At 42.9% G+C, this 72,089-nt stretch overlaps 1 protein-coding gene across 1 annotated transcript; it reads left to right on the forward strand.

The window, feature by feature from the left end:
• The first annotated feature begins 4,739 nt into the window (after positions 1-4,739).
• On the forward strand, positions 4,740-54,879 carry LOC124605843. Its single transcript, XM_047137773.1, has 3 exons — positions 4,740-4,856; positions 38,111-38,329; positions 54,625-54,879. The coding sequence occupies exons 1-3, from the start codon at positions 4,785-4,787 to the stop codon at positions 54,805-54,807; spliced, it is 474 nt and encodes a 157-aa protein (XP_046993729.1). The 5' UTR covers positions 4,740-4,784; the 3' UTR covers positions 54,808-54,879.
• Positions 54,880-72,089: the final 17,210 nt, after the last annotated feature.

A 72,089-nucleotide genomic window follows, 5' to 3' on the forward strand; every position in this document is an offset into this window, starting at 1 on the left:
AAACATCATTAATGAACCTCTGGTTAGTAGGGACAAGATTGTTCTTCCACCATTACATAATAAGTTAGGACTAATGAAGCAATTCACCAAAGCTTTAGACAGAAATGGTAATTGCTTCACATACATCTGCAATACGTTCCCTGGACTCAGTGGTGAAAAACTTAAGGCAGGAATATTTGATGGTCCTCAAATTCGCAGGCTCATCAACGATACCAATTTTACAAGTGTCATGACTGTCACTGAAGCATCGGCCTGGAACAGTTTTGTCGCTGTTGTAAAATGTTTTTTGGGCAATCATAAAGCTCCCAATTACGAGGAACTGGTCAAAAACATGCTCACTAACTTTCAAAACTTAGGAGCTAACATGAGCATAAAATTGCACTTCCTTCACAGCCACTTGGATCGATTTCCTCGTAATCTAGGTGATTTCAGTGAGGAACAAGGAGAGCGGTTCCATCAAGATATGAAAGGAATAGAGGAAAGATATAAAGGAAGATGGGACAGGCATATGATGGCAGATTATTCCTGGAATCTGCAACGTGACTGTTCTGAAGAGACCTATAAAAGGAAAGGGTGCAGGAAGCGGTTCGTCATGGACGGAAAATGATATACTTATAGAGAAACTTTTCAATTATGTTTTATACGTGGACAAATGTCTATCAGGTTTTCATAGAAGCTATTTATAAAGATTATTTTCTTTTTTCATTGTAGTTTGTAGCGCTCGAGTTCAGTATTAGCAATTTTTTCTAATTTTTTGAATAAATCATGCATTATCTCAAAAACCAGAGCCAAACTGCATAAATGGTTGCTATATTCGTCCTCAGCACCACTAACCCATCCTAAAGCCACTCAAATATCCTTGGCAAGAAAATGAGTGTTGACCAGTGATATCAATGAGAAGATTCGCTGATGACACTGCTGTTCTCAATGAATGTGAAGAGAAATTACAGGATGTGTTGAATGGAATGAACAGTCTAATGAGCACATAACAGGGAATAATAACGAAAGGTGAACGTAATGACGAGTAGCAGAAATGAGTTTTGTGATAAACTTAACGTTAAAACCGGTGACCACGAAGTGGTCGAAGGAATTCTGTTACCGTGGAAGCAAAATAATACATGACGGACACAGCAATGAGGATATAAAAAACAGACGAACACAGGCAAAGAGGGTACTCGTGACCAAAAGAAGTCTACTAGTATCAAATAACGGGCTTAATTTGAGGAATAAATTTCTGAGATTATACGATTGGAGCACAGTATTGTATGGTAGTGGATCATAAACTATGAGCAAATCGTAAAAGAGGAGAATCGAAGCATTTGAGATGTTGTGCTGTAGAAGAATATGGAAAATTATGCGGACTGATAAAGTAAGGAATGAGAAGGCTCTTCACAGAATCGGCGAAGACCGGAACATATGAAAAACAATGACAAGAAGAAAATGTCAGGGAACTACTTCCATACTGGGACCGGCAGAACGGAAAAAACTATAGAAGAAGACTGAGATTGGAATACATACAAGTAATATTTGGAAATGTAAGTGTAGCTGCTTCTCTGAAATGAAGAGCTTGGCTCAAGAGAGAAATTCGTGGCGGGCTGCATCAAACCAGTCAGAAGACCGATGACTCACAAAATAAAAGGTTGACAGTGGAGCCAAGATTGGACCAATTACTATGCGCATGAAGCCATTGAAGCTATCATTGTTTCTGCATTTCACATGAAAATGGAAGAGGAAGAAATCTTAATAGGCGGTGCGATGGGAAGTACCTTCTGCCACGTGCTTCTCATTGGTTTGCAGCTTGGTTTGTAGAAGGGGCGTTCAAAAAGTAATGAAAGACATTTTTTTCTGAAAACAGGTTGCTTTTACTGAGGATTCTACTACACCATATTATTCCCCAATCTTTTGGCTACAAAACCCTATTTTTCAACATAATCTCCGTTCAATGTGACGGACTTATGCCACCGTACGCCCGCATTATACCATCTACTAGTCGACGTCAGAGCCAACGTCTTGCTGCATTAATAACCACGCCATCATCCACGTACTGCTTTCCCCCGGAGTGCATCTTTCATTGGGCCAAACAGACGGGAATCGGAAGGCGCGAGATCCGAGCTGTAGCGTGGATGAGGGAAAACAGTCCAGCGAAGTTTTGTGAGGTCCTCTACCAACAGACACTCAGCTGTGCAGCCAGGTGTTTGATTGTGATCCGTCTGTCACCTCAAATGAGAGTGGCCGCACGTTCCAACATTGCAGGAGTCACAGCTGTGTGCGACCGGCCGGCACCTGGAAGATCGGACACGTTTGCGCGACCTGATGACAGACGCCTCGCCCAACGACACACCGTGATTTTATTTACCGCCAGGTCTCTGTAGACATTCTGCAAGCGCCTATCAATATCTGCGATGCTCTGGTTTTCACCGAAAGAAACTCAGAGACAGCTCACTGATTGGAACGTACCTCCGTTACAGACGCCATTTTGTAGGCTACGTATAGCGCCGCCACCTGCCGGTACTTCATAAAACTACAGGGGGGCTCAAGTGGGAATATTCTACGATGTCCCACAACGAATTCCACATCTTTTCAACCGAAATTAGCCGAGAAAAAGGTGAACGAACTTCCAGCATGCCAGAGTAGCTTGGTTCAGCAACTTTTGTTAATCAGTAGGACGAAAAACCACTCCAATTTTTGTTCATTCGATGACTAGTTTCTGGCCGAGACCTATTTTCATATCATCATAGCATAGTCGAAAATAGCACATTTTCAGTACATACAGATATCCGTGTACAATGTAAATGTTAATTGCACATTTTTTGACACCTTCGGAAATGCCATTTTCGACTATGTTATGATGATTTTACAATGGGTCTCGGCCAGAAACTAGTCATCGAGTGAACAAAAAGTAACAATTTGCAACTTGGACTTGATCGTCTTTTATATGTATGAAATGATAATTAAATCAAGACCCTACGCTGCCGACAGGGGTTGATATACATCAATGGGGACAGTTGAAAATGTGTGCCCCGACCAGGACTCGTACCTGGGATCTCCTACTCACATGGCAGACGCTCTATACATCTTTCTTTTTTTCGATATAGTTCGTTGCGTTTGGTCTGGGCGGACAAGTTGATCGTTGTTTCCTTTACTCAGTTTTTTTTTATTACAGAGGGCAAGCAGCCTTCTGACCGAACACGCTGAGCTACAGTGCCGGCCTACCGCCGAGGGCACAGAGGATAGCTCGACTGCAGGAACTTATCCCTTGCACGCTCCTCGTGAGACCCACATTCCCAACTTAATGTCCACACACTATACTCGTAGTGCCCCTTCCCATTACACTCGTTACTCGCGGCAGACAATATTACCGAGTCCGTAAGAGTTCGGGCAATACATGTGCATCCGCACAAAAGAAGAAGGTCAAAGGCCACTTAGGCTTAACCATATGAAGATGGTATCTGTTCTTTCGGACATGTGAGAAAGAACAAATACCATCTTAATATTTTATATGTATAGTTTCCATCCTTTTTATTACCTGCCAGGTTAGCCAAAAGCGTTAATGCGCTGCTTCCTGGACTCAGGTAGGCGCGCCGACCCCGGGTCGAATACGCCTGGTGGATTAACGACGAGGTCCGGTGTGCCAGCCAGCCTGGATGTGGTTTTTAGGCGGTTTTCCGCATTCTACTAGATGAATACTGGGCCAGAACCAACGTCCCGCCTCAGTTACACTACTCACAGACATTTGAAAAAGCGTTCACACTATTTCACGGTTTCCCCTAGACACAGACAAGTGGGGTACACTAATTCCATCTAAGGGGGTACAGGGTGGTGGCAGGAAGGGCATCCAGCCACCCTCTGACACTAGCATCACCAAATCCATAGTAAGAAGGCCGATTCCGCGTTGAAGTGGGACAAAGGCCCAAAGAAAATGATGGTTCTTCATCCTTTTTATTGTCCGCTCCCGGTAGATGAGTGGCGCTGGCATGGTAGCTCAGCGTGTTCGGTCAGAGCGCCAGTTGACCTCTGTAATAAAAATCTGAGTGGAAGGATCAACCACCGAACTTGCACAGGATGTCTTGCAACGTCCGCAACGACCAAACATAACGATCAACTACGTAAAAAAAAGGAAAAAAGAAAAAAGTGGTCAGCGCAACAGACCATCAATCCTAAGGGCCCGGGTTCGATTCCCAGCTGGGTCGGAGATTTTCTCCGCTCAGGGACTGGGTGTTGTGTTGTCCTAATCAACATCATTTCATCCCCATCGACGCGCAAGTCGCCGAAGTGGTGTGAAATCGAGAGACTTGCACCAGGCGAGCGGTCTACCCGACGGAAGGCCCTCGTCACACGCCATCATCATCATCATCCTTTTATTAGACGTATCACTCAGCTGAAGAGCAGCAGACTGTGCCGCTCGCAGCCCTCCCATGCCTATATGAGGCAGGGGAATGAAATCACAATAAAGGGAAAAAAATTCGGACTGGTTGAAAACAAAAGTGTTGTATTACTTATTGAACGCCAACCGTAGATCTGTGTCTTCTCTTGCAGTTGCTGTTCAAGGTCGTGAGGCCGGTCGCTCGTACGATCGTTGGTGACGATAGTAACATGGCAGATGTGGTCGGGGCTCTGGTAACAAACAGTTGCCAGCGAGGTCGCCGCCGGTCGGAGCGGCAGCACTGCGCTCGCGACCTCGCGACCGCGCGTGCGTCGCGTCCCCGTCTACGTCAGAGGCGCCACTGGACGCGGCTGCCCACTCGCCGTCTGGCAGCCGAGGCCCGCACAGTAGCAGCGCCGCCATGGCAGCACCACGCGCCGCGCTCCTCGTCCTCGCCGCAGTAGTGCTCTGCGCTGTCGTCGCTGCACCGTCAGTACGTACACCCGCTAGCCTCGCCAGTCTCTCTCTCTTCCATTCTACATTTTTTTACCTTTTCGTATGAATTTACCCCTACTATGAACTGCATGACTCACTCACAACTTGACGAGCTCTTCTCTTATCCCAGCGCTCCCTCATGTATTCTTCCTTTGTCCGTTTCACGCCTCATTTACAGCTTAATGTCTAATGGCCTGCTCGAGCCGGCCGCTGTGGAGGAGCGGTTCTAGGCGTTTCAGTCTGGAACCGCGCTGCTGCTACGGTCGCAGGTTCGAATCCTGCCTCGGGCATGGATGTGTGTGATGTCCTTGGGTTACTTAGGTTTCAGTAGTTCTAAGTCTAAGGTACTGATGACCTCAGATGTTAAGCTTAGAGCCATTTGAACCATTTTTGGCCTGCTCGAAGTTCTGTGTTTATCTCCGTGGTAGATTTCACTGCGATTGATATTTGTTTTAAATCTTTCCGAACTAATTTTGTCCATTTAGTGTTCGGCGCTCTCCTTATGTGTATAGTGTTGAAGTTTCTTGAAGGGAATCTTGGGTTGAGCATTCAACGTGGAGTACCGGGTGGCCGTATTGGATTGCTGCATAAGTTCGTAGCGTTTTCCCATCAGTTAAATAAACACAACAGATACACATAACAGAGATTTTAGTCATCAATAATACATTCTCCTTCACTATTTACACAGTCTGCAAAGCCCGGCGTAGCTCTTAGATTCCGCGTCTGTAGAGATCACGGGGTTTTGAGGCGAAGAACTCGTCGAGCCTTGTTCGGAGCGCATGTTCATCCGACAAGGAAGTTTCTTGAAGGTTGTTCGATACAGAGAGGGAAAAGGTAAAATCTCAGGGCGCAAGAGCTGGTGAATACGGTGGATGCGGAATGACTTACCAACCTAACTCCTATATAGTCTCTTTTGTCAGTCTATCAGAATGCAGGCGGGCGTTATCGTGCAGTAGCATCACTTCACGCAGTCTTACTGGTTTTTGTCTTTGGATTGTGTCTGCCAGACATCTCAGTTTTTGACAGTAAATTTCAACAGTGATGTTTACACCGTGGGTAAGCAATTCGTAGTACACCACACAGTCACTGTTCCGCCAGATACAGTACATAACATTATGTTTTATGGATGCACGCATGTCTTTGTGATGGAAATTACTGCTTCGTCTAGGCTAAACCATTCCTTTCTTTTCCTTACATTAGCAGAAAGACACCATTCCTCGTCACCATTAAAAGCAGGATAGGAATGTTCGGGGTTGTTCACTAGCCTGTTGATGACGAACGAGCAGAGACTCACATATGGCCACCCGCTAATTTTTGTGAGTTTGGCTTAGAGCATGGAGTACCCAGAAACCCGATTTTTGAACCTTCCCCATTGCATGAAAGTGTCGCACGATGGTGGAATGATCACAATTCATTACATTTGCCAGTTCTCGAGAACACTGTGGATTAATGCGTTTAAACGATCCTCATCAAACACCGAAAGTCTTCCTGAACGTGTAGAGTCACTAATGTTAAACGGTCCTTCCTCAAATGAGAGAACCACTTTCTTGTCGTGCTCTGTCCATTCATATTATCCTCATACATGGTGCAAAAATTTCTGGCAGCCTCCGCTGCTGTCACCCCTCTATTGAACTCAAACAGAAGAAAATATCGAAAATGTTCTGATTTCTGCACTTCGCACTGAATTTCCTAGCATCCTCAGCTCCATTCAGCAACTCCAAATGACAAAATGACAATACGTAAACTCATATAGGAACAGTGAATTAGAAATAAAAAAACGACTATCGATAAATAAACCCACAGCAACCGGAATACCGACATGCAAAACAAAAATGCATCAACTTAATTAAAGTGTCGTTACTAACGGAGGTCCAGTATGGACCGAAATTGGTTCAAATGGTTCAAATGGCTCTGAGCACTATGGGACTTAACATCTGTGATCATCAGTCCCCTAGAACTTAGAACTACTTAAACCTAACTAACCTAAGGACATCACACACATTCATGCCCGAGGCAGGATTCGAACCTGCGAACGTAGCAGTCGCGCGGTTCCGGACTGAGCACCTAGAACCGCTAGACCACCGCGGCCGGCTGGACCGAAATTATCGTACGGCAGCGAAACGTGGTAGATATGCTAGTGCGTTAATGCGAAACCGATTTACACTGGAAAAAATTATTTCCATTGTTGGCCGACGTCTCCGGTACTCATATTGAACAAATTGGGTAAATGGAGGTTGATAATAAAATCAACGTTACGCCTTCCTCACTTATTTCACTTTTTCTGCTTGCGTCCGGTTCCCAATCCACTACACATAGGTACATTCCAATACAATTTTTGGCATTCCAACGTTGTGGCTGATACAGCAACCAGTGTAAGATTTGAGGAAAAAATACAGCCTTAGTTATGGAGGTTTTTATTGTCAAATTTCAATGAGACGTTGCGTGTGTGGCAGGCATCTTCAAACTATAGCAAACTGGTCACCGCCTACGCCGTCCATAAAAACGATTACACGATGCGAATCCATCGGCAAAATGTGGTTAGGGTCGTAATCGCATTTTACCGCATGGTATAATCATTTGTATGGACGGCATGCGCCGCGACCAGTTTCTATAATCTGAAGATGCCTAACGCAGGCGAAACGCGTCCCTGTAATTTGAAAATAAAAACCTCTGCATCCGAGACACTATTTCTATCTCACATTTCTATCCGTTTTTGATTCACAGTGCCAGATTTGCACCTAGTGGCCGAAATTGAACTTTCTTTTCCCAGCAGACATCGGTTCCGCGTTGACGCATTAGGATACTACCAAGTTGCGCTGCCATATCATAATTACAGGCCACACTGGACATCTGTCATTGTATACAATTTCATTATAGTAGTAACGGAAAAAGTTGCACAGATATCAACTCAGATATTGATTACAATTGAATATAGTTCAACTGTTGGCAACTTGCTTTAAACCCTCAAAAATGTAAAAGTTTGCCCTTGACCAAACGCATAGAAGTTGAATCCAATGAGTACAATGAAAATGAGTCACAGTTAGAATCAATCAGCTCATACAAATATCTGGGCTTCACAATTAATGTGGATATGAAATGGAATGCAGATAGCAGACTTCGGTTCGTGGGCGGGATACTGCGAAAATGCAGTCAGTCTGCGAAGATGATAGCTTCCAGAACATTCGTGCAGCACACTGTACGATACAATACTGGTCATTACAATTGCTACACCACGAAGATGACGTGCTACAGACGCGATATTTAACCGACAGGAAGAATATGCTGTGATATGCAAATGATTAGCTTTTCAGAGCATTCACAAAAGGTTGGCGCAGGTGGCGACACCTACAACGTGCTGACATGAGGAAAGTTTCCAACCGATTTCTCATACACAAACAGCAGTTGAAATGCGTTGCCTGGTGAAACGTTGTTGTGATGCCTCGTGTAAGGAGGAGAAATGCGTACCATCACTTTTCCGACTTTGATAAAGGTCGGATTGTAGCCTATCGCGATTGCGGTTTATCGTATCGCGACATTGCTGCTCGCGTTGGTCGAGATCCAATGACTGTTAACAGAATATGGAATCGGTGGGATCAGGAGGGTAATACGGAACGCCGTGCTCGATCTCAACGGCCTCGTATCACTGGCAGTCGAGATGACAGGCATCTTATCCGCATGGCTGTAACGGATCGTGCAGCCACGTCTCGATCCCTGAGTCAACAGATGGGGACCTTTGCAATACAACATCCATCTGCACGAACAGTTCGACGACGTTTGCAGCAGCATGGACTATCAGCTCGGAGACCATGGCTGCGGTTACCCTTGACGCTGTGTCACAGACAGGAGCGCCTGCGATGGTGTACTCAACGACGAACTTGGGTGCACGAATGGCAAAACGTCATTTTTTCGGATGAATCTAGGTTCTACCGGCCGCGGTGGCCGAGCGGTTCTAGGCGCTCAGTCCGCAACCGCGCAACTGCTACGGTCGCAGGTTCGAAACCTGCCTTTGGCATGGATGTCTGTGATATGCTTAGGTTAGTTAGGTTTAAGTAGTTCTAAGTTCTAGGGACTGATGACCACAGATGTGGAGTATCATAGTGCTCAGAGCCATTTGAACCATTTGAACCAGGTTCTGTTTACAGCATCATGATGGTCGCATTCGTGTTTGGCGACATCGCGGTGAACGCACATTGGAAGAGTGTATTCGTCATCGCCATACTGGCGTATCACCCGGCGTGATGGTATGGGGTGCCATTGGTTACATGTCTCGGTCACCTCTTGTTCGCACTGACGGCACTTTGAACAGTGGACGTTACATTTCAAATGTGTTACGACCCGTGGCTCTAGCCTTCATTCGATCTCTGCGAAACCCTACATTTCAGCAGGATAATGCACGACCGCATGTTGCAGGTCCTGTATGGGCCTTTCTGGATTCAGAAAGTGTTCGACTCCGCCGGCCGCGGTGGTCTCGCGGTTCTAGGCGCGCAGTCCGGAACCGTGCGACTGCTACGGTCGCAGGTTCGAATCCTGCCTCGGGCATGGATGTGTGTGATGTCCTTAGGTTAGTTAGGTTTAAGTAGTTCTAAGTTCCAGGGGACTGATGAGCACAGCTGTTAAGTCCCATAGTGCTCAGAGCCATGTTCGACTCCTGCCCTGGCCAGCACAATCTCCAGATCTCTCACCAATTGAAAACGTCTGGTCAATGGTGGCCGAGCAACTGGCTCGTCACAATACGCCAGTCACTACTCTTGATGAACTGTGGTATCGTGTTGAAGCTGCATGGGCAGCTGTACCTGTACGCGCCATCCAAGCTCTGTTTGACTCAATGCCCAGGCGTATCAAGGCCGTTATTACGGCCAGAGGTGGTTGTTCTGGGTACTGATTTCTCAGGATCTATGCACCCAAATTGCGTGAAAATGTTATCACATGTCATTTCTAGTATAAGATATTTGTCCAATGAATACCCTTTTATCATCTGCATTTCTTATTGGTGTAGCAATTTTAATGGCCAGTAGTGTATAAAAGAGTATGCAATTTTTTCAGTTTATACCTTATGAAATGCAGGCACATTAATATGTTTTTACAGTCCACACAATATATAAAGTGGCTCTAAATATTAAAATGTTCTTGTGCAGTGCAGGAGCAGAAGACATGCTGCTGACGAATAAGAGTGTTTAATTTAAAAAGGAAGTCTTCTTAAGATGGGCATGATAACTCTAAACGGGTAATGACAATAAAAAAGCTTTTTAAAGCTATTTGTGGCTCGTTTCGCTCTTCAAAATGGTTCAAATGGCTCTGAGCACTTTGGTACTTAACATCAGAGGTCAACAGTCCCCTAGAACTTAGAACTACTTAAACCTAACTAACCGAAGGATATCAATCACAGCCATGCCAGAGGCAGGATTCGAACCTGTGACCGTAGCAGTCGCACGGTTCTGGACTTAGCACCTAGAACCCTCTCGGCCACAGCAGCCGGCTTTCGCTCTTCGGCAACGAATCTCTTTGAACCGTACCAGACAGCACTAACAGTGGTACTGAGTATGTTCAAGGAAGGGCAACACCAATTTTCCGAGGTTCGTTGTTTGTTAGACTCGAAGGATTGCGTCACCAATATGCTCAGAAACCTGACGGGAACAAACTCTTTAACATGTCGCACAATGCTAAGTACACACCGTTATGCACTTCAATGGTTCGTACAGTTTGCATGTAAAGGTGGACCATAGAACACTTATTTCCTCTGTTCCCTGTTAAATGTGCATTTTCGTGATTACGAACAGCTCTGCATCTATCTCCTTTCTAAAAAGGAAACACATTTTTTCACGGAGTCTTTCAGTTCCAGTTTCCTGAAGTAACTACTTCTCGGGGCTCTTTCGGTATACTGTTGGTGACAGTAGGGAAGTTCTTGTTATAACAATATATTGTTTATGTTTCAGATTTTACACGTATACACTTATGAGCCAGGACAATTCGACCACCTACATAATAGCCTGTATGTCCACCTTTGACACTGATAACAGCGGCGACACGTCGTGGCATGAAAGCAATGAGACCCTGGTAGATTTGCTGAAGAGAACTGGCGCCACATCTGCGCACCCAAGTCATCTCATTCCCGTAAATTCCGGTGAGGGGGGCGACGAGCTCTGACGCCACGTTCAATCACATCAGATATTTCGATCAGGTTCAGATCTGGCAAATTGGGGGTGGGGGCGGGGGCAGCATATCAATTGGCACTTGCAACTGTGTTCCTCGAACCACTCCATCACACTCAAGGCCTTGTGACATGGCGCATTATCTTATTCAAAAATGCCACTGTCGTCGGGAAACATGGTAGTCATGAAGGGGTCTATGTGGTCAGCAATCAGTGTACGATATCCCTTGGCCGTCACGGTGCCTTGCACGAGCTCTACTAGACCGCTGGATGCCCACGTGAATGTTCCCTGGAGCACAAAGGAGCAGCCGCCTGCTTGTCTCCGTCCCACAGTGCAGATGTCAAGAAGCCGATCCCTTGGGGGACGACGGATTCGTGCCCTCCCATCGGCATGATGAAGGAGGCATCGGGATTCATCAGACCGTGCAACGCTCTGGCACTGCGCCAACGTCCAGTGCCGATGGCCACGTTTCCATTTCAGTCGTAGTTGCCGATGTCGTGGTGTTAACATTGGCACATGCATGGGTCGTCGGCTGCGGAGGCCCATTTTAGGGAGTGTTCGGTGCACTGTATATTCAGACACACTTGTACTCTGCCCAGCTTTAAAATCTGATGTTAGTGCCGCCACAGTTCGCCGCCTGTCCCGTTTTACCAGACTAACCGGCCTACGACGTCCGACATCTGTAATGAGGGTCGGCCGCCCAACCCCACGACGTATGGAAGTGATTTCACCTTGGTTTCGCCACTTGTTGAAGATAATCACCACAGTACTTGTCGAACACCAGAAAAGTCGTGCAGTTCCCAAAATTCTCGTGCCAAGCCTTCATACTACTCTGTCACAATCTGCTCTCGGTCAAACTCAGATAGATCGCGCACCTTCTCCATACCACACACAGGTAACACGCTCGCTGATACTACATGCGCCTTGCAAGTATCTGAGTAGCAGTCTTTCTTCGCCAGGTGTCGCTGCTATCGCCTGGACAAGTGTATATCGATTGCAGGGCGTGGTCATAATGTTCTCGCTGATCAGTGCATCTGTGCTTATGGAAATGATAAGCTCTTTACAGTATGGTTTATCTGCCTTCAGTTGCGAGGTATTTCAAGAATTGTACCTTTAATACCACTTTCTTTGATTGAGTCGAGTGCCGCTTTGCTGTTGATTGGAATTCTGTTTTACCAACTACGATCTTGAACGCTGTTGTTGCTGCTGCATAAGCGTAAGATGGAAAATCTGCCACATAAAGAATGCAGTGCACTGGTAAAATTTCTAGAAACGTTCAAAGTGTATTAGAATTTATGACTGCACGAAGGTTATACAAATGAAACTCGCTCAGGAGTTGTAATCATTGAAAGACGAAGAAATTAAAAACAAGGAACAATCGCATTTTGTTGTTGTTGTTGTTGTTTGACTGGTTTGATGCAGCTGTCCATGCTACTTTATCCTGTGCAAGCTTCATCTCCTAGTAACTACTGCAACCTACATCCTTCTGAATCTGTTTAGTGTATTCATGCCTTGGTCTCCCTCTACGATTTTTACCCTCCACGCTTCGCTCCAATACTAAATTGATGTCTTGACGCCTCAGAACGTGTCCTACCAACCAATCCCTTCTTCTAGTCAAGTTGTGCCACAAATTCCTCTTCTCCTCATTTCTATTCAGTACTTCCTCATTACTCACGTGATCTACCCATCTAATCTTCAGCATTCTTCCGTAGCCCCACATTCTCTTCTTGTCTAAACTGTTTATCGTCCATGTTTCACTTCCCTACAGGGCTACAGGCCATACACATTCCTGACACTTGCTTCTATACCCGATGTTAAGAAATTTCTCTTCTTCAGAAACGCTTCCCTTGCCATTGTCAGTCTAAATTTCATATCCTCTCTGGTTCGATCGTCATCACTTATTTTGCTCCCCAAATAGTAAAACTCATCTTTTACTTTAAGCGTTTCATTTCCTAATCTAATTCCCTCAGCATCACCTGATTTAAGTCGGCTACATTCCGTTATCCTCGTTTGTTTTGCTTTTGTTGATGTTCCTCTTTTATCCTCCTTTCAAGACACTGTTAATTCCGTTCAACTGCTCTTCCAGGTGCTTTGCTATCTCTGACAGAATTGTAATGCCATCGGCAAAACTCTAAGTTTTTTTTTCTTCTACTTGGGTTTTAATTCCTGCTCCATTTTTTTTCTTTTTTTTTCCTTTACTGCTTGTTCAATATACAAATTGAATAACATCGGGTACAGGCTACAACCCTGTCTCACTCCCTTCCCAACCCCTGCTTCTCTTTCATGCCTCTCGACTCTTATAACTGCCATCTGGTCTCTGTACAAATGCTAAATAGCCTTTCACTCCCTTCATTTGACCCCTGGCATCTTCATAATTTGAAAGAGAGTATTCCAATCAACATTGTCAAAAGCTTTCTCTAAGTCTACAAATGCTAGAAATGTAGGTTTTTCTTTCCTTAATTTATCTTGTAAGATAAGTCGTAGGGTCAGTATTGACTCAAGTGTCCAACATTTCTACGGAATCCAACGTGATCTTCCCCAAGGTCGGCTTCTACCATCACATACACAGAGCAGTAGTCATTGTAGCCGATGGCTTACATAGTTTTGGCAAAATAGTGTTCATGCACTGGAGACAGGCGTCCCGTTCGCAGAGAAGGTTCTAGATTTTACGTTTCTCCCGAAAGATGATATTGCTTTCTACTTGCATTAATCTCTAACTGAATCAATTTACCTCTTTGAAACTTTGCAGAGTCGTCAGACTGCTACAAAGTTTGTCAGCTGAGGAATGTGAATCGAAAATTGAATACATTATTTAAAAATATAACTGTAACATCTTCTGACAGTACGATAAATTATACACACTTGCCATCAGTCACGTCATGCTGATACTAGGAAATAGCTGTGCACGTGTGTATGAAGTGGGACGGTGTAGTCTCAGATGAATGGGAGACCCCGCATTTTTAATAGCGTACTGAGAAATCTTAGTGTGTTTAGTAATTGTACGAGATTGAGCCAACAGAGAATATCAAACGTATATGCATAAAAGGTCAATTGAAAAGGTGCCCGAATCGTCACCAGGCAAAATCGAATAAAATTACGAAAATGCTTAAAAAATAGTAACTGACCGACACACGAAAAATGGCGCTCATTATCTAACGAACACCTTACTCCGAATACTCTAAGGAACACTTTTCACTATGACGTCCACGAACTTACTTTAGTCCCTTATAAACCACTCCTGCAGAGACCATGAAGATAAAATTAGACAAACAAGGCTCCATACGTTCAAGGAAGGAGAAGAAATCTTGAAAAAACTCAGAATAAAAAACATTCTTTGCGACACACTTTTCGCTGATTTACAGAATATCCGTGTCGACTGACAAAATCTTCAGTGACCATAAAAGTGAATGTCCCGTGATGACAAAGGGGGTCTGAGAGCAAGCTGTTCTAGGATCTCTGATAACTTTGCGGCGCTGTTCAGTCATCAGCTGGGCTGTACATTGCAACAAATTTTTAGGAACTTACTGTTGTGAGGCAGGTTTGTATTCAGTTTCAAAATAAATTGTTGAAATAACGTTCCAAGAAGTAAATGCTTCATCGATAAATCGTTTTGACTGGAGTGTCACAATGCCTATAAGTAGTCTAAACTGTTTTTACTGTGTTTTTAATAGCATTTTATGACCGCTGAATTTTCACAAAACCATGTTTCAAGAAGTTTAAAAAAAAAGTTAAATGCAGTGCCTAGTCAGGCGTATGGAAATTTTAGAAAGTTTAGAGGAATCAGAACACAAAATTACGGAGTTAAATATTAATATCAATTTTAATTACGTAGTCCAGACTGTTTTTACTATACGTGGTTAGGAGGGGTAATACAGGAGTAGGTTTAATAATGAATAGAAAGACAGCTTACAAGCTACTATCAACAACATAGTGATCGTATTATTGTAGCCAAGATAGACACGAAGTCCATACCCACAACAATAGTTTAAGTTTATATGCTAAATAGCTCTGCAGATGATGAAGAGATTGAAGAAATGTATGATGAACTAAAAGAAATTATTCAGATGGTTAGAGCAAATGATAATTTAATACTCATGGGGCTGGAATTCGACAGTAGGAAAAGAAAGAGAAGGAAAAATGGTAGATGAATATGGACTCCGAGAAAGGAATGAAAGGGGAAGCAGCCTGGTAGAATTTAGCACAGAGAAAATTTAATCGTAGATAACACTTGGTTTAAGAATCATGAAAGGTCGCATACATGGAAGAGACCTGAAGACAGCATAATGTTTGATTGATTATATAATGGTAAGACAGAGAGTCTGGAACCAGATTTTGATTTGCAAGATATTTCCAGAGGCAGATGTGGACTCTGACCACAATTTAATGGTTGTGAACTATAGATTAGGGCTCAATAAACGTCACAAACGTAGGAATTTAAGGAGATGGGATCTGGATAAACTGAAAGAACCAGAAGTTGTAGAGAATTTCTGAGGGAGCATTAGGGAACGACTGACAATAATAGGGGAAGGAATACAGTACAAGAAGAATGGGTAGCTTTGAGAGATGAAATTGTGAAGGCAGCAGAGGATCAAGTAGGTAAAAAAACGGGGGCAAGTAGAAATCCTTGGTGAACACAAGAGATATTGAATTTAATTGATGAAAGGAGAAAATGTAAAAAGGCAGTAAATGAAGCAGGCAAAAAAAAATACAAATGTCTAAAAATGAGATTAACACGAAGCGCAAAAAGACTAACAGGAATGGCTAGAGGACATATGTAAGGATGTAGAAGCACATATCACTAGGGCAAAGGAAAATTAAAGAGACCTTAGGAGGAAAGAGAATCACCTGCATGAAAAGTAAGAGCTCAGATGGAAAACCAGTCCTAAGCAAAGAACGGAAAGCAGAAAGATGTGAGGAGTACACAGAGGGTCTGTACAAGGCAGATGTACTTGAGGGCAATATTATGGAAATGGAAGAGGACGTAGATGAAGATGAAGTGGGAGATACGATACTGCGTGAAGATTTTGACGGAGCACTGAAGAACCTATGTCGAGACAAGGCCCCGGGAGTAGACAACATTCCGTTAGAACTACTGATAGCCGTGGAAGAGCTAGTCGTGACAAAACTCTTCCATTTAGGTCGCAAAATGTATGAATCAGTCGAAATACCATGAGACTTCAGGAAGAACATAATTCCAATCCCAAGGAAAGCAGGTGCTGATGTGTGAAAATTACCGAACTATGAGTTTAGTAAGTCACGGTTGCCAAATACTAAAACGAATTCTTTACAGAAGAATGGAAGAACTTATAGAAGCCGACCTCGAGGAAGATAGGTTTGGATTCCGGATAAATGTTGGAACACAAAAGCCAATGCTGACCCTACGAAATCTTATAGCAGATAGGTTAAGGAAAGGCAAATCTACATTCATAGCATTTGTAGACTTAGAGAAAGCTTTTGACAATGTTGAGTGGCATTCTCTCTTTCAAATTCTAAAGGTGGCGGGGGTAAAATGTAGGGAGCTAAAGGCTATTTAAAATTTTTACAGAAACCAAATGGCAGTTACAAGAGTCGAGGGGCATGAAACGGAAACAGTAATTGAAAAGGAAGTGAGATAGGATTGCAGCCCATCCCAGGTGTCATGCAATTTGTCTACTGAGCAAGCAGTAAAGGAAACAAAAGAAAATTTGCAGTAGGACTTAAAAGTCCAGATAAAAAAAGGACTTGGAAGAGCAGTTGGACGGAATGGAAAATATCTTGAAAGTAGGATATAAGATGAAGATCACCAAAAGCAAAACGAGGATAATATAATGTAGTCGAATTAAATCAGATGATGCTGAGGAAATTAGATTAGGAAATGAGACACTTAAACTAGTAGATGAGTTTTGCTGTTTGGACAGCAAAATAACTGATGATGGTCGAAGTGTAGAGGATTAAAAATGTAGACTGGCGATGGCAAAAAGTGCGCTCCTGAAGAAGAGAAATTTATTAACATCGAATATAGATTTAAGTGTGAGGAAGTCTTTTCTGAAAGTATTTGTACGGAGTATAGCCATTATGTAGGTGACACATGGACGATAAACAGGGGTAGATCACGTACCTAACGAAGAGGTACTGAATAGAACTGGGGAGAAAAGAAATTTTTGGCACAACCTGACTAGAAGAAGGGGTCTGCTGGTAGGACACACTCTGAGACATCAAGGGACCACCAATTTAGTCCTGGAGGGAAGCGTGAGGGGTAAAAATCGTAGAGGGGGACCAAGAGATGAATACAGTAAGCGGATTCAGAAGGATGTGGGTTGCGGTAGTTACTCGAAGAGGCTTGCACAGGATAGAGTAGCATGGAGAGCTACATCAAACCTGTCTTTGGACTGAAGATCACAACAACAGATTTTCATTAGTGATTTTGTGGAATTGCATTTGTCGCAGAAAATTCGCTGCCCCCTCACGGCCTTCGTGAGACTTCTGTTACTAATCAGCAGTCGTAGCACATAACAGGCTGCTATCCATACAATGAAGCTGTTCCCAGATGTTTAGCAATTATGCAGCGTCACTTCTTCGTAAAAGGAACTGTTGCTGTTTCGTCCGATTTTGCGCAGCACGAGCCATCCTTTCACACTAATACCGCATGCATCCATCACATCATCACCCACAAAGCCTGGACGCAAACATCCGCTTTCAAAACACAACAGATACCGTATCACACGGCATGTTTCCAACGGGGTTTCATTTGAACTCGCCTTGAGTAATGAAGATATCTGAGTCGTTTCCAGTAATGTTCAACACTGCTGTAGACAGACGACTGTAAGTAATCCACTTTCTTTCTTTTTTTTTTTTTTACACGTCGTCGTTTTAGCTACATCGATATGCACCAGAAATTTAAAAAATGTAACACTTGTGACTATAAGAGCCGTTCTAGCGCAACATTACAGTTGTTCATTGACAACGGGTGTAGCTTGGTGCCTAAGAGGATGTCAGACAAAATTTCAAACACGCCGGATTCATTCCTAAGGTGGCTCTAGAATTTTCCATCACTTGTCGCTTTTTTTTATCTTCGGTAATCATTATAATGTAAATAATTCAAAGATGTTTCCTGAACTGTAAATCTCCCTATAACCGGCTGTGTAATACGGTTCAAGGATTGGAGAAAGTCATTAACCTTGCGCACTAAAGCAGTGCGACGTTCAAACCAATATTCAGGTTGAGGATAGCTTTGCGTCTCAGAAAATCCAGTAAATTAAACAGCTAATACACAATTACACGTCAGAAACTCACTAGAGTTATAAATTTTGTATGCAATAAGAAACATGACTTTCCGTCACTGTGATTACGCTCATTTGTACATGACAGCATTTCAGAATCAAAGATTTGCATGCATTCGTTTTTTAAATTAGCGTTCCAAATGTAACTGTAGCGGTAATATCCTCCATAAACAATGTATTAATTCACTTAGAAATTTTTCATTTAAGAAAGATCATGCGTATTACACTTCGTCCAATCTGACTGCTATGTTTTATTCCATAATGTAAAGGTCATAGAACCAAACTTTTCTGGAATTACTAATAGAATTCAGGACGATGGTTGTTTACAAATAAACTAGGACGTGGCCATTTTACATTAGTTTCATGCCTGCACAGTTGTCAAAAAACTGGATCGATATTGTATAAAGTAACCCTTAAAATTAAAATTCTGTATCTATATAACAAACTTTTGGGCTTAGCAGAACATAAAATGCGATTTTTTTCCAGAACTAACACGAAAATAACACTACTTTTGCACCAAGTTCGATCAAAAAAGAGCTTCGTCACATGTAGCGGGGGCTGCACACTAACGACGCACATGTAAAGCAGCAACTGGTACAACTCTTCCGGACTTACTCTTTTAGCACTGAAGGTAATCTCCATTGGACACAATATACGTTTGGCAATGTTTATTAACCCTTGCGTGGTTAGTGGGAGACGTATGTTCCGCTAAAGTAATGTGCAGTTTTGAGCTTTGGGACGTCTTGTATATTTGTCTATCAAGCAAGATGCCTTCATAGCTTGGAGAAAACTAATACGGACCATGGGGTGGATATACAGAAGGCTGTGAGGAATCAAATGGGGCGGCGTGTGTTTGTATGTAGCACAGTGCGTTTGTTTCGCGACAATCGGATTGAATCACCATCGTCAGCATTCCAAGAATGTCTGAAGTAACAAATCGTGTTTTCTTATAAATCATAGACATTGTTTTGAAACATCACTTCACACGTCAGTAATTCTGCTAGTTTGTACATAACTTGTATGTAGTGGGACGTAAGCGCTCCAGAAAATTTGACAGAATGTAAAAGACAATGGTGTGTGATACGTCACAGCCATCTTCAAATGTTATTCTGAAAACTTGTGTCAGATACTTCATGTTTTTGATTGTCAGGAGATCAAACATGATTTGGAACTGATGTGTTACACTTTTTTCATAAGAACTATCCTGCTAAAATCATTCTAAAATTAAAAACTTAACTTTGCAAATCCTAGGTTCACATGAAAGCATGGATCTGATTAAAGTCTTTGGACACGTGCGATTAACATCACCGATTTTCAAACTCAAAATTCTTTTGCTAATGAAAGTATATTGTCTATCACAAAGGAAGATAGTTTTTGACCTTTAGTTTTCAAATATACGCAGCATAAATTTTAACTATGAAAGGGTTAAACCACTGGAAACTCTCGGTGAACTTTTCTCTTGTAATCGATCTAACCATTGTAAAACATGTGCTCCTCAGCTTCAATAAATTTCAAGAACGACATCTTTTTTCCTCAGAAACACCATTCAGCTGCGTTTAAATAATTTTGTTATCTAGACAGTGCTATGGTTTAGACCACCATAATGGAATAAAATGTATTAATTTCCGGTTTGGATTATTTTATTATACTGTCCCGATCCAGCGATATTGTCCGTCGAAAAAGTTCCGAGACTGATTTTATTCCTGGCGTACAAGCGACGGCAGCGTAATAGCTACAGTGGCAGCTTGAACTAATAACTGTAATGAACAGATGTGCATTCGACCAGTCAGCTGTGAGCAGGCAGTGTTAACTATTGTACTTGGCCCCGTGGTGTGTAAACGTTCACATGTCACGAATCGCATAGAGTAACATATTTCAGTCAAATGTTCAAGACAATCACCAGAATTTTTCAAGAAGAGAGATGTGTGTGCAAAGTTTGTGTTGACTGAAATGAAAAACGCGGACAATTCTTTTATGGAAAAAGTTCTCATGGGTGACGAGACTTAACATCCAACTTCATCGGACTTCTTTTTCTTGTAGACCGGTGTTTTCGTCTATGACCAGTGATTAAGGACGCCCAGGGTCCTAGGTTCGAAGCCAGACATTGTTTCAGTTTTGCATAAAACTCATGAGCAACAGCCGCCGAAAACTACCGGTATAACGAGTCACCCTCGTTCTGCGAACAGCTTTGTTAAAGAGGCCCCTGAAAGGTGGAAGAAAACCAATAACCAATGGCGTGAGAATGCAGTAGGCAATGGAAACAACTGCTTTAAAGGCACATAATGTATATCCACAGTACATGGAGCCGGAAATTGAAATAAGTGTCCTAATGACCCCTCCATTGATAAAAAATTCCAGATTAGCCCCCCCCCTCGGAACTTAGGGAGGGGGCTGCCAAAGAGGAGTTAGTTGACCATGAGAAAAAACTGAATAACCAATGAAAGGGTAATCTTTCACGAGCCAGAATGAAATGTCAGACATTTGAACGTGACAGGGAAGCTATAAAATCTGAAATTGGATAAGTGGACTATGATTAGTTACGAATAACAAGATACATAACAGTTAAGTTGCTCCAAACAATTCGACGATAGGATTATTTTCATTTGAATCAACAGCAAAACCAACACCAACAATAATAGTTTATGTATACACGCAACGTCTTAACAAGAATATGAATAGACATGAAAAGGATGTGGGGCAATTAACGAGTAGCTCAATATATGAAAGGAGGTGCCAAAATAATCATAAGGTTTTGGAGTGCGGCAGTAGGGGAAAGAAGTAACAATAACGGGCTTGGTGGTAAGAAAGAGAGAGCAGAAGCACTAATTGAATTCTACAATAAAATTCAGTAAGTAATAGCTGTTCAATAGCAGGAAACATACTTTTTTAAAAAAAAGGCCCAGAGACACGGGTAGACTGCAACTAGATTATGTCATGGTCAGACACTGGACTGTAAGGCGTACGAAAGAGCAGATATAGACTTGGATCACGATTTGGGAATGATGAAGACTCGACTGAAATGCAATAGCACAGTCTGGAAGAGCTAATATGGACATAAATCTGATAATGATTTAGAGAGGAATGATGCAATGCGTTTAAAGTTCTCTAGGGGTGTAGATGTTGCAATAGTGAATGCCAGAGTGGGTAGTTCAGCTGAAGAACAGTGAACATTTCTAAAAAAAGACTATCACTAATGTTGAACAAACACACGTAGATACAAGGAGCGTAAATGCGAAGACATTTTTGTTAACATAAGAAAAATTTTAGTTCATCGATGAAATAAGGAAGTGTAAAAATGTTCAGGGAGACACAGGGTTATAGCAATATAAGTCATTTACGAATGAAATAAATAGCAAGTGCAGAGAAGCCAAGTCGAAATAGCTGCAAGAAAAATGTGAAGATATCAAAAAAGGAAGGTAGTTATTCAGCGTGAGCAAATGTCAAAACAGCCTTCGGTGAAACTAAAAGCAAGGAGATCAACATTAGATGGAATTAAAAGCAAGGCGTCAATATTAAGAGGGCAATGGGAATTCCACTGTTAAACACAGAGGAAAGAGTGGATAGATAGAAACAGTACGATGACGTCATAGAAGAGATTTGATTCGATATAGAATACATAGGTGAACCAGCTTTACAGTCAGAGCTTAACCGACCTTTGAAGGACTTGTGTTCAGATAATGCAGAAGGGAAAGATAACATTCCTTCCGAATTTCTGAAGTCATTGGTGGAAGTGGCAACCAACAAATATTCAAGCTGTTGAGAAAATCTATGAGAATGGAGACATACCATCTGACTTTCGGAAAAATATAATGCGTACAATCACGAAGGTGACAATAACATATAATTGTGAGAATTATTACACAATCAGTTTAACATCTCATGTACCCAAACTGCTGGCAAGAATAATAGACAGAATAATGGAAAAGAAATTCGAGCGTCTTTTAAATGACGATCAGTTTTGGATTTAGAAAAGATAAGGGAACCACAGAGGCACTTCGGCCGTTGAGCTTGATAATGAAAGCAAAACTTAAGGAAAATTAAGGCATGTTCATTGGATTTATCGACATAGAAAAAGCGTTCGAAAATGTAAAATGGTGCAAGAAGTTCAAAATTCTGAGAAAATAGGGGTAAGCTATAGGGAAAGACGAGTAATATACAACATTTACAAGAACCAAGAGGAAATTTACGAATGGAAGACCAGGAACGAAGTGCACGGATTAAAAAGAGTGTAAGCTATGTGGTCTTTCGCCCCCTATGACGAAAATAAAAGAAAGTTTCAAGAGTCGGATTAAAATTCAGGGTAAAAGATTCCAATGAGACTCGTTGATGACATTGCTGTCCTCAATGAAAGTGAAAAAGAATGACAGGACCAGCTGAATGCAATGAATAATCTAATGAGTACAGAAGATGAAATGAGAGTAAATTGAAGAAAGACGTAATAACCTTTATAGAAATTAGTGACCATGAAATGGGTGATTTGAAGGAATTGTGCTGCCTTGGTAACAAAATAACATATGACACACGCGGCAAGGAGGATACAAAAGCAGATTAGTACAGGTAAAGATGGCATTCCTGGCCAAAAGAAATTTCCTAGTATCAAACATAATTCTTAAGTTGAGGAGGAAATTTCTGATATTGTACCTTTGGATCGCAGCATTTTATAGTAGCGAATTACGGACTGTGGGAATAACGGAAATCAAGATAATTAAAGCGTCTGAGATGTGATTCTGTAGAAGGATGTTGAAAATTAGGTGAGCTGGTAACATAAGGAATGAAGAGGTTCTCTGCAGAATCGGTGACGACAGGAACACATGGGGAACACTGTTAAGAAGATAGGACAGGATGACAAGACATGTGTTTAGATTTCGGGGAATAACTTCTTTGATACTTGGGGAAGTTGTTGAGAGTAAAACTGTATGTCAAGACAGAAACTGGAGTACAGTAAACAAATATTCAAGACGCAGGTTGCAACTGTTAGCCTCAGATGAAGAGGTTGGCACGAAACAAGCCAGAAGTTTGATGAATCAAAAAGATTATAAACTCACAAGGCAGTACTTATTCTACGACTTCTCTCAGAAGGTAGGTGAAAGAAAGACTAACCTACGTTTATTTCATTTATAGATTTAGAGAAGACTTTTGACGATGTTGTCCGGAATAGTTCTTTGAAATTCTAAAGGTAACGATGACAAAATGCAGGATGCGAAAGATTTTACTATACAACTTGCACTGAAACCAGACGGCAGTTATAAAGAGTCGAATTACATGAAAGTAGAGCAGTGGTTGAGAATGGGGTGAGGCAGAGCTATAGCCTACCCCGATTTTATTCAATCTGTTCACTGAGCAATCATTAAAGTAAACCGTGGAAAATTTGGAAGAAGAAATTAAAAAATTCATGTTTGTAGATGAAATTGTAGTTCCGTCAGAAATAGCTACGGACTTTGAAGAAAAGTGGAATGGTATGGAAAGCCTCTTGAAGAGAAACCAAAAGAATTTCAACAAGAGTAAAGTAAGAGTAATTGGATGCAGTCGAATTAAATCAGGTGATGCTGAAGAAATTAGATTAGGAAACGAGACACTGACAAAAGTAAGGAGAATATGGCTATAGTACTAAAAGTATATCTGACAAGGAGCAATTTGTTAACAAGTAGTATAAACTCAGGTATTAGGAAGTTTTTCTGAAGGTATTTGCCTGGAGAGTAGTCTTGTATGAAAGTGAAACGAAAACGAGACGTAGTTCACCCAAGAAGAGAATAGAAACTTTTGAAATGAGTCGCTACAGAATGATGGGTAGATCACGTAACTAAAGAGTAGGTCCTGAACTGAATTGTGGAAAAAAAAAATCAATGGCACAATTTAACTAAAAGAAGGGACCGGTTGGCTGGAGGCTTCCTGGGACATCAAGGAATCGTCACTTGGATAATGGAGGAAAGCATCAGGGGGGTAAACATTGTAGAGGGAGACCACGGGGTAAATTCAGTGAGCGGGTTCAAATGGATGTAAGTTGCAGAAGATATTCGGAGATAAAGAGGATTGCGCAGAATAGAATAGCGTGGAGAGTTCCATCAAACCAGTCTTTGGGCTGAAGACAACAACAACAACACGTCTTAGTATCGGGTGAGATAAATGGAATGTAGCAAACATGGCCCATTAGTAGGAATGTTTTGGAAAAATCACAGAACAACGAAATTCAGTTTGTTTCATTAGTTAAACAGACCCACATATTGAAATAAACAACTTTCTTGCTTCCACTTGCAATAACGAGACTTACAGTCGTAATAACTTATTTAGCCATGTGTAAGGTATTTATATATGACATAATGAAGACGTGTAATTGAACATATCTGGAATCTCACAAACATTTTGTCTGTTCCGAATCGATCTTCTGCGCGAATGAATATTAACAGTTTCGTGTTTTCGTTCGCAAGAAAAAAGTATCACTCTGTGATTCTGCTTAAGCGTCACGCGGAGCCATAAATCTCGTTTCATCACGCAGATAAACATGTCAAGCTACCGTCTAGTCACAGTACTAGATAATACGGTAATTCATTACTACAAGGAAAAGTGAAACCCATATAAGTATCTGCTGGAGCACTGTGCGAGTGATACTGAGATTGTTCAATACCATATTACTCTCATAACTCGTAAGAAGATAAACAAGAAATGCTAAGATTATGTGAAGTTTGATACACGTTTTATGCGCCTGTATAGTAAAATGGTAACAGCAGCCTTAATTTTGTAGCACCTACAAAGACAGTACATTTTTCTGGATTTCTAGCCCAATCATTGATGCCGAAAACACATGACATCGTCTCTCACGTTCTTCCAGCAACGCTATGAAAAGAGTGTATCCAAGAATGGAAGACGGAAGCTAGGCAGAGGAAGGGAAAGGGCGACGGGGGTGGCAGCTCAAATTGGTTTCGCGGTGAATTGCGAAATAGAATTGTACGAGAAATGACTCTTCGTATACTTGCTGCTAGTAAATAGTAATTAATTGTTTCAGTTTTCTTCAAACTGATAGTGAATTGATACGTCTCTGCAGAGTTGGGGGTCACATTGCCCTCGCTATGTACTCGCTTGACTACCAACAGAAACATGACACTTTCAGCCATTATAAGAGGTCTGTGAGAAAAGTAAAGAAACTGGCAACCCTGCGAGTAATCTGGCAAAGCTATGTTGTTCTACCTGTGTAGACCAGCGTGCTCATCCTTTCAGACGCTCAGTCCGAGTTTCAGCTCTGTAGGCTGTCACGTGATGTTTGAGAGAGCCATCAGTGATGTCGTGTTTTTGTGTGTGCTGTGAAAATGGAACAGCAGAATTTAGAGCAACGTTATGCCATCAAATTTTGTGTTAAACTTGGGAAGTCTACGAGTATGATCTTTGGAAAGTTGAAACAGTTCCACAATGAACATTCCCAATCAAGAGCACAAGTTTTTCGCTGTCACAAATCATTTTTGAGAGACCGAGAACGCGTTGAAGAGGAATCCCTCTCAGGGAGACCGTAAACTTTAAAAATGTGGAACGTGTGCGTGATCTTGTGAGATCAGACCGACATTTGACAGTAAGGATGATGGGTGACCTGTTAAACTTAACACTTTCAGCGTACATCGAATTTTGACCTAAGTTCTGTACATGCTAAAAGTTTGTGCCAAAATGATGCTGAAAAATCTCACAACTGAGCAGAAGGACAATCTGAGAAGTGCAGCTACTGATGTCACGCTAGCACCACATTTCAAGACAACTCTGCCGAACGCCACCATGCATGTCCCAAACGATGGGAAGGTCATCACACTCCCTCTTGCCTACATTTCACCCCTTATTTTGAGGCCCCTGCGATGGAGGTCAGAACCATGACACCTAGCTTTGAAATCATGCAGTTGTCTTATGGGTGGCCGAAGAAAACATTTCAAATATACCGCCACTCAGAATTGCCAGGAAAGGTCCTCATGTGGTGGAATAAAGTGTGTCAATGAAACCACCCCTTTCTTCTGCACAGTCATTCCCTCACATTTCGCCGTTGAAAATGACAGTTCACATGGTGATAAGCAATACGGCTACGTTCTTGACAACTTTCGACTCTCCTGGCACCCTCTGGGCGTTCCAACCCTACCCTAAGGATACGGTGGGGCTGCAATCCCACTGAACCTGACCTGACGCCTTAGGGTGTAATGCAACTGCAATTTTCGCTCCGGTGTACGGCCTGGAGCCACTAGAGACCGTTGAAAACGATTCGACGAAATCTGAACGTGATCCGAAGTAGCAAAGGGTTTTATACTTTTTCATCCATCCTTTTTGGTGCCCTCGTATGGCTTGATCACTAGCGAGAGGAGGGGGAGGGGTGTAACATTAAGATGTGCGTGAATAGAACGACAAAGAGTCCCTCTAAGACTTCCCAGCTCAGTAACACCATGGGTGCCACAAACACATCTTGGTTGAAGACGTTACATTTGTACGTGTCAGAAACTTCGACAGACATTCTGCCTTGTGATTGCTGTAGTGCCTGACGGCAGGCAAACACCACTGGAAGGGTGTCGAAGGGATTGCCATTGGAGAGCTTGGATATTCTGGAGACCGTGAACTGTGTTGAAATTTGGTGTCAATGTGACATTATTAACCCCCCTTGCAGCTCGTATGAACTTCTGAGCTGCTGTTCTTTTTTTTTTTTTTGTGTCGCCGACCCCGAGGGTGACGTCGCAGGGCACCACGTCTTTGCACAATTACAAAGGAATATTGTGGGCATCTTTGAGCAAAATTTCAAACTGATGCGTCGGAATGGAAGACAATTACAGGGTTTCGAAAAAAGGATCTTTCAATTTTGTTGCGCAGTGTTCGCTTTACACACATATTTGCTCTTCAGTCTCACTCATACTGAGCTACAAAATGCATTTATTTAAGAAACAAAGTGAAAATCAACCACATGCATACAGCAAATTGGAACGATTGAGCATCAGCTGCAGTGTGTTAACTGTAAGGTGACCGATCGGTCTCCTGCAACTGAGTCGGCAGAAGCTGGTAAAAGTTAGAACCTCCAGCCGGTATTTGTTTTTGATTGCAGCCAGCGTTACCTAGCTGTCAGTATTTGTGAGGTGGGCATTGTTTTCTGCTGTGTTACTGGTTTGTACTTCATTTTCTTTCCTTTCCTTCTTCTTTCCATTTTGTAGCTCAGTATGAGTGAGACTGAAGAGCAAATATGTGTGTAAAGCGAACACTGCGCAACAAAATTGAAAGATCCTTTTTTCGAAACCCTGTAATTGTCTTCCATTCCGACGCATCAGTTTGAAATTTTGCTCAAAGATGCCCACAATATTCCTTTGTAATTGTGCAAAGACGTGGTGCCCTGCGACGTCACCCTCGGGGTCGGCGACACAAAAAAAAAAGAACAGCAGCTCAGAAGTTCATACGAGCTGCAAGGTTGTGCTGTACGTAATTGTTGCTGTTCGGATCTTTATTAAATATATCAATATATAAGACGATTTCAGTTTCGATCGCACATATTAAGGTGCCTGCACTGCGGCAAGAACGTAGGGCTTATTCGTGTCTCACGGCTCTTCAGCCTACTGCGGTCTATGTGGGGACCGGGCTTGTTTGTTTCTTTTTCCAGAACCCTCTCTGGCTAGCTGCTAACTTACAGTCAACGTACTATACTGGACATGGTGACATCATAGGCCACAGCGTGAAGTGAGGTGAAAGGGACGAGACTAAGATGAGTGACACTGAGATGCCATTTGTATAGATACACATTATTTTTCATTTCATAAAATATCCGTGACAGAAGAGATGGGGCGAAAATAACGTAAAAGGGGGGAGGGCAGGAAGGAGAGGCGTTTGCCGTATAGAACTCTCCAACACAGTGATAGTTTCATGCCTTTTAGTCTCCGAGGTACGTACCGGCGGTTCTTTATCACGTGAAGTAGCACTAAGTGAAGCACAGTTCCTAGAAATAAATGTTTTTCTGCCTCGAACATTTAGCTCTCTGGCAAAGTGTCATTGGTTAAAGTAAACACACATAGTCAACTGGGTTTGCCTTCCAGTCATCCCTGTGTCGAGGTGACTGTACAGCCCCAGTTTTCCCCACTGATGACAGATGGAGTGAGGTGGAGCAGTTTCTGTCCTGCCATTTGGACTCACCATTTACTTTTCTAACCTGCATTGTCTCTTATCAGTGGCTGCTCATCGAGTTTTCCTCAAAAAGAAGTGTCTCACGATGGAATAGCGAACTCCTTAGTGTACGGTCGAGGACTATGGAAAAATAATCATTAATAAATATGTGAACTGAAAATATTCGCCGCGCTGGATTAGCCGAGCGGTCTGGGGCGCTGCAGTCATGGACTCGGCTGGTCCCGGCGGAGGTTCGAGTCCTCCCTCAGGCATGAGTGTGTGTGTGTTTGTCCTTAGGATAATTTAGGTTAAGTAGTATGTAAGCTTAGGGACTGATGACCTTAGCAGTTAAGTCCCATAAGATTTCACACACACTTTTTTTAAAAAAAAATATTCCTGAAACATTCTCACACGCAAACCTCCACATGTCAGGCTGTCAGATCGGTACCAAATGTTGTATATCGATGGGGTATCATTCAAAACACCGATATAGTTTGTGCTATGCACTATCGTCCAGGAGGACGTGCGTAAATGGTAAGTAATAAGCACCACATGATTTACCGAGCACAGGAAAAGCGTAACTGTGAGAGCCTGTCGTGTGACACTCTCGTCGGGAATTCGGTAGTGCGTTAGTTCTCATACTAAGGGTTCCGGCCTGAGCCCCGATCATGCCAGTTTTTGTAGTTATATGGGACTTGTCCCTGACGTAAAAGGGGTGTTCGGAGTTTATAGATGTATGGCGGTGCTGACATCCAGCAGTCAATTATTATTATTGTTATTATTATTATTACTATTAATACTTCCACACATGTGACGCAAGTGTTCCTTTAGTCTTCTGTTCCGATTGTTAGTATTTATTTTGCGAAACTACAGATGTACTCTACAGTTTAGGTGCTCTCAAATAAACTGCCAATGGAAAATTGCTGTAAACTCCAAACAGTCCTTCTATACGTCATGAACAATGTCCCATATAGCAGTTTCACAGTTAGTATTTTACAAAAATTGGCAAAACCAGGGCTCGAACCCGGGACCCTTGTTACTGCCAACTAATGCTCTAACAACTTGTCGACTGGAGCTCTACACGAGAGACGCCCACAGTTACTCTTTTCCTGTGCTCCGTAGGTGATGTGTTGCCTATACTTTCAGTTTACGCACATTCTCCCAGACGGCAGCACACAGCGCAAGCTATATTGGAGTGTTAGTTGACACTCTGTTGATATACAACTTTTGGTACCGATCTGACTGACATCTGGAGGTTTGCGTGTCAGAGCTTACACACCCAGTTCACATACCATTTTCTTTCTTTTAGTGTTCAACCCTGAGGTTGGTTTGCAGCAGAGCGCCATTCCTCTCTTCTGTCTGCCTTCCTCTTCATTTCCACGTGTGTGTTACATCCAACGTCATTCATGATCTGTTGCATGTATGATATCCTTGGTCGCCACCGCCGATTCCTTCCCTCAATAGCTCCTTCTGCTATTTTCCAATGATGTTGTTGTGTCGTAGGATGTGCCCTACAAGTATGTCTCTTCTTGTTTGGATGTGCCTCCACAGAGATCTGGTTTCCTGTACTTTTCGAAGCACCTCTTCATTTGTTACTTTGTCTCTCCAGCTGATCTTCATCATCCTTCTATAGCACCACATCTCCAGGGCTTCTAGCCGTCTTATCTCTTCTCTTCCTATTGCCCAAGCTTCACATCCGTACAGGGCCACACTCCAAACGAAACCTTTCGTGATACGTTTCCTTATTTTCAGACTGATGTTGTTGCTGGTGAGTAAGTTCCTTCTCCGATTAAATGCAATTTTGGCCTTTTGTATTCTGGTCGCAATTTCTTTCCGGCTTCTACCATCTCTTGTGATTTTGCTTCCCAGGTAAGTAAATTCCTCTATCACTTCCAGCTCCTCTCTTCCAATTCTCATTCTCAGAGGTTCATATTCTGCTCCTGTGCTGCATACCATCACTTTAGTCTTTTTCTTGTTTATTCTCATTCCATACTGATTGAATAGAATTTTTTCCATTGTTCTGAGGACTTCCTCTAGATCTTCTTTTGTCTCCGAGACTATAGCAATATCATCTCCATAACGTAGCATGTCTATCTTCTGCCTATTAATTTTGATCCCCACCTCAATAGTTTCTCGAACTTGGTCTATAGCTTCCTGGATGTAAGCATTGAATATAAGAGAAGAGCGAGCACATCCTTGCCTTACCCCTTTCCTCATATTTGCTTCTCGTTCATGGTGACGTCTTATACAAACTGAGTATCACACGGATGTCTTTGCACTTTATTCCACTTTTCCTCAGCACTCTGAACATCTCTTGCCAGATAACGTTATCAAATGCCTTTTCCGCGTCTACAAAGGCAGTATAAGTTAGTTACCACTACACACTCGTTATTGTTAACCTTAATGTGACACATCATATTAGTCTTAAAACGTTTCTTCTGACCTTCCACACATCATTTGCCCACTGTTAACTCAGACTACAACACCTGTTTCGAAATGCGATTATTGAGTACGTACTACGTGCCCTGTCCATCGTAACTGGCGTCTTAAAACCATCTTTTATACTGTTTGTATGCCTGTTCAAGGGCGCTAGCATTTGTGAGTCTGTCTTACCATATCATATACAGAATCCTCTTCAAGCATCGCTGATAACACTGTTCGAGCTTCTTAAGATATTTCCAGGATTCAAATCCATAAGGCAGAGCAACACTACAACTGAATTGTACACGAAGGTCTTTGTACGCCTATTTTAACATAGCAGAGTTGCGACTGAGGATCGGGACGGGAAACTCCTTCGGCTCCCAGAACAAAACATAGTTTTAATCTACCAGGTGGCACATTTTTCACACTTTACTTTTGCAGACTTTTAATCCGTATGGTCAGAAGAGCACGTGGCTCAAAGACCAGTTCGCCTGCGAGTAATACTGTGGGAATCGGCCCTACGGCACAGTGGCCAGCGTCCCTCAGTGCTAAGGCCCACGTCAGCTTTCCAGAACAGCCGGGCTACATGACCACACGCCGGCTGTTGGGTCATGAGAGGTTGATGGAAATTCAAACAGAATTCTGAGAAATTGTTCCATATTAATAAGTAATGTCCGTAGTGACATAGGCAATGCATCACTGGCACAGGAAATTTTTCCACACAGGTTAAAATATGCAACTGTTAAACAATTTCGAAATAAAGGCGACAAGATAGACTTACACAATTATCGTCCAGTTTCCTTACTGACAAATTTTTGCAAAATATTCGAAAAAGTAATGTACTCAAGTGTGGGCACACACTTAGGTGTAAATAATTTACTTAGCATTTCACAGTTTGGTTCCAGAAGGTTTGCTCGAGTAAGAATGTTATTTATACATTCATCCATCAAACGGTACAAGTGTTAAACAATAATATATAGCCAGTTGGTATTTTTTGTGCTGTTTCCAAGGCGTTTGGTTGTTTAGATCATGTTACTCTGTCAAAAAAAAAAAAGAAAAGAAAAGAAACTCAAGTTTTATGAAATTGATACCTTTACACATAGATGGTTTTAATCGTCCTTAACAAACAGAAAGCAAAAGGTTGCGCTGAATAATTCTGACTATGTAGGAAACGTAGAAAATTTTGGTGACTGGACAAAAATCACAAACGCAATCACAGGGTTCAGTTTTGCGTCCACTCCTATTATTTATATACGAATGACCTTAACTTAACAATCAACAAGTAAAATTGGCCCATTACAGAGAAAGCAACAGAAGACTTGGTAAATGACATTCTCCGAAGAATTATTAAGTAGTTCTTTGAAAATGGACTCTCCTTAAATTTTGAAAAAACACACAGTATTCAGTTCCGTACAGCTGATCGTCATACCAACAATCGATGAAGCCATGAACCGGAGTCAGTATATAGAGCAGAATGCTCCAAATTTTTGGGTATATATTCTGACGAAAACATGAAGTGGAGGAAGCATATTAATGAGCTTCTCAAACACTTCAGTTGGGCTACTTGTGCTCTGCGTATAATTGCTAATCTTGGAAACAATCGTATCAGCCTCTTGACATATTTGGCATATTTCCTCTCAATAATGTCTAGCGGAATAATTTTCTGGGTAACTTATCATTTGGAAAGAAAGTCTGATTGCACAAAAGCGATCATTAAGAATAACATTTGGTGGTCTTCATGCATTCGCTTATGAAATTCATCATAATTAATCCATCACAATTTGAGAAGAACAGTGACGTCCATACCTACAACAGTAGAGGGAAAAATGACCTTTATTACCCACTAGACTATCGCCCGCTGCTTCGCTCGCGTAGGTTGTATGGTCCGTACAGATGTTTTTTGTCTATCTTTAACCGAATTTTTGTGTTGTTCACAAATTGCAACATCTTCTAAACTTTTCGCGCTAATTAAGGCCATAGAAGCATCGTGTTTTCCGAATATACTTCTGGCCAAAAAGTGATTCTGCTAGGTGGAGTCCAAGGTTTTTATTAATCATGCCTTTGTGTTCTGGCGGTGTTAATTCCATAGGAATTCTCATGCTCTAACACACATTTCTTTATAACTAACCAAGAAATGAAATACAAATTTTTATAGTTTATCTTTGAATATTTTTAATATAACGAAATATTTTCTTAAAAATTTTCGTCCCTTATTTCAGTCCCTTAGGGAGACAATTTACAAAAGTAGTGAAACGTGAATCTTTTATTCTTAACAGACAAGCCAAATAGAAATTTTCATAGGTTTAGCTTTGAAAATGCTTTCGTAATAAAATAATTCCACAAAATTTTTCATCCCCTTTTTCATTCCCTTAGGGCACTGAATTTCCAAATACACTGTAACACGTATTTTTTTGTTTTCATGGATGTAGCTTTAAAAATGCTTTAGTAATTTTTTAATAATGACTTATTTTCAAACAAACTTTCATCCACTATTTTACCACTTTAGTGGCTGAATTTCCAAAAATGCTGATTAAATTTTTTATTTCTGACCGAGGAACGAAACACCAATTTTCGTAGACCTAGCTTCAAAATTGGCTTAATGGCGACATATTTTCAGAAAAACTTTCATCCATTATTTCAGCCCCTTAGGGGTGGAATTCCGAAAAATCTCTTCTTACATGACGTCTGTAGTATAAGATCAATATCCTCTGCAAATTTCCAGTTTCTATCCTTAATGGCTGGGTTGGGCGCTGATGAGTCGGTGAGTCAGTCACTCAGTGGGGACATTGCCCTCTGTATGCAGAGTTTGTTAAAACTGTCAGCAACTCAGAAAGGAGTTCAATATGCAGTAACAAAAATTTTTGATCATTTGCCCAATAATATAAAATGTTTGACAGATAGTGAAGAAAGTTGTAAATCTTATTTTTAAATCATTTCTCCTGGTCAACTTCTACTGTCCCACTGACGAAAGTCTGCTTAAAAACTGGTAGCAATTTTTTTAAAAAGTTTAATGTAGTTGTTACACGAGTAGAACTAAAAACAGTAAGGTGTTCATAAATGTTAACACTAATCGTGTATGCGTATCCCGTAAGCTGACTTGTTCCACATCATTTCGATAGAAGAACCGTTCAAAGGATCCGGGGAACACGTAACTATGAGATCTGAGTTTCTCCCGGAGAAACTTACGGGATATAGCCGGGCAACATCGTCGACGACCGCCGATATTTCAACAGGAGCATACCCTGCCATTTTCAAGGCAAAGCTGCAAAAGGTAAGAGCTGTCCAAGAGAATTTAAAACCTCGGTTTTCAGAGAAACTCTGGGAAGAACAAACTTTCATCCACTATTTTACCACTTTAGTTGTTGAATTCCAAAAATGCTGATTAAATTTTTTATTTCTGACCGAGGAACGAAACACCAATTTTCGTAGACCTAGCTTCAAAATTGGCTTAATGGCGACATATTTTCAGAAAAACTTTCATCCATTATTTCACCCCCTTAGGGGTGGAATTCCGAAAAATCTCTTCTTACGTAAACACTAGCGCAATCACAGACCGAAGACGACCGACCTCAGAAGTTTGCGATAGCGAAATTACTACAGATGAGGTAGCATTAACTCAGTCCCTCTGTTTTTTGACAGACGAGAGAGCAGGATTCCATACAGAATGTAAACAAAAACAACCGTCTCTATTTATAAGGCTACTTGCTAATCTAATTTCAACTGCTTTCTTAATAACACTGTCCCACTAGTTGTAAGTGCATCTGGTATAACCATGTTGTTATATTTCATAGGATGACCGGAGCCAAAACAAGATGCTGCAATCGGGCATTTGCTCGGCTGTTGTACGGGCTTGGGCAATTTATGCTCAGTACACCGGTCCCCCACAGTCGTGATAGTCTGACCAATATATCATCATCATCATCGTCGTCGTCGTCGTTGTCGTCGTAGTCGTTCGTGTGGCATGAGTGTAAATGTAGCTCGAGTCCGCAGTAAAATACAGCATATGCATCCTGGGTACGCTAAATAAACGAGACCGTCTTGGTAGCCAGCACTTTGATGGATTTCCTGGCTACAAACACGCAGACTATCCATCCATGAAGATATGCTGGTGATTTTAACAAACACTACGAGCGGCGAAAGTATGCACGCAAAAACGATTGTGACCAATATGCACCTGCGTACTATCCTGTAGGGCCCACTAACGTCTGAAATAGTGCTGGAGGGAACTGACACCAAGAACCCGGCTGCAGGGTTGTCCACAAATCAGTAAGAGTACGAGTGGGTGGAGATGTCTTCTGAACACCACGGCCGGCCTGAGTGGCCGTGCGGTTCTAGGCGCTTCAGTCTGGAACCGCGCGACCGCTACAGTCGCAGGTTCTAATCCTGCCTCGGGCATGGATGTGTGTCATGTCTTTAGGTTAGTTAGGTTTAAGTAGTTCTAAGTTCTGGGGGACTGATGACCTCAGTTGTTAAGCCCCATAGCGCTCAGAGCCATTTTTTTGAACACCACGTTCCAAGGCATCGCAGATATTCTCAGTAATATTGGGGAGATTGGTGGCCAATGTAAGTGTTTAAAGTGTTTAAACTCAGAAGATAGTTCCTAGAGCCACTCTGTAGTAATCCTGGACGTGTGGGGTGCGCATTGTCCTGTTGGAATTGCCCAAATCCGTCGGAATGCACAACGGACATGAATGGATGCAGGTGATCAGACAGGATGCTTACGTACGTGTCACCTGTCAGAGTCGTATCTAGACCTATCCGGGGTCCCATATCACTCCACCTGCACACGCCTCCACACCATTACAGAACTTCCACCAGCTTGAACAGTCCCCTGCTGACGTGCAGGTTGCATGGATTCAGGAGGTTGTATTCACACACGTACACGTCCATCCGCTCGATACTATTTGAAAAGAGACTCGTCCGACCAGACGACATGTCTCCAGTCGTCAACAGTTCTATGTTGGTGTTGACGGGTCCAGTCGCGGCGTAAAGCTTTGTGTCGTGCAGTCATCAAGGATACACGAGTGGGCTTTGGCTCCGAAATCCCATGTCGATGATGTTTCTTTCAATGGTTCACACGGTGACGCGTCTTGATGGCCCAGCATTGAAATCTGGAGCAATTTTCCGAAGGGTCCCACTTCTGTTACGTTGAACGATTCTCTCAGTCGTCGTTGGTCCCGCTCTTGCAGGATATTTTCCGGCCGCAGCGATATCGGAGATTTGCTGTTTTACCGGATTCCTGATATTCACGGTACACTCGTGAAATGGTCGTACGGGAAAATCCCGACTTCATCGCTATCTCGGAGATGCAGTCTCCACCGCTCTTGCACCGACTCCAACACCACGTTCAGACTCACTTAAATCTCGAAAACCAGCCATTGTAGCAACAGTAAGCGATCTAACACTGCACTAGACACTTGTCTTATATAGGCGTTGCCGACCGCAGCGGCGTATTCTGCCTCTTTTCATATCTTGCATGGGGGCTTAATTATTAAATTTGAAAATCTTTTTTTTTTTTTTTAGTAGCTGTATGTCCGATTACGCTGTGTCTCGTAAACGGTTGGCCCTGACTAGTTTTTGTACGCAATCTGACTGCATAGAACAACAACAAAGAATGAAATGAAAATTTCAGTTAATACAATTAATTAATTAAGTCCCCAGCAACTATAAAACCTACGAAGCCAACAAAGCACAAGTGTAGCTGTTCTGTGTGTGGAAGTGTGATTCAACGTACACATCTGGCACGGTTCTTCTTCTATAAGACAAGAAATTTTAAATATCATTTATACTGAAGTAATTAAAAAATAGAAATACTATAATTGCGTAACGAAGGCAGAATTACACTCTAATACAAGAACACAAGCCAGATGCTTTGTTGACTGAACCTGTAATGGCGCATTATTTAAGACATTGAGATAATAAAATGAAAAGGAATTTTTTTTTTCTTTTACCTTCATATATTGACGAAAAGCACTCTAATCATTACAATATCTCCACACCGACTCGCTACTACCACATCTCAACACGAACTGACTACTGCCACATCTCGACAAGCACGCTTCACTACTACATCTCAGCAAGCACTGACTACTACGAGGTCTCAACAAGCACTCTCCACCACGACCTCTCGACAAGCACTGCCCTCCACTACTTCTCAATAATCACTGCCAGTGGAGGCGGCGAAACAAAACTCTCTGGCGCTGTGGCTCAGTGTAGCCACCTTTCAATCTCTGTTTTTGAATACGCGTTCCTATACCAGTTTCTTTGGCGATTGAGTGTATGACATGCCACAATTGCAAGAAATACGGTAGACATCCATCTTGATCGAACAAGGAGAACCCTTTACGGACCCTAAAAGGATCATGATCTTAGATGCTGCTCGAAAAACACACTTTACATCATATTTCCGCAAAATACGACCGGTCCTGTTCAAAAATGGTTCAAATGGCTCTGAGCACTATGGGACTTAACTTCTCCGGTCATCGGTCCCCTAGAACTAACCTAAGGACATCACACACAGCCATGCCTGAGGCAGGATTCCAACCTACGACCGTAGCGGTCGCGCGGTTCCGGACTGTAGAGCCTAGAACCGCTCAGCCACTCCGGCAGGCCCATTCCTGTTCGAAACGCTTCCTACATAAAGCAAAAAGGCCATAGACTTTAGTGCCGCCTCGGTATTATCATGAATTCATTACTCACTCGGTGCACAGTTGATCGATAGCGCAGCGCACTTTTGAACTTTCTTTCACTGTAACCATTCTGACGAAATGTGTGACTACGAGATGGGCTCACTGGATTGACAAACTCTCAGGATCCGAGGTGACATATATCGTATGAACCAAGGTACGAAGTACCCCTTCACGTTGAACTAGATGGTGATAACTGTCTACCCGCAGGCACAAGTCTGTGTGAGTAGGCTTCCTATAAACAGCATGTCCCAAAGTACCACCAACCTTCCTCCTGAGCAGCACATCAGGGGTGGGAAGACGGCCATCGTTTTCCACGCGAGATAAATATTCGAGTGGGTTGAATTCAGGTGTTATAAGAAGTCCTTCTACAAAAGTATTGTCTAAATAATTGAAATAGCACGCACGTTTCAAGTATGTAGACGAACAGCTGTTGCTTGGCCTCGTGGCTCTAAGAATCTGAACGACTTTTTAGAACACCTGAGTGCAGCTGCACAACACTTACCTGCTGCAGTTTTGCCTTGAAAATGGCTACTCCTCTCGAAATGTCGGCTTTTGTCGACGACGTCACATGGATGCATTCCCATAACTTATTTGAACATGTAACTAACTAACTACTTGCGACTGGCGACCATTTTGCAGGGCACCGCGCTGACGAAGGAGCAGCTGCGCGCCATGTTCATGAAGAACCTGCGCCGCTTCCGGTCGTTCCCGTGCCGGGAGCCGCAGAGGCGCTCCGTGATGGTGGGCGAGCTGCTGCTGCGCAAGGGCGAGCTGTCCCCCAGCCAGACGATCGCGCCGCCGGCCACGGTGCTGCACCTCTGCGGGCCCTCCACCGGCTGCTGCTACAGCTCCGACACGGTAACCCCACTGCAGTACTCGTTACTCGACATCTCGCGCCTTACACCTTAGTTCCTCCACCCAGAACACCCAGTGTTACACATCAACTGTCCACCTAATTTCCAAAGGGTCCCAACGTAGCGGCAGCCCACTTTGCAGTGTTCACTTAGGGAATACAAGCGTAGTCTGTTATAGAGCACTGCCGGCAGCGTACTTCGGGGGCTCTGAACACTGATGCAGTACATTTATCTCTTTCTAAATACAACCCATTGTCTTGAAAAATGATTGATTGCCATACATTGACCAGCCGAAACATGGTGACCACTGCCCACAGCGAGAGTGAATGCCGCCTGCTGGTGTTTGAGGGCACACGACGTGGTAAGGAAGCGCGGGGTGCCGGGGCTAGCAGTGTATCTAACACTAAATTCGTCTAGAATCTTCATATGGAAATGACGCTCTAAACCCCCCCTTTTCTAACTCCGAATTTTGCTGTTGCACATGGATTAAGAAGAAACGCGAACTGACTGTAATCGACCCTGCAAGTGGAGCAGAAAAGAGTTCGGCACCTTCAATAATTTAATTTGATAGAAATTAATTTGGTAAAGGAAAGTTTCATTAACGTGGTGAGAAATGAAAAGGTTGCTGTACCGATCTACAGAATGAAAGTTTTGTCCAAAATAACAATTTGATTTATTATAACTAAACTCAAAATAATAAACAAAACACATGAAACATTTACAGTACGTCAAATTGGATACTCAAATAAATCCTGTGAAGTTGGAGTTGTCCATAAAGTAGCTTGTGACATTTATGACCATGTCGTATGTGGAGCCAATTCCTTGCAACTCAAATCTTAAGAGAAACACCCAGCCAACCCAACATTAATTGCTACTACAGTAGTGAGAACTGAGACCGTGAGCACCCAAGACAGAACCACGTTAGAAAAGACGGGAACAGGCGCGCTCTGCTGAGCTCTGATTACCATATAGCAAAATTCCATAATCTGCCAGAGCTGCGGACATACATTACCAAGCTGTCTTCTTAACTGCACGGACACGATCTGGGTTACTGGAGGCGATGACTGGTTGCTTCGACGTCCCGTCGTGGTGATGATAATGTCTTGAGTATAGCCCGAAACAAGTTGTCCTGGTCTGGTTGTTCCAGACTAAAGACTTCCTAGCAATACAAATGCGCCTCTGAGGTAGACGAAGAAGGCTCGCCCCATAATCGCTGACGTTACAGTGATTGATTTTAACAAGCGAAGTCACACAGTAACTTCGATACAGTCAACTTTAGCCAAAACTGCTCAAGACGGACAACATAGGCCGCTTGTATGCAGAACGCTCAATTGCCAACTGTACTCGGAAAGTTACGTTGAAGACGAAACTTCAGCAAATTCGTCAAACAGTTACAATTAAATGTAAGTATTTTAGACAGCCAACGGAAGGCAGGTTGTCCAGAGCAGTGAGAGCTCATTCTTGTAACCTACTCCGACCAAAAGGCGAGAGTCGACTCTACCAAGAGCAGCCGTACAAGCCAAACACAAAACATTACCGCCCCCATCACAGTGGCCATGGTTAAATATGCCAATCAGCAACTGCAGCTCGAAAACCGGTGGAAAATTTCACTCTATTGCCGAAGCACTACTATTCCACCGATGGAGATACTTGGCTCCAATTTCTGCGCCGATTTTGCTACGTCACAGAGCTATCCCCTGGGCAAGCCAATCACAGTCATGATTTTGCAGAGCGGGCCGGTGTGGCCTTGCAGTTCTAGGCGCTATGGTCGCAGGTTCGAATCCTGCCTCGGGCATGAATGTGTGTGATATCCTTAGGTTAGTTAGGTTTAAGTAGTTCTAAGTTCTAGGGGACTGATGACCACAGATGTTAAGTCCCATAGTACTCAGAGCCATTTTTGATTTTGCAGAAAATACGGGAATTTGCCCGCCAAGACTGCCTGGGAACATAAGTCATTCCCACGCCTCGCTGGTAGCCCATCAGAAAGTGTTTTCACTAAGCTTCTGTGAAGTAACGGAATCTCTAACCCCAGCCGCTCCTTCAGGCCCCTGTGGGCGTGTCGCCCCCCACTCTTATGACAATGTCGGCTTCTGGACAGCATCCACCCAACTCCCTCACACCCGTCGGCATAACCCTTTCAAGATCAGCAGAACCCGCCTCTCACCGGACCACCCGGGTGATGAAAGACACTGTGTGGGAAGTCCACGTGTGAAGGAATAGCAACTTTTCATTACATGCAATTAGAGAAGAAAATATTCATATCTTCTGACTTCTCAATACTAGCCTTGTAATGACCATATTCAGCTATACTTCCCCAAATCGAATTACTCAGAGTAAGATATAAATATGAGGGGGGCAAGTCACTGTGTGCATCGTAAAGGCATACCACCTCTCAGAAGGCTAAATGGCTCTGAGCACTATGGGACTCAACTGCTGAGGTCATTAGTCCCCTAGAACTTAGAACTAGTTAAACCTAACTAACCTAAGGACATCACAAACATCCATGCCCGAGGCAGGATTCGAACCTGCGACCGTAGCAGTCTTGCGGTTCCAGACTGCAGCGCCTTTAACCGCACGGCCACTTCGGCCGGCTCTCAGAAGGCAGCCAGATTATTTACACTGAGATGACAAAAGTCGCGGGATACCTCTCAACATCGTGCCAGACCTCCTTTTGCCCGGCGTAGTGTAGCCTTTCGCCCCTACAGTTCAATCTGTACATCGAGAAAGCCATGATGGAAATAAAAGAAAGGTTCAGCAGCGGAATTAAAATTTAAGGTGAAAGGATATCAGTGATACGATTCGCTGATGGCATTGTTATCTTGAGTGAAAATAAAGAAGAATTACATGATCTGCTGAACGGAATGAACAGTCTAATGCGAACAGAGTACGAATTTAGAGTAAATCGAAGGAAGACGAAGGTAATGAGAAGTAGTAGAAATGAGAACATCAGGATTGATGATCACGAAGTAGGTGAAGTTAAGAAATTCTGCTACCTATGCAGTAAAATAACCGATGACGGACGGAGGAAGGAGGACATCAAAAGCAGGCTAGCAATTGCAAAAAGGGCATTCCTGGCCAAGAGAAGTCTACTAATATCAAACATTGGCCTTCATTTGAGGAAGAAATTTCTGAGAATGTATGTCTGGAGTACAGCAATGTATGGTAGTGAAACATGGACTGTCGGAAAACCGGAAGAGAAGAGAATCGAAGCATTTGAGATGCGGTGCAACAGACGAATGTTGAAAATTAGGTATACTGGTAAAGTAGGGAACGAGGAAGTTCTGCTCAGAATCGGAGAGGAGAGGAACATGTGGAAAATACTGATAAGGAGAAGGGACAGGATGATAGGACATATTTTCAGACATTTCCATGGTACTAGAGGTAGCTGTAGAGAACAAAAACTGCAGAGGAAGACAGAGATTGGAATACATCCAACTAATAATGGAGGACGTAAGTTGCAAGTGCTACTCTGAGATGAAGAGTTTACCACAAGAGAGGAATTCGTGGCGGGCCGCATCAGACCAGTCAGACAGTCAGAAGACTGATGAAAAAAAAAAAAAAAAAGTGCAGCAACTCAACGTGGCATGGACTTAACAAGTCGTTTGAAGTCCCCTGCAGAAATGTTCAGCCATACAGCGGCCCGTAACTTCATAAGTGTTACCGGAGCAGAATTTTGTGCACGAATTGACCTTTGAATTACGTTCAAAAATGATCGATGAAATTCAAGTCCGGAAACCTGGGTGGCTAATCCATTCGCTCGAAATGTCCAGAATGTTCTTCAAATCAGTTGTGGCCCAGTGACATGACATCGCTGTTTGGGAACACGAAGTCCATGAATGACTGCAAATGACCTCGAAGTAATTGAACATAACCAGGATATAAAATGTAGGCTGCCAATGGCAAGAAAATCATTTCTGAAGAAAATTTTTTTTTAATATCGAGTATACATTTAAGTGTTAGGAAGTCTTTTCTGAAGGAATTTGTCAGGTGTGTAGCCTTATACGAAAGTGAAACGTGGATAGTAAGCAGTTCAGAAAAAAAGAGAATAGAAGCTGTTGAAATGTGGTGCTAGAGAAGAATGCTGAAAGTTAGATGTCTAGCTCGCGTAGCTAATGAGGAGGTACTACATAGAGTTAGGGGAGAAAAGAAATTTGTGGCATGATTTGACTAAAAGAAGGGGTAGGTTGATAGGACAAGTTCCGGGTCATCAAGAAATCGTCAGTTTAGTACTGGCGGGAAGGGTAGAGGGTAAAAACTGCAGAGTGAGACCCAGAGATCACTACAATAAGCAGGTTCAAATGGAAGTGATTTGCAACAGTTATTCAGATATGTAGGGGCTCGCACGGGATAGAATAACTAGGAGAGCTGCACCAAATCAGTCTTCGGACTGAACACCACAACAACAACTACTACTACAAACATGCCTGATAATGCACAGCTAATAGAGTCATTGTTAACCTTTTGTTTTCAATGCGATTCCAACGAAAATCTGTTATGTGACCCGTTGGGTGTCACCAAATCATGGAAACAACAAAGGACGTGTGACATAAACCGTTTTATCCAGCTTGTCAGTAATGTAACACAAGTAAAACAGCAAACATAGAGACCCCGTTTCTTGTCCACCAACATTATACCCAAATTTAAGTTCGGGGCACTTCTTTACAAGAATATTCAACTTTTGTTCCTCACTTAACTATAAAAGATATGACAAAAAGAATTTTTCAAAAAGGGTTTCTTCCGTCACCTGAGAAACAAAGAACATTGGTGAGCTTAAAGCAACAAGCAGTCGCCTACAACAATTCCTGTTAGAACTCTCATTTCTGAAACGCAAGTGGCAAGTAACATAACACAGTGTTCAAGCGTGTCTAATCGGTAATGTTTCTAGGCCTTCATAATTTCCTTCGGATAGATTTCCGAACTTGGGGTGGTTTGTGAGAATCCATGTACTTGATTCGGTTGTTTCCGACATTTGCAACAGCAGAATAATTAAAATGAGCCCCAGCACAGTAATCAGACTGCAGTATTTCAAAGGATTTCGGCAGGGTGGTGGATGTGTACCACAAGAAAACTTAGCTCCAAAGGAAAACAACTCATTTCATATTGGAATACAGAAACTACAATCGCGCAAATAAAATTATTCAAATTCTGTCTGACTGAGATGTGATTTATCTGTTTAACAGAAGAATCTGGTCTTTGTTAGACGACGTCATGATTAAGGTCGACTACGGGAAGCTATTTCGCTATGGTGTACACAAATCCTCAAGCTCCGATGCCACCCATGAAAATTTCGCTCCAGCGTGGAACACGTACTGAATCTGCAGCTGCACCTTCTAATGCTATCGCGATACATTTTCGCCATCGAAACAACTGAATCAGTGTAGGGAAATCTTGGGTATCTGTGATTGTTATTAGTTATATGCTCTACAAGCAAAACATTTTTCGGGCAGTATCCACACTTGCCGCTGAATGTACCTATAAAATTATAACTTTGTATGAGACATAGATCAGGAGATATAGTCATAGACACTGAGATGTGTGAAAAATTGCCGTGTCATGCATGACGTTTATTACTTCTTTGCTGCTAATTCTATTCATAACATATTTCGTAGACAATATCCACTTATGCGACTGAATGTATCTCTGCAAATGTATCATTGTACGCACATAGTTCAACAGATATGATTTCATAAACACTAAGACCTTTGAAAAAATGCCGATTATTCATGAATTTTTAATACATTTATTCTTTACTACTAAGACACTCTTACAGTCGAGTCAGCATCAGGAAACCCCTGACACCTGGCAGCAGCGTTTTGGCAGCTTTCAATGGCCAAGCAGACAATAGCCGCCTGCAGAACTGTGAAGATGGCAGCTGTGGTCACGAGGATGTACGGTCGCAAGAAGACCGGGTTCCGGACGGCCATGTCCCACTACCGGAAGGGAAGACCATGGTGTTCGGTGTATGTCTCTGGCACATCGTTCTTCATCTGCAGCAGCAATTTGAGCTGCAGTTTGCACCACAGTGACACAACGAACTGTTACAAATCAGCTACTTCAAGGACAGCAGCGAGCCAGACGCCCTGTAGCGTGCAATCCACTGGCGCCAAATCACCGCCATTTGCGACTTCAGTGGCGTCAAGCGAGAGTTCAGTGGAGAGCAGGCTGCGGGTCTGTTGTGTTTTCTGATGAGGGCTGGTTCTGCCTCTGTGCCAATAATGGCCGTGTGTTGGTTAGGAGGAAGCCTGTTGAACCTGGAATCAATCTCTCTGTGTGCTAGACACACTGGATCTACTCCTCCAGTTATGATCTGGGGTGCGGTTTCGTATGACAGCAGGAGCGCTCACGTGGTTACCCCTCGCAGCCTGACTGCAAATTTGTACGTCAGTCTAATGATTCGACATGTTGTGCTGTCATTCATAAACAGCGGTGCAGAGGATGTTTTCCAACAGGACAACGCTATCCACACACCAATGTTGTAGCCCAACTTGCTCTACAGAGTGCTGACATTTTGCCTCGGTCCGCACAATCATCAGATCTGTCTCCAATCGAGCACATATCGGACGTCATCGGACGACATCTCTAGCGTCATCCAGAAACAGCATTAATCGTCCCTTTATTGACTGACCAAGTGCAACAGGCATGGAACTCCATCCCAGTGTTGCTGTGCAGTGTGGGATTCGCATCAGGTGGGACTGACAGATGACATCGAAAAAGTACAAAGAAGGGCAGCTCGTTTTGTATTATCGCGAAATAGGGGAGATAGTGTCACAGGCATGATACGTGAATTGGAGTGGCAATCATTAAAACAAAGGCGTTTTTCGTTGCGACGGGATCTTCTCATAAAATTTCAATCACCAGTTTTCTCCTCCGATTGCGAAAACATTTTGTTGACACCCACCAACACAGGGAGAAATGATCATGATAAAATAAGAGAAATCAGGGCTCGCACAGAACAATTTAAGTGCTCGTTTTTCCCTCGTGCCGTTCGAGAGTGGAACGGTAGAGAGACAGCTTGAAAGTGGTTCATGGATCCCTCTGCCAGGCACTTTATTGTGAATAGCAGAATAATCACGTAGATGTAGATTTAAATCTGGCACCTGTACAAAAGAATGCACGTACGTTTGCATGCTTGCATTCAGCATTCTGGCGGTTACCCCTATTATTAATGTACCAGCATTTCACATTTGCAGTGGCTTATTTCGCGCTTACGTTAGGCTGTGATCGTATAATGTTAATCACTTATGTTACATAGTGAAACGTATTGTCGAAGTTTCATTACTGTACATTAATTATGTTTTGGTGTTGCGTTTATTCTTCCCGTCAATGTACGAGGGCTATTCGGAAAGTAAGGAACGATAGGTCGCGAAATGGAAACCACAGTGAAAATCAAAACTGTTTTATTTGCAAGTTAGCTACAACATCCAGCTACTTATCTCTATAGTCACCGATCCGACTTAGACGTCTGATGTAGCGTTGTAACAACATTCCAATACCCTCGTTATAGAACGCAGCCGCCAGTGCTTTCCGCCAATTCTCTACGCTGGGCTATAGCTCGTTGTTTGTGCCAAAATTTCGTCTTCGTAGCCAGCGGTTCATGTAGGCAGAGATGAAACTCAGAGGGAGACAATTACGAGCTATATTGTGGGTAATCAAACATTTCCAATTGCAAACGATGCAGGAATACCTTCATTGCCTCTGCAGAATGCGGCTGAGAATTGTCTTGGAGAAGAGACTACGCGGCAGTTAAATAATGTTGGTTGCATAGCTTTAGGCGAAATTTCTTATCAGGCCCTCGTACTCGGTGGGAGACACTATTGTTTTAGGTATCTTTATGTGCTCCCTCCTTGCTTAGAACAAAAAGAACGGTGTAACGCGACCGACGAGCACACTAGAGACATTGCCCAACACTCCTGTGCAAAACTTCATCGGATTTTCACTGTGGTTTCCATTTCGCCACCGATCGTTCCTTACTTTCTGAATAACCCTCGTATAAAATTTCGTTTCTAGCAGAAAATCGGCAAAATGAATACCCAGTCAATGCCGGGTTTGTCAGCTAGTAAGAAAATAAGAGACGTAGACGAAGGTAATGACTATGCTAGAACAGAAAGAAATCAATGACGAATTTTCTAGGACAAGAGCACTAGCTCGAATTCTCAACAATACGGCAGAAAAGCAACCATGATCTTTTCGAAGGAAGCATTAAAACTTCAGCTTAAGTGATTTAAGGTAAGTGCGGAAAACTTAATTTCACTTTGTTGAACGGGAATCTGAATCCGACTACCCAAACATGAGCCTGTTTTCTCGAACACTGTCCATCTCGCTCCAAGATCAAATCAGTGAAACGAGGACATACACATACGAGTATACACGTATCGAACACTACCATACATGAATCGGAAGCAGCAAAGCCTTATCTTTTATCTCGAAAGAGATGTTGTACGCTACTATCTGAACACTGATTGGTTGCGGCTTTCCACACTGGTCTATCACATCCAGATTACTTTATCTTTGCGTAACTGCTGAAACCTCTACCTTTCTATTCCCATAACTTCCTCTCCTAAGGAAACACGGCGGTTAGTTGCGTCACAACACAGAGAGACGCGTTAAGGAAGAGGATCGGATCTGTGCGCATACCGACTTCGCTGCCTATGTGCGTACGCTAGAGATACGCGTGACTGTGCAAGCCACGCAGGCGATGTGTCATTAAGCGAGATTGTGTTGGTCATTTTCCGCAACTTCCGCCAAGCTGTCCGCAGCTTATTCGCCCCGCACTCGCACACTGCAGCCGAGTGAACACTACTTGGACCAGGCACGCGCCTGCTGTGTTCTACGTAGTAATCCTTGAAACAGTTTTCAGATCCTGTGACTAAGAAATTGAAATAGGAATGCGTTTGTATGGAACATACTTAATTCACCTTCTATACAAAGACGAGATGTTGTTTCAAAAATCTCTAGAAACTCTCGAACCGATTTGCTTCAAAGGAAATATTCTTAGCAAAAAACACGAATAGTTATTGACCGATTTACTTCAACTTTTTACACGGCGCTCCAATAAACATTCGGACGGATGTAGGCTAAATATACAGGGTTATTACAAATGATTGAAGCGATTTCACAGCTCTACAATAACTTTATTATTTTAGATATTTTCACAATGCTTTGCACACACATACAAAAACTCAAAAAGTTTTTTTAGGCGTTCACAAATGTTCGATATGTGCCCCTTTAGTGATTCAGCAGACATCAAGCCGATAATCAAGTTCCTCCCGCACTCGGCGCAGCATGTCCCCATCAATGACTTCGAAAGCATCGTTGATGCGAGCTCGCAGTTCTGGCACGTTTCTTGGTAGAGGAGGTTTAAACACTGAATCTTTCACATAACCCCACAGAAAGAAATCGCATGGGGTTAAGTCGGGAGAGCGTGGAAGCCATGACATGAATTGCTGATCATGATCTCCACCACGACCGATCCATCGGTTTTCCAATCTCCTGTTTAAGAAATGCCGAACATCGTGATGGAAGTGCGGTGGAGCACCATCCTGTTGAAAGATGAAGTCGGCGCTGTCGGTCTCCAGTTGTGGCATGAGCCAATTTTCCAGCATGTCCAGATACACGTGTCCTGTAACGTTTTTTTCGCAGAAGAAAAAGGGGCCGTAAACTTTAAACCGTGAGATTGCACAAAAAACGTTAACTTTTGGTGAATTGCGAATTTGCTGCACGAATGCGTGAGGATTCTCTACCGCCCAGATTCGCACATTGTGTCTGTTCAGTCCACCATTAAGAAAAAATGTTGCTTCATCACTGAAAACAAGTTTCGCACTGAACGCATACTCTTCCATGAGCTGTTGCAACCGCGCCGAAAATTCAGGGCTGTCAGGGCTTGTAGCAATTGTAAACGGTAAGGCTTCTGCTTTAGCCTTTTCCGTAAGATTTTCCAAACCGTCGGCTGTGGTACGTTTAGCTCCCTGCTTGCTTTATTCGTCGACTTCCGCGGGCTACGCGTGAAACTTGCCCGCACGCGTTCAACCGTTTCTTCGCTCACTGCAGGCCGACCCGTTGATTTCCCCTTACAGAGGCATCCAGAAGCTTTAAACTGCGCATACCATCGCCGAATGGAGTTAGCAGTTGGTGGATCTTTGTTGAACTTCGTCCTGAAGTGTCGTTGCACTGTTATGACTGACTGATGTGAGTGCATTTCAAGCACGGCATACGCTTTCTCGGCTCCTGTCGCCATTTTGTCTCACTGCGCTCTCGAGCGCTCTGGCGGCAGAAACCTGAAGTGCGGCTTCAGCCGAACAAAACTTTATGAGTTTTTCTACGTATCTGTAGTGTGTCGTGACCATATGTCAATGAATGGAGCTACAGTGAATTTATGAAATCGCTTCAATCATTTGTAATAGCCCTGTATTTTTAATACATATAGGGTGTAGGGGTGTAAGTGCAGATATTTTTGTATGTAGTACCTTAGTATGTACACACATCAATATGTTCGTTGTTTCTTCTCTGTGCCGAACGTTCTTCCCAAAAACACGTCACAAACCTTACGAACTAACGTTTTCTGTATGACTGTAACTGCAAAACTAAGTGGAATATGCCTGTCAGTCTAGGCCATCCGTTTTGTGTCCACACATCTACAATTCAGTATGCATTAATGTCTTGCTCTAGTCACATGTATTTGGAGGCACTAACCAATCTAAAAGTATACTAATTCCATTAGTCTGCCAACAAATTAAGTACTAATTTTGTGTTGTTCAGTACACTGTCGTCGCTCACGAACAGAAATATCCGTTACACCCTGCATAGTACATAAATAATAGGGAAACGTTAGGAAATTATTTCGAAAAGTGACTGACCAATTTACTTCAAAATTTTTCACGATACTCTAATAAACATTAAGATGGATGCAGACTACACATTTTTAACAGACATAAATTGTGCTAAACAAGTTATTGATTGAATACCGTTAACAACTAACAGGTGATTTAAGATGACACTGGACAAGGATCCTAGGTGGCAGAGACAATCTGAATTGATCTGACGCTGAGCAGACTTTGATTGTTCAAATCTTCTGAAGTTTCTCTACTCAGGTGCAGCTGAGAGCAAGTGGCGATTGAGATCTGTACAACCTGACAATGCCGGAGCAGCAGTACATTACCCTGTTTGCATCATGCGGCGATGTAACTTGCAGCTGGCGAGATGTGGGCGGCGGAGGTGGGACTTGGAGGCGGCACCTGTGAGTCGATCGCGGCCACGAAAGAAATGCAAAAATCTCACGGTCCAGCGATCAGATAGACAGGTCGCAATTTACTCTCTACCAGAGCCTTGAAAACACGGTAGATTTCAGTGTCTGACACACCCGTTCGTTGGTCGTACCGAGAACCAATCTGGCTCACTTACACGACAGAGCGCACAAGGATACCAAACGTCAAAGCTGGTAAACCAAAAACGCGTAAGTGTGCCTTCGGGAAACGAGTAGTCCGAGACGTTTGAAGTCACACTGTCGGTACGGTAAGAACTTCACCACAGGCTCCCCAGTCTAAACTACTCGCAAATGAAGTCAGTCTCAGGACAGGCCCCAAGTACCAATCATTCATGTCAGAGTTTCGACCAGAAGTGCTTACCCAAGCAAAGTCCCGCACCCGAGTGCTTTGCACTTCTCCAGAAAAAAATCCGTTTTCCTGCAAAGTTCACGAACGACACCGCCTTCATCCCATCTTGAGCCAATAACAGGGCTCTAGAGGCGCTAAATCTCCCCTCCCACACTACAGCACAAACTCATGTCGAACCAGTGCGAGAGTTAAGAAAGATACGTCTCTGGAAAAAAAGGAAACCGCCAATTAATGGCTCTTTTTGAGTTTTCGCAGAGGGGGAAGATGATTTTTTCCGAAGTCATGTCTCCTCCCACGGCAACAGGCTAACAGATACAGTCTCAAAGATCCTGATCTAAATCGCCTTTGCCTTGGAGCTTGTTAGTCCTAGTCCTAGTCTCCAAACGTTTCTCAGACGCCAGATTTTTCTTATACAACCGAGGCGGCCAGGGGAACTGGTTCACTGGCCTATTTGCACTATCGGCGAACAAGAAAACAGGTGAATTTTTATTACACGTGGCTCTGCACACAATGCCCAGTTTACAAAAAAATGGTTCAAATGGCTCTGAGGTCATCAGTCCCCTAGACTTAGAACTACTCAAACCTAACTAACATAAGGACATCACACACAGCCATGCCCGAGGCAGGATTCGAACCTACAACCATAGCAGTCATGCGGTTCTGGACTGAAGCGCCTAGAACCGCTCGGCCACCGTGGCCAGCTCCAGTTTACAACTCCACTGTGTAGACCTGTTCCTTCAGACTATCGCCCCTCCCCAGGCTTCCACTGGTGCTGCAGCAGGTAGCTCTGTGTTGTTCTGCTGGAGACCTGTCTCGGCGAGGGGCTCCCTGTCTGCCCTGTACAGCTGTGGACCTGTCCGCCAAGATTTACTAAGGGATGGGCTTTCAACTCTCAACATGCTGTTTCTATGAGCTAAAAATCATAAAAATACCTCATGCTTTTAGCGCCCTGCCAGGCACCATCAATGTCTGCTCAGGCCATTAACTTTCTAGAGTCTCGCTCAAGATGCATCAGGTTCTAATGAAATCTTTAATAATTTTCTGTATACGAAAAATACGTGAGAGAGTAACTTGTCCTCTATCAACACCACTGAAGTCGCAAAAGGCGATCGTTTGGGATCAGTTGAATGCTTGCTGCAGGGCGTCTGGCTTGGAGCTGTCCTTGAAGTAATAGATTTGTAATAGTTCGTTGTGCCACTGTAGTGCAAACTGCTGCTCAGATTGCTGCTGCAGATGCAGTACGATGCACTGCAGTCATACGCCGAACACAGTGGTGTCCCCATTTCGTGCCATGTGGCCGTCCGGACCCCGATCTTCTTTCGACCATACATTCCCGTGATCACCGCTGCCAGCTGTCATGTACAGTGGCTACATTCCTGGCAAGTCTTTCTGCAATTTCGTAGAAGAAACCTCCAGATTCTCGTAACTCTATTACACAACATAGATCAAACTCAGTGAGGTGTTGATAATAGTGTCTTTGCCGCCTTAAAGGCATTATTGACTAACATCAAGTTCCTACGTTCAACTCCACAGGTGCTCAGTACCGTTACAGCGAGAATTTAAAGCAAACCTGATTTGCATCTTCATAATGTCGCTCCTAGCGCCACTCTTATGCGACTGTCACGAAATTGGAGCAGACATCATCTTTCAGATATACAAACAACCAACATTCGTTTATATCGCACAGCTACTTCTTGGTGTTGCGATTTTTTCCGTCAGTGTAATGTAAAAAACATACATAAAATATTTTATATTTTTAAATATTTTAAAACTATTTGTAATACTATAATAGCTTGTGGCTGAAGAGCGGCATGTTGTCCTGCTGCAGTCCTCACAGGCGAGGGAATGAAAGAACAGTGTAGGAGGGAAAACTGCGCTTGGCAGTGTTTGCGATGTGTAACGTGGACTGTTAGGGTTGCGAGCACCAAACTACAGTGAAGAGCCAAAAAATCTGGCGCATCTGCATAATATCGTGTAGGGACCCCCACGCCAATGCAGAAGTGCCGCAACACGACGTGGCATGGACTCGACTAATGTCTGAAGTAGTGCTGGAAGGAATTGACGCCATGAATACGTCTGCAGGGTTGTCCAGAAACCCGTAAGGGTACGAGGGGGTGGAGATCTCTTCTGAATACCACGTTGCAAGGCATCCCTGGTACGCTCAATAATGTTCATATCCGGAGAGTTTGGTGGCTAGCGGAACTGTTTAAACTCAGAAGAGTGTTCCTGGAGCCACTCTGTAGCAATTCTGGGCGTGTGGGGTGTCGCATTGTCCTGCTGGAATTTCCTAAGTCTGTCGGATTGCACAATGGACATGAATGGATGCAAGTGATCGATCAGACAGTATTCTTACGTACGGGTTACCTGTCAGAGTCGTATCTAGACGTACCAAGGGTCCATTATCATTCCAACTGCTCACGCCCCACACCATTACAGAGCCTCCACCAGCTTGAACTGTCCTCTGCTGATATGCAGGGTCCATGGATTCATGAGGTTGTCTCGATATCCGTACACGTCCATCCGCTCGACATAATCTGAAACAAGACTTGTCCGACCAGACAACATACTTCCAGTCATCAATAGTTCAATGTCCGCCCGCGCAGGGTAGCCGCGCGATCTGTGGCGCCTTGTCAAGGTCCGTGCGGCTGCCCCCGTCGGAGGTTTGAGTCCTCCCTCGGCCATGGGTGTGTGTGTTGTCCTTAGGGTTCGTTAGTTTAAGTTAGATTGAGTAGTGTGTAGGCTTAGGGACCGATGACCTCAGCACTTTGATCCCATAAGACCTTACCACAAATTTTCAAAATTTTTGCAATGTCGCTGTTGACGGGCCCAGTCGAGATGTAAAGCTTTGTATCGTGCAGTCATCAAGGATACACGATTGGGCCTTCGGCTCCGAAATCCCATATCGATGTTGTTTCGTTGAATAGTTCGCACGCTGACACTTGTTGATGGCCCAGCACTGAAATCTGGAGCAATTTGCCGAAGGATCGCACTTCTGTTACGTTGAACGATTCTCTCAGTCGTCGTTGGTCGCGTTCTTGCAGTATATTTTTCCGGCCGCAGCGAAGTCGGTGATTTGATGTTTCACCGGTTTCCTGATATTCAAGGTACACTCGTGAAATGATCGTACAGGAAAATCCCCAGTTCATCGCTCCTTGGAAATGCTGTGTCCATCGCTCGTCCGCCGACTATAGCACCACGTTCAAACTCAAATCGTGATAATCTTCCATTGTACTAGCAGTAACCGATCTAACAACTGCACCAGAAACTTTTTGTCTTATATAGGCGTTGCTGACCGCAGCCCCGTATTCTGCCTGTTTACATATCTCTGTATTTGAATACACTTGTGTGTACCAGTTTCTTTGGCGGTTCAGTGTAGTATAAATTACTCTTGAAATAATCTTTACTTATTTGGTCTTGACTACTTTAGTAAATTGCTTTCGTAGTAATATACCCTTTTAGTAACTGTTGGAGAGTTCTATTCCTGTTTGTTTCTTTAGTTGTAACTGAGATGGTAATGCCTTTTTACTACTTTTCCCAAATGGTGCATCACGTGTGGAACCCGGTCAACAGCTTATCATGTTTAAAAGTTTCGTTTTGGCATCAAAGTTGGTTTGTATATTTTTAATGGAAAATAATTTTTTGCAGTTTCCCTATAGTTCTGCTTGTGCTCAGAAAGACAAAATGTGGGTATATGTATACAATTTATGGCCTCCATGATATTTGGGGATACCAGTTCGATAGAATTGCCTTTTTTTATATACCTATTCTTGTGGCATGTACACATACAGTGGTTTTAAGGTAGTTAAACTTTTTATCGCACTGTTAAAAGCTCTTTCAGCAGTGTTATGATGGAAGTTAGTGAGATCGCCTGCTACGATTTGATAAGAATCAGTGCAAAATATTCATAGTCCACAAATAATTTGCAGTTTAGGAGAAAAAGCGCGATTCCTGTGAGAGTTAAGCTGCAGCAACGGCTCCGCCATAGCAAGCAGTGACAAAAGATGCCAATCGAAACCCAGTCCGCTCACTGAAACTACTCTCGCTATATATCGCAAATAGGCCTCTTCTCTCCAATAAAAGTCTCTTTTCTGGGACGTCTACCTCTTTCTCTATTTTCACATATTCTTCGTAGTCCATGTGATCTGTAGAATCTGATATTTAACATGCAGAAACACACTTTACTTTCTAACTTTTCATCTATAACTGCTGAGGAGAAAATTTTAGCCTTATTTCCTCTTTCAGTTAATAAAGTCGTAGCTTACTCTTTGATGGAGCTCTGCACCAGTTCTGGAGTGAATTGATTTACTTCACCAGTAAATGAAACATTTACTCCTGCAGTAACTTACGCCTTTAGTTCAGTACTTTCGACTGGAAGTCAACGATTTCCTTCTCTCTTAGTAAAGTACTACTTTAGTTTCACTTAACGCTTGGTTGGTGTTGGTCACTCTTAGTGATCTCTCCTCACTGCTAGTAACGAGTCTGGTTTACTGCCGTGCGGAATGGCCGCACAGTTTGAGGCGCCATGTCACGGATTGTGCGGCCCCTCCCGCCGGAGGTTCGAATCCGCCCTCGGGCATGGGTGTGTGTGTGTTGTTGTTAGCATAAGTTAGATTAAGTAGCGTGTAAGTCTAGGAACCGATAACCTCAGCAGTTCACACACGTTTGAACATTTTCTCGTTTACTGCCGCAGGTGTGTGCGCCGCTGGAAAAGCAGACGGTGACTCTGCCGTTCCGAGTGCAGGACACCCTGCAGGGCTCCGACTTCAGCGACATGTCCATCAACTTCGTCAATCACACGCGCTGCGGCTGCGTGTCCAGGACTGAGGCCCGTGACACGGAGGAAGTCGTCTGGGAGACCAACAGCGTCCCTTGACTCCCTCCGGGGACGAAGCCCGCGTCGACACGCAGTGCCGGTCTGCGACACGGGTCCACGGTGTTTTAGCCGACATTCGAGCGAATTAACTGATCTTGTTGCAGGCTGATTCTCTGCAACATTATAAGACTGCATATCATTTGTTGTATTCATAATATTGTTAAATACTTAAACCTTCTTTAACATCTTCCAATCATGTATTTTTTTTCTTTTGTGAATCACAATAAATGGCACCTAACACTTGCTAATATCAATCATATTACTTGCCACGAGCAGTCTTTACTTGGCACTAATAAAGTAATAGAGCGCTATATTGTTGTCGAAATGTGCTACCACACGTAAACTGACTGACACACAGCTCTCGCGCGCGTTAGGGGATGAGGTAAATATTGCGAGGCCATCGGGATCTCATGCTATTATTCTACCCAATATCAGACCTTGGGAAGGCTACTTTCAGGGATACATTGACTTGAATAGATACTTAGGGAAGGTGCTAGAATTATCAACACAAAGAAAAGACTTAGCGCAAAGAGATATATTCTAAAATTAGCACAGAACAACGTACTCTCAACCGTGGGCAGCCTCCACTGATACAGACACGTTCGCAGAATGACATATACACCCATAGCTACATAAGTTGAACTGAGAACACTTCGGAGTACGAATTCTGACCCATGAGAACTAGGGGGGGGGGCGGGGGGGGGGGGTCAGAATAATCCGGTGAACCTTACTTACCACATGACAGGGGCTGCTACCCTCCCGCAAAATCGCGAAGTGCTAGCGATCGCCAAACAACTGAAACGGTGATCGAATGCGAGCGTCATTATTAGACTGTGTCTGAAGTCACGAACCATTAAGCTTTACCCTCACAAGGCGGAGCGTGCCTATGGACAACAGGAGATCGCGGACGAGATGGCAGCTAATGACCTTCCCAGAAGAGGTTCAAGAATGAGCTCGGGCGGCGATGCTCAGGGCTTTTGCTAGCTGGTCGGCACCTCACACCAGTGTGTCTATGAGTGATAGAAGTAGTTCCTGTGTTAACTTCCTGGGTAGTCAAGCGGTTAGCTGTCGCCTGCTGGGCCATAGACCTGGCCGCTTCCTTTCTGCCCCAGAAGTTTCCTTACCTGGCGCATCCTCGGCCGTTGTGTCGGCAGGATGTTCTCCATTCATGCACGCCTCAAGACGAAGAAAACGCTCCGTTTAAATTTGAATTTTTTTTTAATGGCCGCTGCCATTTTGAACAATGTATTATTTCGCCACAAAATGACGACAGCCGAAATCTGTTTGCAAGCTTTAATTTGCTGTTGAATCTTTAGTTACTTCGAAATAAATTTTATATGAGAATTATGGATAGAGCAACGGTTTTTTCCTCGTCAAAAGGTTCCGCATCTATCACATGATTTCATATTCATTAATTACTCTCGACACATTCTTTGTTTCCGGCCTTTCGGGGCCGTCCACGCACTCGTCACTGCACGTGGCATTCTTGGGAGGGTTCGTAACACGATGTGTTATAGACAGCGAGATAGTATCCTGTCTGAAAGTAGAATTAAAAAAAAAAAACACCGCCGTGTCTGTAACCTGAGACATTACTATTAAGATCAAAATTACGACCATATTTCAATTACTTGTGATTATATGCCTTCTGTGTTCACTGTTGTCACCTTACAAGTGTCTTCATTAGAAAAAGCAGTGTTTGATGTACTTTTGTGTTGGGGACGATCATGTATCAGTCAATGATAGTTTTCTAACATGTTGCAAAGTAATATTTATGATAATAAATTTACTGTGTTTGGCAGGTTTTGTCTCTCCATGCATCTGACAAAATGTTTCATTTTTCCTATGGAGACGCTGGTAAAAACGAAAAAACTACAAAGAACGATACTTGTCTAGCTTGAAGGGGGAAACCAGATGGCGCTATGGTTGGCTCGCTAGATGGCGCTGCCATAGGTCAAACGGATATCAACTGCGGTTTTTTAAATAGGAACTCCCATTTTTTTATTACATATTCGTGTAGTACGTAAAGAAATATGAATGTTTTAGTTGGACCACTTTTTTCGCTCTGTGATAAATGGCGCTGTAATAGTCACAATCATATGGCTCACAACTTTAAACGAACAGTTGGTAACAGGCAGGTTTTTTAAATTAAAATACAGAACGTAGGTAGGTTTGAACATTTTATTTCGGTTGTTCCAATGCGATACACGTACCTTTGTGAACTTATCATTTCTAAGAACGCATGCTGTTACAGCGTGATTACCTGTAAATACCACATTAATGCAATAAATGCTCAAAATGATGTACGTCAACCTCAATGCATTTAGCAATACGTGTAACGACATTCCTCTCAACAGCGAGTAGTTCGCCTTCGTAATGTTCGCACATGCATTGACAATGCGCTGGCGCATGTTGTCAGGCGTTGTCGGTGGATCACAATAGCAAATATCCTTCAACCTTCCCCACAGAAAGAAATCCGGGGACGTCAGTTACGGTGAACGTGCGGGCCATGGTAAGGTGCTTCGACGACCAATTCACCTATCATGAAATATGCTATTCAATACCGCTTCAACCGCACGCGAGCTATGTGCCGGACATCCATCATCTTGGAAGTACATCGCCATTCTGTCATGCAGTGAAACATCTTGTAGTAACATCGGTAGAACATTACGTAGTAAATCAGCATACATTGCACCATTTAGATTGCCATCGATAAAATGGGGGCCAATTATCCTTCATCCCATAGTGCCGCACCATACATTAACCCACCAAGGTGCTGATGTTCCACTTGTCGCAGCCATCGTGGGTTTTCCGTTGCCCAATAGTGCATATTATGCCGGTTTAGGTTACCGCTGTTGGTGAATGACGCTTCGTCGGTAAATAGAATGCGTGCAAAAAATCTGTCATCGTCCCGTAATTTCTCTCATGCCCAATGGCAGAACTGTGCACGACGTTCAAACTCGTCGCCATGCAATTCCTGGTGCATAGAAATATGGTACGGGTGCAATCGATGTTGATGTAGCATTCTCAACACCGACGTTTTTGAGATTCCCGATTCTCGCGCGTCTGCTACTGATGTGCGGATTAGCCACCACAGCAGCTAAAACACCTACTTGAGCATCATCATTTGTTGCAGGTCGTGGTTGACGTTACCGAGCAGCATACACAGCACACGCCCATTGGGCATTTTGATCACAACAGCCATACATCAGCACGATATCGACCTTTTCCGCAATTGGTAAACGGTCCATGTATCACGAAGCAAATACCGTCCGCACTGGCGCAATGTTACGTGATACCACATACTTACACGTTTGTGACTATTACAGCGCCATTTATCACAAAGCGAAATAAGTGGTCCAACTAAAACATTCATATTTCTTTATGTACTACACGAATATGTAATAAAAAATGGGGGTTCCTATTTTTAAAAAACGCAGTTGATATCCGTTTGACCTAAGGCAGCTCCAACTAGCGGGCCAAAAATATCGCCATCTGGTTTCCCCCTTCAAGCTAGACGAGTTTCGTTCTTTGTAGTTTTTTCATTTGATGCTTATTTCGCGAGATATTTGGCCCGGTCACTATCAATGGACCACCCTGTATACTTTTCATTCTACCGCTTATTAACATGAAGCTAGGAGTACACAATGCACATCATTTTTCTACGTAATCTCCCTCCTTCTAAATGCACTTGGCACAACGGTCAACAACGAGCTTACATATTCCTCCCAAATAAAAGGTTTTCGGTTGGTCGTGAAGCCACTTTTGCACCTTTTGCACTGCATTTCGCACGTCCTCATCTGAGGCAAATCTGTGACCACGCAAAGCATGCTTGAGTGGCCCAAACAAGTGAAAGTTACTTGGAGTAAGGTTTGGGCTGTAGGGAGGGTGTTCCAATACCTCATATTTCGTCTTGTTGATGGTTTCAGTAGTGTGACGGGCCGTGTGTTGGCTTGCATTGTCGTGCAACAACACCTTCTTCGACAGCAAACCTCGGCGTTTGGTGCGAATTACTGGCTTCAGCTTCTTTTCCAACAATTCGTTCCCTTTCCGATGAACTCTGCCAGTATGGGTCCCTGTCAAGGTGAACATAACCTCTCCTGCGGATGGCCCAGTCATGAATATTTTCCTCGTCGATGATCCAGGATGTTTACACTGCATGCTCTGGCACTTGGACTCAGGCTCGTAGTGATGCCCCCATGTTTCATCTCCGCTGACAGTTCTGCTCAAAAATGCATCACCTTTGTTGTTGAAGCGAGTGAGTAAGCGTAGACAGACCCTAACACGGGTGAGCTTATGGTCGTCGGTAAGCGTTCTTGGTACCCACCGGGCACAGACCGCATGGAAACCGAGCTCGTCGTGGATGATGTGATAGACGGAGCCATGACTGATGTTCAAAGCGGATGCTACCTCACCGTTAGTGATTCGCCTATTCGCCAGAACCATCTCTCCAGCTTGCTGAATGTTGTCATATTTAGTGGAGGTTGAAGGCCGTCCCGCTTCCTCTTCATGCGTTATACTTGTCCGACCACTTTTAAACTTCTCGATTCACAAAAACACAGTTTTACGTGATAGTGCAATTCTCCCATATGGCGATGATAGTCTGCGATGAACGTCTGCCACTTTGACACCCTCCAACCAGAGGCATTGGATCACCGGCCGTTGTTCCTCTTTGGTGCCCACTTCTAAAGGAGCTGCCATGCTATATCTGCAACAGGAGGAAGAACAAGGCGGAAATAAGATCAAAATGTCACAGCATTACCACAACAGCAGTATAACAATGACATGTGCGAGGACAGAAGACATTGTGCGCAATGTAACAAACGTTATGGCAAAAGTGTAGATAATTTTCGTATTGCCCTCATTTATATATAACCTTTGCTGTCATCAATCGTTTCTCGTTTATCGACTGGTTTTGTCAATTTTGTTGTGAAGTACAGTTTTCTATTTATGTCCGACACAGTGTTCTAATTCTATTTCACGAACAAATCACACAAAAAATTCAAACCAACCGTTTGTGCTAACGGGTATTTTTCATATACAATTCGAATACTTTTTATAAAATAAAACATAATTGTATTTCCCAGTTTTAACACCTCGACAGGGACATCGCGAATCACCAAATACTGAAGTAGAACATTTTTGTGAACAATTCATTTATAACAAGATGAGTAGAAAAAGAGGAAAAGGATATCTAACAAACTGTTCTGAATTTTTTTCAAAGACATGGTTCATAATTATTTTCGTTCATTTTGCACAACAAATTTCGCACTCCACTCAGATCTAAGGTATGTATTTAGGAAAGCTAGAGAACCATACTCGTTAATACTACTTCAAACATGTAAAGACAAAAATAATTAATGGAACATGAAGAGCTCCAGAAGTGCACAGAGTACAATACTCGTGCTCGTTAGCATAGCTGTGGTACACACCATACGACCAAGCCAAGACATGAATGTAAGTTACCAATTAATTTAAGGCTTTGTCACCGCTACGACTGAAAGAACCAGTTTCGGTACTTCGACCCTCAGACAATTAAGAAATGTCTTCGCACACAGTTTAGGAGAATGTTACACAAAACTAGCAGTACCGTATGAAACGAAGCGTATGCAGTGCGGAGTTGAGCCAAAACAAATCATTACATGCAAATGAAATTGTATTTCAACCGTAGCGGATGCAGTTGAACTCCATGACTGCCCCTTATTAGTGTGCAGAATAATAACCGCTACCAGTCATAATGCAAGATTTTATTTAACACACAGTTAGTTCCTCGCCTGTGCTCATTTTCAGGCGGTTTACATTCACTTACGTGTTTCCACACTCAGTCCTGGAGTTCACTGTATAAATAAAAAGCAAATAATGTGATGACGACTAAATAAACGAATTTGAAATAACTGGAAGTGGCTAAGCGACGTGTAGTTACATATATTTTCACATTATATTTATCACATTTTTTACAAACATATATCGATTTTTCACACGTTAGCTGTATATTAGTCACCATGGTAGTTACTGGAACTTCCATATTATGGCTCTGTTTACATTGGAAAACAAAGGGTATGGTTTGTGTACTTCTGCAGTTACTAACATCTATAGTGTCAATATTGTGTCAAAGGCTCAACATGAAAGTTGTAATTACCATGGTGAAAAATATACAGTTAATGTGTGATAAATCGAAATACGTTTGTAAAAAATGTGGTAAATGCAACGTGAACGTGATATGGATACTCCAACTATTATGTGAATCCACTAATATTTTCAACATAACTCGCTTAATCGCTTCCTATTGTTCCAGCTGTGTCTGTTTAGTGAGCATCACATTATTTGCTTTTTATTTAAAAAGTGAACTCCAACACTGAGTGTGGAAACATGTAAATGAATGTAAAGCACATGAAGATGGGTACAAGCCCGAAACCGGTCGGGTGTTAAATAAAATCTCCTTGTATTGTGAGTGGTAGTAGTTATTACTGCAAAGCCTTTAATAATAATATTTCTTAGAACAGAAACGCACCGTCATGTGGCTCGATGTTTAACAGATTTTTTAATAGACTTACGTAATCTGAGATCTACTTTTCCCATGAATGTGTCTGTGTTATTGTTCTAGCTTCAGAAACTGATTACACAATTTATAAATCAAATATATCTCACTGTAAACGCAGGTAACAATCTGAAAAATTGCAATCATGAAGTATCTACTTTTATTTTTCCCATAATGGATGTCTCCAGCCTTTCTACTTTTCTTAATTTTAGTTAACTTTGTGTCTTGGATCCCAGGAAATTTTATAATAAATATCACTGTTACTTGACAATACTATTACTAAATTTTAATATTACGGAGTATGAAAAATAGCAGAATATCAAAATGAATGCTATATTCACTGTGTCCCACTTTTATACCGGTATCGCGGCGGCGGAGTACTGTTTCCACATCATCCAAGATGACGTATTCCCTTATTTGAGTATGAAATCGCGAACTTCTGCGTGACAACAGCAATCGGTTTCATGTTCAACACAGATAAATTCTAAATTCCAAGTATTTTAATTACTCAAAACTAGTCATCAGATTTTGAAGAAGGAAATGCCATAGAATTCATCTCTTTTAAAACTACGACAAGAGGAAGAAATTAGAATACTTTCATTTGAAACAGCTAAGTTGCTACGGACAGCTCTGTAATTAATGTAACTGAAGAATGAAAAGAGACCGTATCACACCCTGGCAAGAACAGTGACACAACTCAAAAATGCACTACTTCAGATAAATCGACTAAAAGAATCCTACGAAGCTTATATTGAAATAGTAGTAGCGCCTTTTAAATTCTAAGTACGTAATTTTGCCAGTAAAGTCCATTATAGTCTTTACAGCGCTAATATAATTTTGTTCTCGTCGATTGTGAGATATTGAGTTGTGTCACATTTCTTGATTTTCTGAAACCTTTTTTGTTTTTATTATGACCATTCGTGTAATACATTTGCCATTTTTTTCCACCCCCAAACAATTTTTTTTTTTTACTTTTTGTAGTATAATACGCCATTCAGACATTCACCAGACAACATTAAAACTTAAGTTAAAATAAAAAATGGAAAAGAGATAGAAACTATTTTATTAGAAGAAAAACGCAAAACTGTAATTTATGAAAATTCATAGAATTTAGTAAGGCACATCAATTAGGTAAAATTTAACCCTTTCAGACCCACTGGATACAATCGCGTACATTAATACACTACTGGCCTTTAAAATTGCTACACCAACAAGAAATGCAGATGATAAACGGGTATTCATTGGACAAATATATTATACTAGAACTGACATGCGATTACATTTTCATGCAATTTGGGTGCATAGATCCTGAGAAATCAGTACCCAGAACAACCACCTCTTTCCATAATAACGGCCTTGATACGCCTGGACATTGAGTCAAACAGAGCTTGGATGGCGTGTACAGGTACAGCTGCCCATGCGGCTTCAACACGATACCACAGTTCATCAAGAGTAGTGACTGGCGTATTGTGACGAGTCTGTTGCTCGGCCACCATTGACCAGACGTTTTCAATTGGTGAGAGATCTGGAGAATGTGCTGGCCAGGGCATCAGTCGAACGTTTCCTGTATCCAGAAAGGCCCGTACAAGACCTGCAACATGCGGTCGTGCATTATCCTGCTGAAATGTAGGGTTTCGCAGGGATCGAATCAAGGGTAGAGCCACGGGTCATAACACATCTCAAATGTAACGTCCACTGTTCAAAGTGCCGTCAGTGCGAACAAGAGGTGATCGAGACGTGTAACCAATGGCACCCCAACCATCACGCCAGGTGATACGCCAGTACGGCGATGACGAATACACGCTTCCAATGTGCGTTCACCGAGATGTCGCCAAACACGGATGCGACCATCATGATGCTGTAAACAGAACTTGGATTCATCCGAAAAAATGACGTTTTGCAATTCGTGCACCCAGGTTCGCCGTTGAATACTCTATAGCAGCTCTGTCTGTGATGGAGCGTCAAGGGTAACCGCAGCCATGGTCTCCGAGCTGATAATCCATGCTGCTGCAAACGTCGTCGAACTGTTCGTGCAGATGTTTGTTGTCTTGCAAACGTCCCCATCTGTTGACTCAGGGATCGAGACGTGGCTGCACGATCCGTTATAGCTATGCGGATAGTATGCCTGTCATCTCGACTGCTGGTGATACGAGGCCGTTGGGATCCAGCACGGCGTTCCGTATTACCCTCGTGAACCCACCGATTCCATATTCTGCTAACAGTCATAGGATCTCGACCAACGCGAGCAGCAATGTCGCGATACGATAAACCGCAATCACGATGGGCTACAATCCGACCTTTATCAAAGTCGGAAACGTGATCGTGCGCATTTCTCGTCCTTACACGAGGCATCACAACAACGTTTCACGAGGCAACGCTGGTCAACTGCTGTTTGTGTATGAGAAAGCGGTTGGAAACTTTCCTCATGTCAGCACGTTGTAGGTGTCGCCACCGCTGCCAACCTTGCGTGAATGCTCTGAAAAGTTAATCATTTGCATATCACAGCATCTTCTTCCTGTCGGTTAAATTTCGCGTCTGTACCACGTCATATTCGAGGTGTAGCAATTTTAGAGGCCAGTAGTGTATCTAATATGTAATAGCTGCAAAAGAAATATTTTTCCTCAATGGAAATCTCGTGTACAAAATTTCTGCTGTGCGTGCGTGCGTGAATGTGTGTGTGTTTGTGTGTGTTTGCGCTGTCTTCTGAACATTCATCACGCTTTTTCATGGGAAAAAGTCGATATAGTCATTTGAATGGTAACTGAGACCTCTGATTTATTTTAAGTGCTTCTACGAATACCTTTCTTAGTGTGTTTTTACATCAATTATGAACTAAATATTATGAAAAAACTTTGCACTATGTCCTCTCCTCAGTGGTTGGATCTGGACGCAACTAACTCTTATAGTTTGTAGTTCTGACGATTTTTACTACATCTTTCTGGTTTCGGAGTTGAAGACCTTGCTTCAGTATCATAAATACAGGAAAGTACCACTTGCAACGCTTCTACAGCGGTCTGGTATTGGCCACTTCCAGTCCCTTAGAAGCAATTAATCCCTGTGTGACACTGTGTTCTCAAACCAGACGTTTGTTGTTAACCTCAGGTCAGTGGCGTAGCCATTCTGATTAGGTAATATAACATACGTTAAAAGTAAGTTTAGTCGAAAGAAAAATAATAATTTGCATATCAAAACATAATGTCTTTCTTTTGCAGTATTTATTTTTAAAAGATATACACGTCGCATTTAGCCCAAATAGTTGGATTGTACAGCTTCCAACGATGTTACAAATCTCTAAATTATTGTCGACACAAAGCGGCTGGTAATGCTGGAGCATTTCGAAGCAATGACTCGGAGCAATCTGTTACGCACCTCAAAAGGTTTACATTTTAAGGGAAACGCTGAATCAGGACACTAATAAACGCAAAAGTAAAGTAAAAATGTATAAAATTTATCATAATTATCAAAATAAGCTGTGACTGTTTACGCTGCCTTGACAACCAGAAATGAAGAGCGGAGTTACAGGAATGATGTGACCATCCAGATTTAGGTATCCATTGTACCTTGCACCTGTGGACTGGGGGTAGCGACTTTTATTCTCTTCAAAACGTCTTCGGTCCCGGGTTCGAATCCCGACGCTGCTTGCATTTTGATTAGTAATCAGCACTGGCGGCCGAAGACTTCCAGCATTCTGCCAACGGCCTTGTCAAAGAGGGCGGAGGAGCCGGCAGAGGTTCAGGGCATTCTCTTGTTCTATTGGTGGGAAAAGGCGGAAGGATCAGCAATGATCAATGGCATGAGGATGCAGAAGGCAAAAGAAACCACTGCATTAAATACATGTAACGTGTATCCACAGGACATGTGGCCTGCAATTGAAGAAGTGTCATGATGACCTCTCCATAGGCGAAAGATTCCGGATTAGTCCCCCATTCGGATCTCCAGGAGAGGACTGCCAAGGGGGAGGTTACCATGATAAAAAGACTGAATAATCAACGAAGGGATAACGTTTTATGAGTCGGGGCGTGGAATGTCAGAAACTTGAATGTGGTAGGGAAACTAGAAAATCTGAAAACGGAAATGCAAAGGCTCATTCTAGATATGGTAGGAGTCAGTAACGCGAAGTGGAAAGAAGACAAAGATTACTGGTCAGATGAGTATATGGTAATATCAACAGCAGCATAAAATAGTATAAAGGGAATAGAAGCCGTTATGAATAGGAAGATAGGGCAGAGAGTGTGTTGTTGTGAACAGTTCAATGACAGGTTTGTTCTTGTCAGCATCGACAGCAAACCAACGCCGACAACGATAGTTCAGGTTTACATGCCGACGTCGCAAGCTGAAGATGAAGAGATAGAGAAAGTGTATATGGATATTGAAAGGGTAATACATTATGTAAAGGGGGATGAAAATCTAATAGTCATGGGGGACTGGAATGCATTGGTAGGGAAAGGAGTAGAAGAAAAGGTTACTGGAGAATATGGGATTGGGACAAGGAATGAGAGAGGAGGGAGACTAATTGAATTCTGTAACAAGTTTCAGCTAGTAATAGCGAAACTCTGTTCAATAATCACAAGAGGAGGAAGTATTCTTGGAAAGACCGGGTGACATGGAAAGATTTCAGTTACATTACATCATGGTCAGGCAGAGATTCCGAAATCAGATACTTGATTGTAAGGTGTAAGGAGCAGAACACAATTCAGTAGTGATTAAGAGTAGGCTGATGTTTAAGACATTAGGCAGGAAGATCCAATACGCAAAGAAGTTGGATACGGAACTACTAAGGTATGACGAGTATGACGAGATATGCTTGGAGTTCTCTAGGGCTATAGATACAGCAATAAGGAATAGCTCAGTTGGCAGTACAGTTGAAGAGGAATGGACATCTCTAAAATGGGCCATCACAGAATTTGGGAAGGAAAACATAGGGGCAAAGAAGGTAACTGCAAAGAAACCATGGGTAACAGAAGAAATACTTCAATTGATCGATGGAAGGCGGAAGTACAAAAATGTTCCGGGAAACTCAGGAAAAATACAGGTCGCTGAGGAATGAAATAAATAAGAAGTGCAGGCAAGCTAAGACGAAATGGCTGTAGGAAAAACGTGAAGACACCGAGAAAGAAATGATTGTCGGAAGGACAGACTAAGCATACAGGAAAGTCAAAACAACCTTCGGTGATATTAAAAGCAAGGGTGATAACATTAAGAGTGCAACGGGCATTCCACTGTTAAATGCAAAGGAGAGAGCGGATACGTGGAAAGAACACACTGAAAGCGTGTATGAGGGGGAAGATTTGTCTGATGTGATAGAAGAAGAAACAGGATTCGATTTAGAAGAGATAGGGGATCCAGTATTAGAATCAGAATTTAAAAGAGCTTTTTGAGGACTTAAGATCAAATAAGGCAGAAGGTATAGATAATATTCCATCAGAATTTCTAAAATCATTCGGGGAAGTGGCTACAAAACGACTATTCACGATGGTGTGTAATGTATGAGTCTAGCGACATACCATCTGACTTTCGGAAAAGCATCATCCACACAATTACGAAGACAGCAAGAGCTGACAAGTGCGAGAATTATCGCACAAAGAGGTTAACAGGAAAGGCATCCAAGTTGCTTACAAGAATAATATACAGAAGAATGGAAAAGAAAATTGAGGATGCGCTAGATGACCATCAGTCCGGCACGAGAGAGGCAATTCTGACGTTGCGGTTGATAATGGAAGCAAGACTAAAGAAAAATCAAGACACGTTCATAGATAGGATTTGTCGACCTGCAAAATGCGTTCGACAATGTAAAATGGTACAAGATGTTGGAAATTCTGAAAAAAGTAGGGGTAAGCTGTAGGGAGAGACGGGACATATGCAATGTGTACTTCAGCCAAGATGGAATAATAAGAGCAGACAACCAAGAACGAAGTGCTCGTATTAAAAAATGTGTAAGACAAGAATGTAGCTTTTCGCCCCTACTCTTCAATCTGTACATCGAGGAAGCAATGATAGAAAAAAAGAAAGATTCATGAGTGGAATTAAAATTCAAGGTGAAAGGATATGAATTATACGATTCGCTGATAACATTGTTATCCTGTGTGAAAGCAAGGAGAGTTACATGATATGCTGAACGGTATGGACAGTCTAATAAGTACAGAGTACGGATTGAGAGTAAATCGAAGGAAGACGAAGGTAATGAGAAGTAACAGAAATGAGAACAGCGAGAAACTTAACATCAGGATTGATGGTCACGAAGTAGATGAAGTTAATGAATTCTGCTATCTAGGCAGTAAAATAACCAATGACGGACGGAGTAAGAAGGACATCAAACGTAGACTAGCAGTAGCAAAAAGGGCATTCCTGGCCAAGAGAAGTCTACTAATATCAAATATCGGCCTTAATTTGAGGAAGAAATTTCTGAGAATGTACGTCAGGAGTACAGCACTGTATGGTAGTGAAACATGGACTGTGGGAAAACTGCAACAGAGGAGAATCGAAGCATTTCAGATGTGGTGCTACAGACGAATGTTGAAAGTTAGGTAGACTGATAAAATAAGAAATGAGGAGGTCCTGCGCAGAGGAAAGGAACATATGGAAAAACTGATAAGGAGAAGGGACGGGATGATCTGTTAAGACATCAGGGAATGACTTCCATGGTACTCGAGGGAGTTGTAGAGGGCAAACACTGTAGAGGAAGACAGAGATTGGAGTACATCCAGCAAATAATTGAGGACGTAGCTTGCAAGTGCTACTCTGAGATGAAGAATTTAGCACAGGAGAGGAATTCGTGGTGGGCCGCATCAGAGCAGTCAGAAGACTGATGACCAGTAAAAAAAAATCTCTAAATCGCTTAAGGCTGTTGCCAATGATAAGTTGCCTGGCCCATCCTTGTCCAGACAGAACTGATGCTCTTTCTGTAGTAACCATACAGTGACATGGTTTTAAACCCCAATCATCCTTCGTTCTTGACAAGCCGATGAACATCCTGTACATACGGATTAGTTAAGCCGAACACCAGTCAGAACAAATCTCTGCTGTGACAACCACCCTAACACTGTGAAGACCTCAACTTCAGAAGCAGGATTTTTTTCCAGGGGAGGGGGGTGAAGAGATTTGAAAAATTAGTGAAATGTATTAATCGAAACTAAAGTAATATATTCATGATGGCTTTAATATACAAACAATGACGAAACGTCACTTACAGAAGAGAGCGACGAGGCTTCTTGCACATTTCATCCAGTACTTCACCAGTTTTTATTTCTATATTTTTGTGGTGATACAGCTGGGCCAGTCCGCTTAACCTGTCTACTCCCATTGTGTAAGTCCTCAAATACCACAATGTTGAGAACAAACTGTCTGGTGTTTCTGCATTTACTGGCAATGTGCAGAAAAGGTTCAGCGCCTACGGACTTTGGGGGGAAAATAATTTAGTTACACCTTTTTAAAGACGTAATTAAATCCGTGGGCATGCTGGAAGATATACTTCGAGCGTGTGTTGCGAGTAGACCTAATTAGTTGCTTTCAGTTTGTCTATTCGCCTGCTTAGCTAACACGCACTTTTCTGCAATTATAGGTCTTGTCTGGGTAGTTTCATGGCATAAAATTATTACGTCTAACTTCTAAAACGTCAGTTGTTATAAGGTATGGAAATCTACCATTGGGGCACATACTCTGGAATACTCTTGAGTAAATTTCCACATACACTTTAATGTGTATGTGGAAATTTACTCAAGCTCTCTTTTACATTGAAAATGGACACTGATCAGCCAGAACATTATGAGCCCCGACCTAATGTCGACAAAAACCCATCCAGGAGATAGCAGTGTCACCTGGCGAGGAATGGCTGCTTGGCAGACACACATACCGTACAAGTATTATCAGAGTGCGTGCTCTCCTTGTGTAGAATGAGGAAAGCGTGTGATGTATCAGAGTTTAGCCGAGGGCAAATTGCAATGGCCCGTTCGCTCGGCATGAGCATTTTGGAAACTGCACAACTTGTCGGGTGTTTGAGGACTGTTGTGATGAGTGTCTTCAACATGTGACGAAATCAAGGTAAATTCACATCCTGAAGCCATGGGATTGAACTGCCACACCTCATTACAGATGTCGAACATAGTGGACTGGTAAAACAGGACAGCTGGCGAAACGTGGTGGAGCTACCATTAGACTTGGAAATTTTGGAAATTTGTGGTAAGTTGCTATGGGACCAAACTTCTGAGGTCATCAGTCCCTACGCTTACACTCTACTTAAGCTAAGGATAACACGCACACCCGTGCCCGAAGGAGGACTCGAACCTCGGACAGGAGTAGCCGACGAGGACCGTGGCAAGGCGACTAAGACCGCTCGGCTTCCCCCTGCGGCCATTAGACTTAAATGCTGGGCAAAGCACAAGCTTGTCTGAACACACAGTGCACCAAACACTCCTAACGATGAGCTTCTGCTGAGGACGACCTGTGCATGTGCCGGTGTTCACACAACATCGGCAACTACGGCGGAAATAGGCACTTCACCATCGTCACTAGATACTCGTGCAGTGGCAGAGCTTTGCATGGTCTGACGAATGCTGATACCTTCTTCATCATGTCGATGGGAGGGCACGAATCCGTCGTCTTCCAGAGGAACAGCTCCTTGACACCTGTGCTGGGGGATGGAGACAAAATTATTACGTCTACGGCTCCATTATGCTCTGGAGAACGTTCACGTGGGCATCCATGGGTCCAGTGCAGCTCGTGCAAGGCACACAGGTGGTCAAGCAGTTCATACACTGGTTACGGACCATGTACATCCCTTCGTAACGATAACGTTTTACGACAGCAGTGGTATTTTTCAACTAGATAATTAGCTGTATCACAAGGCCAGGATTGTGATGGAGTGGTTCGAGGAACGCAGTGGCGTGTTGCTGTTGATGTGCTGGTTCCCCAACTCGTCAGGTGTGAAACCAATCGAACACAACTGGGATGTGATTGAATGTACATCATAACTTTCCTTTACATTGCAGACTTTTTTGCAATATTGTGACATGAAACAGGGTTTTTCATAATTAATCTTAAAAGGCAATGTAAACATCGCACTTTTCCGCACTGTTGATATATTTTATAGCATTCTAGGATATTTTCCACGTCCTAGATCTGGAAATATAATTAATTTATAGCTCTGTAGCGTTTTTTAACCATGTATCAATGTACTGGCGGCAGCACGAAACCATTGTCTAAAAATCTAACTTCCCTTCAACCAGACGTGAGTATTGGAACAAGGTGGGCACCAGTCCAAAGTACCGTTATCCAAGATGGAGGCGCTGACGTCAACCAAGATGGCGGCTTGACGTCAATCAAGATGGTAGTCGTGAAGTCAATCAAGATGGCGGATTTTGGTGGGAAGTTTGAATTTTGGCAGGAAAGTGCCACGCCTCCCTCACGAAGAAAAAGGGCTCAAAGTTCTAATTCGAAAATGATAATGCATCACACCAGGCTTATCTCTACTAAGCAAAGTACTTGTCTTTATTATTTAACCAATTTCAAGCAGATCTGTTCGCCACTGGGTCTGGACTCCAACTGGCTTAGTTCATATTGTCGCCACCAGAGGGCTCTCTCCTGATGTCAGGTGATGACACAAGTACCGTTACTCAACATGGCTGCACCCATTGTGTTCACCACTGAGTCCATAGCCCAACTGAATTAGTTCACATCATCACCACCTGAGGGCGCCACCATGATGTCAGATAATGACACAAGTGCAGTTATTCAAGATGGCAGCACCCAGTGTATCCACCACAAGCTCCAGAGCCCAACTGGCTTAGTTCATATCGGCGCCGCCAGAGGATGCTACCATGACATCTGGTGATGACATAAGATCGTCTGCCCTCTCTCTCTCCCAGGCGTTATAACTGGACACGTGCCACGTCAGCGGCCCGCGAGTGAGCGGCCACTGACCTCACAGCCTCCAGCCCAGACCTTTATACTCGCACCAGACATAGTCTTCTGTAAATATGCTAACTAATTTAACTGAACAAAAGTGACGCCAACATCGCTCATCTAACCTATCAATTGCCTAAGTACTTAATTCAATTTTAATCTTAATCATATTCAATAAGTGAACTCACAATTTCACTATTCAATGATCAAATGAGAAGTTCCACATTTTCGCACTATGAGCGCAGTGTTCATTGATGACCTAGCACACCCCACCTCTAGAATCCTGCACTCCTATTGGTTACTGCATTAGTCATATGATTCGACTTCATAGAACTGCTCACTAGGAAACCATTTTCGACAATGCCACACCCACCTGGACTTGAATATCAAATAGTTAAAGTCTCCACCATGATCCTCAACCCAGCAGTACGTCCCCTTACCGACCCATGTTGGCAGGCTAATGTGTACTAACGTGCACTAACCTGTACTAACGTGTACTAACGTGCACAGTGCATCACGCCATCCAAGATGGTGGGGTGAAATGGCGGGAAAACAGATCTGAACACAAGTCTTTATTTTGCAGACAGTGTCTCCACCACGAGATTAAGTGTCCAGTTGGTGTAGTACACATTACTGCCACCAGATCGTACTGTCATCCCTTCTACAACCTAATCCCAGATCATGGTTTTTACGGGCGAGAATGGTGCCAAAATGACTCAGGCTGCGATGAGCTGCTGGGGAGAGTAAAGAAGGAGCTCACGCTATTCAGTTTGAAACATTTTATTTAGGGATCCAATATAATTATCACACAGACACGAAACACTCGCCATGTTATGCTTGAGGTCACAAT

Source organism: Schistocerca americana, chromosome 3, assembly GCF_021461395.2.
Source record: "Schistocerca americana isolate TAMUIC-IGC-003095 chromosome 3, iqSchAmer2.1, whole genome shotgun sequence".
NCBI classification, from domain to species: domain Eukaryota; kingdom Metazoa; phylum Arthropoda; class Insecta; order Orthoptera; family Acrididae; genus Schistocerca; species Schistocerca americana.

Bases quoted from the DNA above. Each gene is read 5' to 3' on its own strand.
- LOC124605843 (XM_047137773.1), top strand. From the start codon at position 4,785: ATGGCAGCACCACGCGCCGCGCTCCTCGTCCTCGCCGCAGTAGTGCTC. The intron at 4,857-38,110 runs GTACGTACACCC...ACCATTTTGCAG, and splicing joins CTGTCGTCGCTGCACCGTCA to GGCACCGCGCTGACGAAGGA. The intron at 38,330-54,624 runs GTAACCCCACTG...TTACTGCCGCAG, and splicing joins GCTGCTACAGCTCCGACACG to GTGTGTGCGCCGCTGGAAAA.